The 72089-nt window shown below is 42.3% G+C and overlaps 2 protein-coding genes across 7 annotated transcripts; both read right to left on the bottom strand.

Moving 5' to 3' along the window:
- Positions 1–13719: 13719 nt before the first annotated feature.
- Positions 13720–14262, bottom strand: phlda1 (pleckstrin homology-like domain, family A, member 1). Its single transcript, XM_071544734.1, has one exon. The coding sequence runs from the start codon at positions 14176–14178 to the stop codon at positions 13720–13722; it is 459 nt and encodes a 152-aa protein (XP_071400835.1). The 5' UTR covers positions 14179–14262.
- Positions 14263–16266: 2004 nt separating this feature from the next.
- LOC139665645 (nucleosome assembly protein 1-like 1) lies at positions 16267–50539 on the bottom strand. 6 transcript variants are annotated; one of them, XM_071544728.1, is made up of 15 exons: positions 50433–50539; positions 42461–42499; positions 39962–40050; positions 36858–36960; positions 33228–33369; positions 29362–29454; positions 27373–27501; positions 26343–26414; positions 26103–26242; positions 24984–25129; positions 24806–24825; positions 24066–24188; positions 23527–23559; positions 23276–23326; positions 16267–18335 (listed from the first exon to the last, which is right to left on the bottom strand). In XM_071544728.1, the coding sequence occupies exons 2-15, from the start codon at positions 42475–42477 to the stop codon at positions 18297–18299; spliced, it is 1197 nt and encodes a 398-aa protein (XP_071400829.1). In that variant the 5' UTR covers positions 42478–42499; positions 50433–50539; the 3' UTR covers positions 16267–18296. The 6 variants fall into 6 exon arrangements, with proteins under 6 accessions (XP_071400829.1, XP_071400830.1, XP_071400831.1 ...); XM_071544729.1 differs by having other exon boundaries at positions 27373–27498; XM_071544730.1 differs by having other exon boundaries at positions 29374–29454.
- Positions 50540–72089: the final 21550 nt, after the last annotated feature.

Raw genomic sequence — 72089 nt, 5'->3', positions numbered from 1 at the left:
CCAGTCTTAGGCTTAAATGTGACCTTAAGTCAGACTTGCTATAGACATTTACATATATTTAGCCGTTCCTAAAACTTCTTGATTGTTGGAGATCTCTAATGTGTTGTTTCTGTCTATTCTCTTCTTCAGGTCTTTCCAAACAGAGATTTGCCATCTTTTATGAAACATCTTCAGTATTTAAACTTCCCACTCACAGTTAGGCCGACTCGTTGCCATAACAACAAAGTTCTTATCTCAAGATTAGCCAGGTGGCTAACTTTCCTACCTCAAAATAAGTCAGTCGTAATATTTAAGTAACAGACAGTCTTAATTAGCCTAGTCCAACCTAAGACAGTCTAAGGCTTAGACTAGTCTTAAAATAGCTTCATGCAACTTGCCCCTGGTCTGTTGTGAACTTTGTGTGGCAGCGAAACTCTTTCCACAGAGAAAAACACATACAATTTATCAAAGCTTCTAATACGCAACACAGCAATGTGAAACTTAGGGAATCCTGTTGAGTAATTAGTAATGTGATTATTTTATAAAATGGGTATTAAGTAAAGAGTAATTGATTCTTGCCCAACACTGAAGACGGGCCTTCTTGCCGTTCCTGTAGATCTGGTTTAATTTTTATACTTTAATAATATAATAATTTAAAATTATACTATAATTTTGATCTGAGTCTATTGAGTGAGTCTATTGATGGAGGGAGGAATTCGTCCCTTTGCTCGCCCCTGTCGACAGGGAACTGAAAGCGCAGGTTCAGGCTGCAGGACAGGCAGGGAGGGGTTCAGCGTTTTGCTCAAGGACTCTTCGGCAGGGCGGAGGTCTCCCGTCACAAAGGGGTTTGAACTTCCTGCATCGTCCGGTTGAAGGTTGAACTCCTGAGTCGCTGTGTAGCTGCTCCTCAAGATCAGGAGTCAGTAGAAAAAAGCGTGCACATCTGAAAAACTTACTACAGGTGCTGGATCAAAAACATGTCTTCGATCAAAACGTCGCCTTGACATTAATATTATTGGGAGCTATCAATACATGATTTTACTTCTTTCTCTCAGGAGTCAGAACGAACCCGGAAAACCTGAATGTCAGAGAGTGGCTTAATTGAGTGCGTTTATACATGTAATTACTTCGCGCTCCTCCCAGCGTTTTGGGCAGAAGCGTCCGTTTTTCATTTCCAAATGTCAGCCGCTCTGAGAAATCACAGACTGCTCTTTTGATTCATTTATTTCCTTTGCACCATCTGGCCCTTTCCCGGGGAAAACAACACCCAAAACGAACAAAGCGGTTGTTTTGTTGCCAAACCGGTCCTGGTTAACTATGCAACACATCCCCGTCTATTTGTCCAGATCAATTTGCCTACAAAATGGCCAGCAGTGTCCATTTGCATTGTTTCTAACTGCTGTGCGGCTCCCATCAGAAGATAATCCCGGCGCGACGGCGGCGTTATCTCGGGCGAAAGAAGAAGCGAGCGTTTCACACGAACAGAAGGAGGTCAGTGATTGGCCGAGAGACGGCTGCCCCCGCTGCGGCCGGCCTATCGCTGACCTTGAGGGAGCGAGGAGGAGGTTGAGTTCGCTAAGCTGCCCCGACTGCTGTTATCACTGCCAGACACCATATCACCTGTGTGTGTGAGTGTGTGTGTGTGTGTGTGTGTGCAGGGGAGGGACGGGTGGGGGCTCTGTGTGTGTGTGTGTGTGTGTGTGTGTGAGTGTGTTTCCCTGGTTACGTGCCTGCATGCATTTGTACAGGAGTGCGTTTGTGTGTGTATATTTGCATTCAGCAGTCCACAGCATACAGCACCTGCATATACATATGGATAGGGGATAGGATATTCAATGTGTGTGTGTGTGTGTGTGTGTGTGTGTGTCTGCATTATAAAAACACAGCAAAACTGGATCCTCTGGTTGAAGGAGAGGACAAGCGGATCTCCATAAATATCTATTTGGTCCCTGGTTTGCTGACTTGATGTTTTCCTAACTGCTGACAACAAAGGAAATTTGAGATAACAAAAAAAAAAAAAAAAAAAAAGCCTGTCTGGGTTTTCCTGTACCTTGCTTACAGTCTCACAAACAGCCTGGGGATTGCATGCAAAGCCACACACGCTTTGCAAATGAAATTAGGTGTTTTGTATGCTATTATGTGTCCTGTTCAGTAGAGACTTTTATCCAAATCATCTTGCAGGACCACACATGCAGTGGTGGAAAGTATCTAAGTACATTTACTCAAGTACTGTACTTAAGTACAATTTTGAGGTACTTGTACTTTACTTGAGTATTTCTATTTTATGCTACTTTGTACTTATACTCCACTACATTTTAGAGGGAAATATTGTACTTTTTACTCCATTACATTTATTTCACAGCTATAGTTACTAGTTACTTTTCAGATCAATATTTGATATTTAAAACATTTGATCATCTTTATAAAATAACTATAAAATAGCATTGTTATAGATTAGACTACCCAAAAGTTGCGTTGTAAAAACTGAACCTGGCAATGTTAGTGCCGGGCTCAACCTTTGACCCGTTCAGGGACTTGAACCTCTAACCCTGGCAGTGTTAGTGCCTTGCTTTACCCGCTGAGCTGGTTTCATCTTGACAATCTCAGATTTTTCTAGACTTTAGCCCTACTCACATGGGACTTATATTAATTTGTCCAGTGATTTGTAATACCTGCAGAGATCGTCTGTGATTTTAATCCCGTGCAAATCTTCCATGTGTGTCGTCTGTACAGTAAAAACTCCTGTGCAAATTCCCTACTGTATTTTGGCTCAGCTCTCCTGATAATACTCAGCCCATGTGAATCGAGCTCTCAGTAGTTTCCGCTGTAACTTATTTTTGGCGTGCAATTTCTTTTTCTTCTGGTTTTTTTTTTCGAGATGCAATTTGTTGAGGAAGGGTCTGGATGAAAGGTTTGCTTTGTTAAGTCATGAAGTGATGAATTATAAAGTCTTGACCTTATAGAATTGGATCCGAGGCACAGGTGATTTCAGCAAATTTCATTATCCCCTGCAAATGCATGTGATGAAATGAAGAGGGTTGTGGGTAATTCATTGATTACTTGAGCTCCCCACATAGTCCTGTGTGAATAGGGCCTCACTTGTACTATCTGTGTATTATACCGATCTATCATTATGTACAACACATGACTAGTGAAATAGTTTAGAAGTAGAGTACAGCGTGGAGACCAAGGTGACATTTCTGCTCTTATCACCAACTTCCTGCTCTAATCACTGAGAGGCTGAGCCAACTGACCAGCACCGCCGCCGCTGGGTCTGGCAACAGGTGCTGCAGTGTGTGTGTGTGTGTGTGTGTGTGTGTGTGTGTATGGAGGGAGGTGGTCCAGGACTGAGGCCAACAAGCAGTGAGAGGGTCAAAGGGCAGGGAGAGTTAGGAGAAAAGACCCTGTGCCACAAACACACACACACACACACACACACACACACACACACTAACAGCAGATTGGAGTTTTAGTTCTACAAACGTTTCCCAGAGGCAGAAATAATCTGATTGGTTGAGTTAAACCTCAGTGGGCGGAGCCAAATAACCACAGTTTTTCAGAGCACAAGTTAGCTAACTGGCAAACTTGAATTGCAAAGAAAGAACTTTGGTCAAAATATAAAGAAAAAATATAAATGTTAATGACTTTTTTTTCATTCATTCATGATCATGACATTATGATGTTGAAGGTCAGCAGCTAGCTAATGCTAGTGTGGCTAGTTTGAACTTGGAAGGTCAGCTAGGCTAACTAGCTAACCTAGATAACTTAGTATGGATAGATTGTATTTTTTCAGTTAGCAGCAGAGCATTAGGCTTCATAATATTAGCTTCCTCCTCTCTTACCTCTTGACTTTTTCGCTGGGCTTCAGTCTAATGTTAATTAACCAGAAAAACTGTAAATCTTTGGCTCCGCCCACTGAGGTTTAACTCAACCAATCAGATTATTTCTGCCTCCAGAGCAGCTCTGCATCTGAGAAATGTTTGTAGAACTAAAACTCCAGTCTGCGCCCACACACACACACACACATAGACACATTTAATGACATGGTGAAAGAAGACGTTTTCATCACCTCAAAAAGCCAGCTTGCCTTACTCATCTTTTTCTGAGGAGTGCATACCATTTGGGTCATTTACATAGAAAATATAAAATCCAGAGTTTATGTACAACTGAACAGATGGCCAAGGATTCCTGTTTTTTTATATCACTGTAAAGTCTCCCTACACCACGCTGCACAGCTTGCTAATGGCTAATTACATAAAGTGTAATGGTTTATTAATGCTGAATAATCGAGTCAGAATGAAGATCTGAAGTTCTGGGATTACTAATGCTCTGCTCCCCGTAATCCTCTGCTGCACAACTGGGAAAATTACATTGTCAAGAAAAATCAGTTGGTGCAGCTCTCACCAGTATCCCACCTGTATCATAAATCCACACAAAGGGACGATGAGGCGAAAACAAGCTGAAGGTTTTCCGTCTCTGAGCCTCGACACCACGGCGGTGACTAAAGCGCTGTAAAGCAATCTCGCACCTATCTATCTTCCACCTACACAGCTGGGAGAAAACAAAACAGGGAGCGTGTGAACAATCTGCTCTCCATTCACTGTGCTGATGAGCCGCTTCACCGGCAGACAAAGCCGACAAAGCCCGTGGAGCCGGGCCGACGCCAGATGTCCCAGAATAATGGGCCTTTCTTCGTTTACCTGTTATCTGTTTGCCAGGCATTTTGAGCAGCTAAGGAATCTGAGGGAAATAACTGTTACATCCAAAACTGTTAGCGATCTGTGATGCGGTGATTATGGATATGAAGGTGATGTGTGTTGCAGTCCCCGTTATCCCTGTAAAGAAACTGTCTGAGGGTATTATGGCTTTTGTACAAGAGTTACCAATACATGTGTGCTGTCTGAAAACCTTTCCACAAAGGAGTGTACAAATATCAGAATAAAAACTGGATAAACCAGACAGATCATTAGCAAACTCCCTGGTTACCATGAGAGTTGGCATTCTGTAGCAACCAATCAAGCACACATAATGCATTATGGGAACTGCATCAACATGGTTGGAAGGCGTACTGACCATCAGATTGTTTGGCTGAAATTACCAGAAAGGAATACACCAAATAAGCTGTGATCAATTTACCTAACAAGTTCTCTATGGAGCATGCTAATGCTGTAGCACCGAGTATGTGTACTGGATAATGCTAACACTAACACACTGAGTATGTGTACTGGATAATGCTAACACTAACACACTGAGTATGTGTACTGGATAATGCTAACACTAACACACTGAGTATGTTTACTGGATAATGCTAACACTAACACACTGAGTATGTTTACTGGATAATGCTAACACTAACACACTGAGTATGTTTACTGGACAATGCTAACACTAACACGCTGAGTATGTTTACTGGATAATGCTAACACTAACACGCTGAGTATGTTTACTGGACAATGCTAACACTAACACGCTGAGTATGTTTACTGGATAATGCTAACACTAACACACTGAGTATGTTTACTGGATAATGCTAACACTAACACACTGAGTGCCTGCTAAACAAAATAATTTTTTACTAATTCAAAGGCATGTCTGGATCCATAGCATACTATTCAATTTAATTCAATACTTTATTGCCATGTCAACACAGTTGATAGGAATTTGTATAAAAGTATAAAATATAATAAATAATAAAGTCCTAAAGTGCTTTGTGCTGCTACATTCATTTTAAAGTGCTTGTTGCTTTATGCTGCTCCTACCTACTTTTAAAGTGCATGTTGGCTAATGCTTGCTCTACTCCTACAAGCACTTGTGCGTCAGTAACAAACTAAGACCTTAAGTTCACCTTACTAAGACCTTAAGTTCAACTTCAGTATCTTTATTGTCCCAAAGGGAAATCGGGTATGCAGTCAGGTAAACACAAGGGTAAAAACGACATGGAACAAACACTGAAGATAAAAACAGAACACACACAAAAAACATATAACCATCAATCCCTAAGATAAAGTAAATAAATTAAACATTATGCTGTTTTGCCTAAATCATATAAGACATTGGTCTGGATGCGAGACAGTCTCACTGACTCCCAGCCAAAACAGAAGCAGTCCAGTCTGTCTAATGGCAGTGAAGCGAAGACACAAGTAGTTGGAAGTGAGAACTGTTGCTTCACCTGTATACTGAGGAAACAGGATGGCTCAGCTCCATGATAAAAACTATACACCATAGGGCATTAAATACCAGGCAGAGGAGAAATCTAATCTTTACATCACACAACAGTAAAATGACCAAAGAGCTTATGAGCTAAAAAGCCACTGTGCGCCTTTAAATGCTGTGCAGCTGATGGATCAATAACCCTCCAAGGCTCCGTTGTACTGCAGTGGTCATAATGCCGTAATCTGATACAGTGGACCTTTGGCTGGTTATTGATCACTAGGAACGTCCTGGGAACGGTAAACACATGAATTCAGTATTATAAAATCAACAAGGCATGACAGCATTCATGCTCTGTTTGGGAGTAAGCGTTATATAACACACCAACAGTGCATGGTTAAGGGCTTGACTAGTTTCCCTCAGCACAGTATAACAAAGATGAAGATCCAAAAATGTCTGCCTCACACTCAGGAACAAAGAGGCGGTCTCAGGTCTGGATGACAGGTTAGTTATTAGAAGGAATTTTTTAAGCTTAGATCATTTTGAAATTAAGTTCATTTCCAGATCTATGCATCCGTTTTGGGGGAAAATAACCTTAATTTCAGCTTTCAGCTTCTCTAAAATACAAAGGATCTAGCTTGTAAAAGCATTATCACCTTGTCAACCAAGGACTTGAGTCACCAGCTACCCTTTAAGAAATTTTATTTGGTTTTATTCTGCGTTATGAATCATTTTGTTAGAGCAGGCGACACTTTAAAAAGTGGTGGATATCTGTTTAGAGAGCCGTGATGCTTATGTAACGCAGACTCGCTACAGCTGTCAGAAAATCAAAGATGTAACCGAAGCCTTGTGTCATGTGACGGCCGCTCCAAGCTTATTGGAAATCAATGCAGTAGTGGAACCGCGGGCAAAGTGGTGGGAGGTTACAAAGCTTGAGTCTGACAGCTACTCATGGTCTGACTTTTTGTGTGAGATGCCATGGGGAAGGGGAAGGGGAAGGTAAGTCAGTGAGGAGTTTGTGCCTCCCACAGTGTGTTTGTGTGTGAGTAAGATAGAGAAAGAGAGACAAAGAGAGAGACAGGCTTAGAGAGAGAGAGACTTGTCTGTCAACAGAACTTCATCATGGTTGAACTCCTGGAGCCTGGATCGGCTACAGTTCCCAAATGATGAAAGTTGGCCAGTGCCATCCATCCATCCATCCATCCATCCATCCATCCATCCATCCTTCCATCCTTCCATCCTTCCATCCATCCATCCAGAAAGATGACTATCGAGCCAGCCAAGGTGGGTTGTGACTTCCGCAGGTCCAAAAGCTTTTCTTGGTGCTGCTTCAGTTTCACTCCTCTACTTCCACTTGTGTTCAGGGGTGAAACACCTGAGGTAAAGGCGGTTAATGATGCATAGGGCCCCAAACAAATCTGGATTAGCAGAGCTTTCTCAGCACCTTATCAGGGTTTCCACAGGCCATGATGAAAATCCTGGACGGTTTGTGGATTGCAGAAAGATAAAATATGGCCTCTTTCTGTTCTCGCATCAACACTTTCACATCCTGAGGAAAACCCTGTGGTGGAGATAAGTGTCGATACAGCAGCAGTTTTTGAAAATGAACGACTTCACCAGGATTTCCTCACTTGACAAGATCATGAGTAAAAAACGAGGCCTCTATGGTGTCTAATTTTGACCAGTGTAATCTTTTAGAGCTTGAACATCATTGAACAGTCCTTGAATTTGACGTCCAAGTGAGAGTGGGAACCCTGCCTGATGGTCTCATGCACCCAGTATCACAAGTCCTTCCTGTTGATCAAAGAGAGACGGCTAGGAGTAAGTTGGCGATAAAGCGGCTTGCCAAGATGGAGCTACAGGCGCCGGTTATGTAATGTTTGGAGAGCGGCTGCCAATGGCTACAAGGGACACGCCACCATGTTGGAGGAATGACAACAAAAGGAAAGGCTGTAGTGTTATCATCTCCTCCCAGATCTTTCCCCCCCCCCATTATAGCACAGTTTGAACACCCTGCTATCGCACCGTTCTTTGTTTTGTCAAGGAGAAAGAGGTGATTCAGTCTTTTGGTTTGCCGCTTCTCCTCCAACATGGTGCCATGTCTCTCCTAGGCATTAGTAACTGTTCTCCAAACAGTCTGTCATGCCTTTGTTACTATATACAGTGAATCAATTGCACCAACAAAGTTAGAGGAGGTTATGTTTTCACCCCAGTCTGTCGGTTCGGTAACAAGATATCTCAAAAAGTTACTAACAGATTTATAAAATTTGAAATTTGGTGAACAGATAGATCTCATTGATCAGCTGATTAGATTTTGGTGGTGATCCGGAACATTACAGATTATCGCTTTTTTTAGCCATAATTATTATGCTGCGTTCATGTGCTAGTGGGAATGTCGGGCATCCCGGACTTCCAAGTCGGCTGCTAAACTGCACTGCATTCACATGCTATTTTGTCGGAAAAAATCAAATGTGGAAGAAAACGATAAACCAGTGATTCTCAACCTTTTCCATATCACGGACCTAATTTAGTCCACATTAGAGCCACAGACCCCCATTTGATGAGATTTTGTCTCTCAGACCCAAATCTGATAATATTTTTATTGTTAGATTTGATTTTGTCCAGAACTCCATGACTGTCTGTATTGTAGGTAGATAACAGAGAAAATATGATCAGAACTGTCATTCTTCTATATTCTCTAACTGTGTTAACTTGTTGTAAATTAAATAATGCTGAAGTTTAACAATTCATCAATTTACTGGGGACCCCCCTCAAGGTCCCCTGGACCCCATGTTGAGAACCACTGCGATAAACAAACATAAACTGTTATGGAGGCTGCAGCTTTGCAAGTTGGAGAAGGTTTGCGCTCCTCTGAGTGTCTTCTAGTTTTTTTTTCTATCTAGAAATGTTGACAGTTCTACTAAAATAGACAAAACAGCACCATATATTAATAAAAACATCAGGATAGCACAATAAAACCCTTCAATATCCGTTGCATGTAATGCTGGGGGATCAAGGAATTGAAGCTTACTCCTTTGTCGCTCTGGATTAGAGCGTCTGCTAAATGCCTGAAATGTAAATGCATCTCCATTGTGGTTCGTTAGAAAGGACCTGATTGCACCGGCCTGATTACTTTCAACATTTTCTACAAGTGCAGAAAAGAGGACTAGGGAGTATTTTTAAGGCTCGGGGTAGTAGACCATTGTCATGCCAGGCTGTATCGCTCAGCCCCAGACTTCAACAGTCACAGACAGAGACAGAGCGCTTCCCCTTACACAGCAACGTTCCCTCCCAGCAGCAGGAAAAACCCTTCTGGCATGCAGATGTGTCGAAAAGTGATGACGTCATCCGCGTTTGGCTCCGCGTGGGTTTAATTGAATCGGTCGGGCTTTAGAGGGGAGGATTGCTGCGAGACACGTGTGCATTTGACATTACGCGGAGGCAGCAGCAGCAGCAGCAGCAGCAGCAACTGGCAGTGAAACCCTATTCTCCGCACGGCTTCTACTTTTAGACCAGGAAACGGAGGTGAAAGGTTCAGCGGTTGTAAAGCATGAAAGGGTCGAGGCCGACAGAGCAGCAGCAACTTAAACAGGTCATTTGAACGCCCCTGTTGAACCTCTGTTGCTGGCTACTGTGTGAAAAGCAGGGAAGAAACCACATGACACGCAGATCTTTTTTTCCTTTTTTTTTTTTTTTAAATGGAATGTATATTTTCAGAGGTATGAAAATAGATCTCACACGTTGAAATAAGAAATTGGACAGTGGCTGTAAAGGGCACAGCTATAACTGTGTGTGTGTGTGTGTGTGTAATGATGGCAGCAGGAAGGCATGTCAGAGAAGCATCACACCAGTTGCATTAGATAAAGGGCACAGCTATTACCCTGTGTGGGAGATGACAACAACATGGAGGCATGTGTCGGGCTGGTGGTGATACACCGGGCCGTGGAAGGGGGAAACACTCCCAGCAAAACAGGCAACAACATGAGCCGCAGCGTATAAAAGGCTTCCTGACAGCAAGACGTCCCGCTTACATGACGGAAATAACACACCGAGGCAACTTCTTGGGGGACTGTTGCCCGTCAGAGTTGCCCTAAACATTGCCCTGTGTATCACCGCCTTCACAAATGTCACATCAATCATATTCAGTCTGTACCCATTCAACTCTTCATCATGAGAGACAGTGAGTTTATGCCTTATGTAACTTGCAGATTGGAGTTTTGGTTACACAAACATTTCTCAGAGGCAGAAATAATGTGATTGGTTGAGTTAAACCTCAGTGGGCGGAGCCAAAGGGCAACAGTTTTTCAGAGTGCAAGTTAGCTAACTGACAAAATTGAGTGTCAAAGAAGGCTCTCTGGTCAAATTATAAATAAAAACTATAAATGTCAATATTTCTATTAATTCATGACCATGACATGTATGATGTTGGAAGGTCAGCAGCTAGCTAACTAGCTTACCTAGACAGCTATAGGCTACTATGGCTAGTTTGAACTTGAAGGTCAGCTAGGCTAACTAGCTAACATAGATAACTTAGTATGGATAGATTGTATTTTTTCAGTTAGTAGCGCTAGGCTTCATAATATTAGCTTCCTCCTCTCTTACCTCTTGTCTTTTTCACTGGACTTCAGTCTCATGTTACTTAGCCAGTGAAACTGTTTTTGGCTCCGCCCCTTTAGGTTTAACTCGACCAATGAGATTATTTCTGCCTCCAGAGCAGCTCTGTCTCCAAGAGATATTTGTAGAACTAAAACTCTTAACCTCTTCTCTGTAATCACTGATAAGTAATTGAGAACAATACCTAGTAATTCACAGATTTAAGACTCACAGAAAGCAAGAGAAATAGCCTATATATCATGTTTGCAACCAAATAAAATAGTTACTGTAACTACAGTAAGTGGAAAATGGTTGATATACACAATTAAAAAAACAGATGCATTGCAGCTATTAATAAATCAAGCAATCAAATAAAGTAGGTATAGGTAAAACAGGTACCTCATCATATATGTATATATTCTGAGTTGCAACACTATACACAAGAGAGGAAAAATGTATGAGTCTTTGGTTCAGTCGAAGAACGAAAACATGGACAATGTCATGTTTTACGGAAAATGAATTGATATAACTGTAAGAGCATGACAAACAGTAACCTACATGGCAATCATCTGCAAAAGACAGCAACCATCCTACTAAGATAACTACATAATGAAGGCTTATTTCCAATGGAGTTTGTTGGTGACGTAGGCTTTGCACCTCCAGGCGAAATATTTCCAGTTTCACTCTAGCAACAACCACACTGAACATTCATCAATGACGTAACATCTTGATAGAAAATATATATACACATCTAATAAATAAGGGTTATACCATTGCACGGTAGAATACAGTTGTTTTCTCACATGCTTTGTCCATCAGTCTTTTCTGAAATTAGTCTCTATATTGAAAAGTGGGGGGTGAGGGAGGAAGGGTTGAGGGGTGCTGGTCTCTGGAAACCACTAAATGGAAGAGGTGTTTTCCCGGAGAATGGTGCTGGGTTGTGAAGCGGCGGGGGGGGGGGGGGGGGGGGGAGGAGATGCAGCCCGGTTCAACATTGATCCTCCAGCTGAATGTCCAATTAACCTGCGGATGCAATCAATTAGACCGACTGGAGACTGATGGAGCGAGAGACACAAAGGCACAGGGGAATCTCCAATCACTGGAAACATGGACCTCAACGTGCAGCACGGGATCCCAGGATGTGCTGTATAGCTTTCACCTCACACACTCTGGGTCAACCCCATGCTGCGGGGATAGTAGCAGGCTAAATGCAACCCTTGTTTTCCCTCACCTCAATGGCAAAATCTAAACAAAAGATATAAATTTACATGAGAAAAAGTATGCAAGTATGAGAGAGAGTGAGGAGGATTACTTTTGCTAAAGCCGAAGCCCTGATCTGAAGGGCAAACATTAATCAAATATGAAACATGGCAGTCTAATTTGTCATCAAAACGCATTTAAATTCATGCATTAAAAAGAAGTTTCAAACAACTAAGAGAAGCGGCTCCATGTGCTTCTTAAAATGCAGAGCAAATACAAACACAGTATCTGCATTTGAGGCAGGAATAATTAGGGGGATAATTCATCCATTGTATAATCTTTAGGGGGGGGCGTGTCCTCCTGTCTGCCCCAGAATCTGCACCCATACTGGGATTGATTGAATATGGTAAGGTATGGTGCTGGAGTCCCCATTTGATTATGTCATTTCATCATTATAATGGAGAGGTGTTTTTTAAAAAATCAGGGGATTATTCAAGATCAGTGTTCCCTCTACATTTGGAGACCTGTGTCTAATTGATCACATTGACCAAACAGCTATCAATAATCGCTTCACTTTGTCCCCAGAAAACTAGCCAATATAAGCAGGTTGTGGATGTTTTGGTGTTTTAGTGAATTGACGCCCCTGAGTCTCCAATCACCTGAAACCTCTGAGCCCATGTTGTCTCCTCATGTTACAGCAGGAGTCTCCAGCCATGTGCCATGTAGACAGACGTGTGTGTGTGTGTGTGTGTGTGTGTGTGTGTAGGTTTTCAGTCCAAACCAAACGCTACAGCAGCTCATTTCACTGATCAGTTCCTCCTGATCAGTTGAAGTTGTGTTAATCAGTGAAATCAGCTGCTGTGGCGTTTGGTTTGGACTGAAAAAAATATACATACACACACACACACACACACACACATCTCTCTATGGCAGCATACTGATGAGACCAGAGTAAGGGTGAGAGTGTGAGAGTGCATGATGAAATCCCCCCCCCCCCCCCCCCACTGAGCGATGGGGCTTCAAAGTGGGCGATTCACCTGACTGCGTTCGATATTTGCGCGCGATAAGTTTGTGCGCTTTGATGCGTAATTTGGATCCACTGGAGCATGAATGTGATTAGTCCACAATTGTTTCACTTTAACACCATCGACCTAGATAGGGTAAAACACTGAGATCGCTACCTATGCGTGTTTTTAAATGCAAGAGATTATATAAACATATATGCACCAATTCCTGCATTAATGGACGGTGATTAGCTGCATTATTTAAGGGATTTCGGCTTTCACCGCCGCGCGTAAAGCCGTGTTTTTGGGCAAGGAGAGACGAAGCCCGTGTATCGAATATCAAACCTCGCTAGGGAATGTGGAGCCAAGCACATTTTCCTGCGGAGGATTTTCACCTCCGTGCGGGGGAGCAGCGGGCCTGTAGCAGCTCCCAAACTTTTCCTTAACACCGAGGATCCCCGCAAATACATCCACATTTTGTAAGATTTAGTCCTAAAAGGAGCCGCGTGTGGGAAGAAATGTGCTGATTTGGTGGAGAATTAGGTGGCGGAGAGTGAAACCTATGAGCGGAACAGACGTCCTCATCCACTCTCTCACGGTGTGTGGATTTCCAGGGAATAAAGCAACAGCGAAATCCAGCTCTATAGTCCTCGTTTTACCGGGGAACCCCCCCTGGTGGTCCCCGGTCCGCACCGGAACCTCATAAACCCCCCCTCTCTCTCTCTCTCTCTCTCATATCTCCCTCCTCTGTCTTACCGCAAATGGCGAATGAATGTCCAAGGCTGCCCGCAGGTCACGCAACGTTTGGCGAGCTGCGGAGCATCTTCTGGCCCGGGATCTGCACGACGAGCAGCTGCTGCTTCTGCCGGGTGGACTTGACGGCCAGGATCGCCTGCCGGTTCTTGTACTGGACCATCTGCAGCGTGATCTCCGCGTTCCAGCCCTCGTCCTGCGGGCACCTGAAGTCGATCTCCTTCCCCTCGGTCATGACCACCGTGAAGTACACGTACTTGCCCTTGCGCTCCACGCAGTCCACCGTCTTCATGTTGGCGAAGTGCAGCTCCTTGACCCGGCCGGTGTCGCCGCCGGTGTGCGGCTGGTGGTGCTGCGGGTGGTCGTGCTGCTTGGGCGGCAGCAGCAGCACGCCGTCCTCGGTCAGGACGCAGTGCTTCTTCTTCCACAGCTGCAGCAGCCCGTCGCTCCGCTTCTCCAGCAGACCCTCTTTGAACACCTTCCCCCCGTTTTCCAGCATCTTCCCCGCTGCCTGCCCGGGACCGTGAACGCGTCTTCCACCTTTCTGCCTGCCTGTCGTCCTGTCTGTAGTCCTGTCTGTCTGTCTGTCTGTCTGTCTGTCTATCCTGGAGCAGGTGAAGGCATGGGATGCTGCTGCCGCTGCTACTGCTGCCGCTGGTGACTGCGGTGTGGTTGTAGTGTGTGTGGAGGCTGGTCTGTCTGCCTGGATGGCTGCTGGTCACAGTGTGTGTGTGTGTGTGTGTATGATGGGTGGGGGTGGAGGGGCGAGGGGGGGGTGGGGGGTGGGGGTGTCTGGAGAGGTGCACCGCCCCCCTCAGTGACATCCAGCCTCCTGAGACCCAGCAAATAAGAATAATAAGGTTTATGCAATTCAATTTTGAAAACCAGCATTACATTACTGAATATTTGGATTTGATAAAAAAAATTTTTATTAGATAATGAAAGCCAGCCCTTTGTGATACTACTACTACTACTACTACTATTACTACTGCTACTACTAATAATAATCTTCATCTTTTCAAAACTCAATTACAGAGGTTTACACAGGGAAGCAGGAGGCATTTGAGCTGTCTAATGCTGCCATAATCACCATGATATATTCAACATGAGCAGTTCTCATATGGTCATTAATGAAGCTAATTATAATGCATAAATTGGCAATTAATTTTCTACATATGAACATTCTTGTCTTCTAGCCTCGCTTCACATATCACACTCTAAAAAAGGATGTCATTTTTAGCACAATGTATATATATATGACAATATATATAAACACAGCACATGTTAACATGTCCTGTGTTGAAAAGTAACACGTGTCGTCCCAAAGAAGACGCACAACTGTGATAAAAAAAGACTTTTTGAGACTGCACATGGTTGGCATTAATATGAACTCTGTATCTTAAAGCGTTAAGGAGTTATTTTAGTTTCAAGAAAATCAGGTTTTCCCTTATTAATATGTAAATTTATGCAGCAAGGTGCTCCCAAATCTAATCAGATCGTCCACACGCTCCACAGGGGGAAGCTGTGGTGTCAGGAGGAAGTTTCTGCCCTGTATTGTAAGAAATATAAAAGAAAGGTAAGAGTGATAAAAACGGAGGTCAAAACAATTAAAGGTTATTACATAAAGGAGAGTCTATAAAAATGAGTTTTACAGTGTGATTTAAGAGGATACAGATTTGGTCAGGCTGCAGGGCGTCTCACAGTGATGATGTAACACTGTAGTCCTGATCTCCCCTACAGCACACAGTCACTTTCAAATAAAAATGTTTTGCAACAAGCTTTTTTCCCCACCACTCAATACGTTTAGAAAATGTGAACAAATTGGGTAAAACTTTGGATTGTCCAGAGCTGAACTGGTGTTTCTCCAGTTTAATTTACATATTAACTTATTTTAATGTATGTATGTGGCCTGTACATGTCTGGAGTGACAAGCAGTCCACATGTAAACTGTAGGTAGAGCATAGTCTATGAATATTTTAGTTATGCATGACTGGACGGGCTGCAGGGTGAACAGAAATACTGTATTTTACACCGAAGCTTTGAGTGTCATAACCTGATGCAGCCTGTTTTCCCTGCAGAGCAACTTTCCATTTTGCCACTTTTGTTTTAAATCTATCTGGTTTTATCTGCTGTCTCTCTTGATATTTTCTGGTCTATGATGTGGTGATTTCAGTGATTTTATTATAACGCCTGTCTGCAAATCAAATTCCCCTTACAGGTCAATAAAGGTGTCAAATGAAATCTGATTGCAGTGTGGCGCCACCTGCTGACACTTCTGCCCCACTGCTGGCATGGCTCAGTGATTTATTGAATATCCAGTCCATTATTTACCCTGAAATGCACCATCTGACCCAATGATACAAGGACTGACAGTATGCAGCAGCTAATTTTGGAAACATTTAGGGGAGGAACAGATATGTTTACATCTGTAATATCTATGAACATTAAAAACAGCCCTGTATTAAGGTGTAATGGGCTATAAAAGTTATTAAAATCAGTCAAACTCTTCAAGAACATGTGAAAACACAAACTTCACATGGTCAATGATAAAAAAAAGCTGCTCAAAATAAGCCACAATGACAAAAGACACGTTTAACCAATTTATTCATGAATAAACATACACGTACAGTTATTGAGTACATTAGTATTTTGTAGCATAGCATTTTGCCTTGACAACAGCTGCTCAAAAAGGACCCTACAGAAACCCTGTCACGTCCTTTCCAATAAACAGATTTGAATACTCCCGCCTCCCAGCTAATTGAGTAAATACCCTGGCTCTCCACTAGGGGCAGCAGTGAGGGGGGCTGCCACTGGACACGATGCTGCCCAACACCACCGACAACTAAAAGGCATAAGAACAGAGTGGGAGGGAGGTAAGCTACTTTTTTTTTTTCCTTCTCAGTCCTCTGGCTTTTAAGTATTGCTCTGACGTGCTTCACTGTGGCCTTCTGGGTAAAGAGGAGGGAGGGGGTTTATGTGGGGGTGGGGGTGAGGTGGGGGTCAGGTGGGGGTCGTTGGCCACAGACTACAGCCTTACCGCTCTTCCCCTCTTTCCTTCACAGTGATAAAATGAACCATGACCTCAGGGGTCGGACTGAGACGCATGTGAGTCGCCCAACTTCGGTCGTGAATCGGCGACACGAGTCATGAATTTATTTTAATCATAAATTGGCGAAAAAGACTTTTTGGTGGGGCTGGACCCAAACCTCCTGTCAGCTGACTTCAAAACTTGGTTTGGACTTTTTTATTTTCTCCTTTTCATCCCCGGTGCTACATCTACCGAGCCTGTTCCTACAGCAGGGCTTCTACGAACAGGCCGAGTGCGACTCCCACGGTAAAAAGAAAGAAAAAAAAAAGAAAGAAAAAGGAATGCACTTAACAAATCAGTTAGCAGGAGTTGAACTCTCCACACAGCGGGGGCCGTCAGACAAAGTGCCGCTTCACAAGGAATACTCAGACAGCTAACCGTTGACAGAGAGGACGCCACTGGTTCACCACACAGTAGTACAAAGTGCTATAGAAAAGACGACAGTCACGCCACTGCGAGCCTACGAGGAGCCTGAAGCACGAGGTGATGAGGGCTTGGTGGCCCCCTGCTGGCCGTCCTGCAGAACCTCCCTCCCCCCCCCCCCTTCATCTGAAAAGGAAATCTCTGGAATGTTAAAGAGAGTCTCGACCACCGGGCCACGACAAGCCTCAAATGATGTCAGAGGAGCGTCAGGTGGGGGGAGGAAATAGAAGCAGACTTCATTCCTGTTCAATTTAGCAGCGCCAACACATGGTTCTGTTAGAATTTTTTTTTTTTTTCTTTCTTTTTTTTTTTAGACCGGCCTGTCCAGTCGAAGGACAGGCAGGCCCCCCCCTTTCAAGAGAGGCAACGTTCTCTCCCGCTGCCTGCCAGTCTGCTTACTGGAATGTATCAAGAGTGGAAAGTAGTTCGGGACGATCGGCGTAGGAAGCGGCCTAAACCGACTCCCGCTGGACTGGACGCCCGGCCCCAGCAGGCTACAGTTCACACATCTGTCCTCCTTCACTAGAGCTGGAGACACCACACTGCTTTGACAAGTGCTAATAAAAAATATTCACCTCGGGACAACCAGAACTGACCAACGTGGAGCTTTGGTAGCAGGAGGAGGGGGAGGAGGAGGAGGAGGAGAAGGGGGCGGGGCGAGGGAAGGGGGAGGGGCTAATAAATTGACGTCGCCACGATGCAGTCTAAACCACAGCTGTTGTCTAAGAGCAAATACAACAAAAGACTTCACAAGAACCCAAACTAGTTTAGCAGTGAAGAAACAAGTTCATGCTTTTTGAGGGAGATTTTTTTTCTGCATTCTATCTATTGTACAGAGAAGGAGGAAGAGAGGGGAAAAAACAGGTCTAGTAAAATACTATGTATATTGAGCCACAGCTCCCAGTATATTACCATGAGTTTTTGTAACAAAAATCTTGAAACCCTTTTTTTTTCTTCAAATTATTTCTACCAAGAAAAATACAAAACATTATAAGGCGGTAAGTAACTATTGTTTTTTTTTTGTGTGTTTTTTTTTCCTTTTTTTTTTTTTTTAATTTGAGAAGCTGTTACAGTGCAGTTGATCCTCAAGGCAGCCAGGGCAGACTTCACTGCTGCTTGCACTCAGCTGGGGGGTTTGCATCCTTCTGCAAGAAATCACAGGGACAGGGGGGAGGAGGAAGGGGGGGGGGGTTGTTTACATGTTGTTATGAGGACACACCACTCCAAAAAACACACACAAACACACACCTGTCATACTCAAATCTGGTCTATACAAAGCCAAGCCGCTTCAACAGACCTAAAACATTCAACAAGCCAGAAATAAACGTCCCATCTGAAGTTTCTCAGTTCCATAACTGGTTTGAATCTCACATGTGACTGAACAAGACGCCACCAACACAGCTATGGATGTGGTGATGATGACGATGATGATGATGCATTCACATCAGACAAAGATGGCTATGATTCTGCATTGCTGCCTCTTTACGAAGGCCGTGATTTTCTTTTGATTTAACCTGTATTTTACCAGGTTGTCTCATTGAGATGCAATCCCTTTTTCAAGAGAGACCCGATTAAAAAGTGCTTGGGATCATCGTCTAAAGTGACCATGGAGGAATGCTAGCACCGCAGCCATGGGACACACATGGGTATTTATTCATTTATTTATTTTAAATCTATCTTTTTTTTACTGCCATTTTTGCCTTTATTAGATAGTTCAAAATCGAGAGAGGGGAAAGATTGGGAGAGAGAGAGAGGGGGGGTGGCATGCGACAAAGGGTCCTGGGCCGGATTTGAACCCAGGATGTCGCGGTCACATGGCACGCTCTTAGACCACTGATCCACCAGGACACAGAGGGTGTAGGTGTTTTAAAACCGGTTCATGCTCTATGCGGAAAAAGTGCAGCCGAAACCACTTGACACTTTGGAGTAGCGTGAGGTCGTGCACCACCTCAAATCGTCCAGGATTGGCTGAACAAAGAGGAACCGGAACTACCGGCCGATTCTGGTCGAGTTATTTGTTCATTTTGGGGGGATATGGAGAGAGAAATTTTTGTTTTCAGGCATGCGGTTGTCATGAGAAACACGAGAAGTATGAACACCAAGGCCTTTACGCCATGTGACCCTCGCCCCCTTCCCATGTGCCTGTAGGTGTAGGTCACAAATTCTGGGTGGAGTTATTAATTCACAAAGTTATTATCGGACGATACCGCTGAGGAAGAAATGGAACAGTACCTATACTAAGCAACATTCCTATATGCTCACTTAATATGTAACCTGTGACTCAAAAATACTGAATCTGCTTCACCATAATAAGATTAAACTCTGAGTTTAAGGGCTAAATATGGGTCAAAGGTCACATTAAGTGAGCATAGAGGAACGTTGCTTAGTATAGGTACTTTTCCATTTCTTCCTCAACAATACCAAGAGTCAATGACAATCAAGCAGATGTTGGGAAGTACGTGTACGAATGAGTCGCACTACACGCATTCAGCTTCCACATTAAGGGGGCGAGGGTCACCGTCCGGTCTAGGGCTGCAACTAACGATTATTTTCATTGTCGATTATTTTCTCGATTGATCGATTAGTTGTTTGGTCTATAAAATGTCAGAAAATGGTGAAAAATGTGGATCAGTGTTTCCCAAAGCCCAAGATGACGTCCTCAAATGTCTTGTTTTGTCCACAACCCAAAGATATTCAGTTTACTGTCATAGAGGAGTAAAGAAACAAGAAAATATCCACATTTAAGAAGCTGGAATCAGAGAAATTTGACTTATTTTTCTTAAAAAATTACTCAAACCGATTATCAAAATAGTTGGCGATTTTAATTTAATAGTTGACAACTAATCAATTAAATCGATTCATCGTTGCAGCTCTAGTCTGCTCTACGCTCCACTGTAACGTCGGTATACGCTGTTCAGTAATCAACAGACTGTAGAATTAGGCGATAAGCACCCACTCATTTTCCAAAGTATGTAGAAGTGGCATCATATTGAAACCGTCCTTCATATTCGTTGTCACACCAGTCGTGTGATATTCTAGAGCAGTGGCAGACGATCACACACACACACACACACACAGGGGCTTGTGTGGATTACAGACCGGAGCTCATGTGGTGCTTTGTTTTTCCCCTGTAAAAGTCTCCTTTTAGCCACACAAAACGTGCCGAAATGTGTTTGAGCAGCAAGTACACTGTGGCCTCTACTCTCTCTGCTGGATGTAACGTTTTGGTTTAGATTCACCAGGAAAACAGCCGATTTTATTTGTTATTTATAGATGCGAGGGAAGGGGATATACTACTAGGGCTGGATGATAATTTAATATTATCGTTTATCGTCTTTCAGTGGGATTATATTGTGATGATATGGTGATTTTGGGATATCGAGACGCACAATTCTGCTGTATAAACTGATGAGAACAAGCTATTTTTTCATATAAGTATGGTAGGAATATGTGAAAATTTCAGTTTAGTTTGACATCACACCATACATTACCATTCGGTTCAATATGATGAACATTAATTTGATTATTTAACGCGATTTTGCTTATGTGAGCTATATCGTCATATATATCAATCGAAAAAAATTCTTATGATCATCGTGATATTGATTTCAACCATATCGTCCAGCCCTATATACTACACATTTAGATCACAACCTGATCATTATCCAAAATAGATGTTTGGGTCCGATAGTCAAGGAAGGAAATTACAGGCATCTGGTTTATTTTTGTGATGTTGCAGTATAATTGATTTATAATTGATTATGTTAAGTTCTCATTAGACTATTTTCTCACCCAGAAGTCTGAGAAGATTTTAAGTTTGTTCATTTTTCTATGACAATAAATGTAAACACTTTAAAAATAACCTTAGGCTATTGTGCTGAAATCGGTTCGCTGCCAAAATAAAAAGGAAACACTTGTGTAAATAAGGGGACAGAAAGTGCACTTAAAGCTAATTAAGCTCCCATCATGCTTCGGGCGTGGCGTCCCTCCAACAGAAATCAGACACTTGTAGGAGCGACACCACCAAGGCACACTGCAGCTGTTCTGGCTCGGCTCTCGGTGGCCCGGCGCCACATTAAAACACTTTATATGTTGGGAGTTTCCTTTATTTTGGTAGTTTCCCGCCTTAATTCACACGGCGCCAGCAGTCCTCCAAGGCTCTTATCCCGGCACTAACAGCATATCGATGTGGAGAAAAAAGGCAGCAGAGACTTTTGCCAAGTAGAATTAATGTTTACAGGAAGGAGGGAAAAATCATGGACGGATGGATCAATGATGTTTAAATGGAAAAAACTGATATTTAGAATCCACAGCATTTATGGTAAACAAATCCTTTTCCTGACAAAGAAACTAGACTTTTTTTTATGGACGGAACAAGTTCAAGATGGCGGAGAAAAAGAAAAAGGAAGGGTTGGACTAGCTTCAACATACAGAAATGATACAGGTGCAAATGCAGAGCTCACTACGGGTTAAATTTCAAAAAACCAACAACAACCCACTAGGTTAGTCAGTCGGGAAGGGGAGGGGTGCAGCACAGAGAGGGGGGAGGAGGGGGGGGGTGCAGAGAGATGGATGGAGATGGAGATGGAAAAACAGGAGGAGGAGAGGAAGAAGAAGAGGGGCAAAACCAAAAAAGTGGAGGTGGGGTTGAGGGAGAGGGAATGATGGCAGTAAGCTGACAATTCACAAGCCGTACCTACCAGGATAGGGTTATTTTTCTACTGACACCACTTAAACCTAGTGAAGAAAAATTTAAAGAGTAGCTGACAAAGGATGCCAAAGTGATCGGAGATGAAGAAACATTAATGAATAGGAAATTAAAAAAGCAAAAAATTAGCAGAATACAGAATGTCAAAGACGTTTTCGTACAGCAAAAAAGGGAGAAGCGGCGGTCATGCTTGTTTTTTTTTTTTTTCAGGTTTTTCTTTTAAGAAGTTAATTATGCAGAGGTGGGGAACCCCAAACTTTGACAAGGTTTTCAGAGAATTAGTGCGTAGTGGCCAATTTACAAGCAGCAACAAGAAAAGAGCTTCCAAGGCATTCCAGTGAAAATGGTGAGAATAATTTCCCTGAACCCACTGCTCCAAAATCAATTGAGTAACACTTAACAAGGGCCATATTCTAGTGTAATATCCTGTGTATTGACCCATGGAAAAGTATTAGAAGTGCACAATAATGCTGTGTATGTACGACAAAAATCTAAGAGTGCAACAACACAAAGTACAGATTACATTTGTACACTTACATTGTGTTAAAACATTATGTATTGCAGCAATTTTCATTAAATACTACTGGGTGTATTATTGTGTACTTGCAATACTTTCCCATAGGTTCCTACATTAATTAATGTATTTGAATAAAGCCTTAGTACAGTGTTAAAATAGTCTAAATGATGTTCTCATTCTACAACTATCCCTTCACTGATGCCCTCATCCTTCAGTTTTAAGTATATTTCAGCTGTGTGTTACTAAAGATTAAAGGTTCAGGTTAACTAACAGCACGCAACAGTAAGTCGCAACTGAGGAAACCGTGAAAATAAAGATTATCTGCTAGTGGAATTTGTGTGTCCAAGTCTGGAAGCCGAATCGAGATTGCGACGACAAAATAAAAAAAGCTGAAGCAAACCAAAAGCTGGTGTAAAATGAGATGCATTTGACAGTATGTATTCTGTATGTTGAAATCTGACAACTCATTTTAAAAGGACAGCAGTTCTCAACCTGCGGCTCAGGACCCCCAGGAGGTCACCAGATGAAAAATATACATGCATTTCTAGTTTTCCATGTTCGCAATCTTGGTGGTAAATGTTTACTTGTGAATTTACAGATGAATTAAGGCCATTCAATTAAAGTTAAACCATGCAAAGATTTTCTCACAATAATTAAAGTAAATAGCCAAAAAGGGCAGCTGAAATTCATTCATCATTTGGTGTAAAAGATCATTGAAGTGATCGGGGGCCACCAGGACACATCGCTTTACTTTGGTTTTTTTGGGGATCATGAGCCGACAAGGTTGAGAACTGCTGAATTAGCTTCTTTTTTTTTTTTTGGATACCAGAGAGACCAAGAGAGCAGGGGGAAGATCTCACCTTGGGATCATAGTCGGGGTCGTTCTCCTCATCAGCCTCCTCCTCTCCTTCCTGAACAACGAACAGCAGAGAACAACTTCAGACAACCGGGTTTCCTCCTCACACCCTAAAGGATGACGTCTTACACATCGCCCCCGAAAACAGCTGCCTCTTGAAAACTGCAGCAGTCAGTAATGACATTTGGATTCTCCCAACACACAGACACACCTCCCCTTTTGTTTTTAATAAACTCCGGCCCCAGTCGGTCTTACCTCATCGTCGGCCTCCTCTCCCTCCTCATCGTACTGCAAAGCACACAAACACCAGGATTAGCCAGGGAGACATTTTAAAGAGGAACGAGTTTAGATCAACCGAGATTAGTCAGATATACAATTTTTTTTAAAAGTGCCAAACAAATACAGTGATAGCCATTACAGAAGTCTCTCTTAATGTACTTTTTCCTGCATCAGTACTGCAGACAAGTCTCTTAAATCATCTACCAAATCGCAACATAATTTCATCTCTCAACCAACTAGTTACCGGACCGTTCCTTGTAATTTCCGACAGCTGAAAAGAGAGCAGAATTGATTTTTTTCCCCCCCGACATCGTTCCCTTTGGGGAAGCTGCCAAAGCCCAGCAGCCGCTCAGCAGGAATAACACAGTAAGTGGGACTTCATGTGTACAGTCCAACAAACAGCATCATCTAATTTACGGCAAGGTCAGCCGAGCTCGAGGATGAAGGCTGAGAGAAGACGAGGGGAGAGAGAGAGAGAGAGAGAAAGAGAGAGAGAGAGAGACGGCGAGACTCACATCGTCGTCGTCGTCCTCGATGGCCTCGCCCGTGAAGTAAAGCACGGCCCGGGGAACGATGCGCTCGCGGATGAAGTGTCCGATCTCGAAGTCTGCGGCCAGGACCGCCTCCGAGTCCTCGTCCTGAAGACAGACAGTCCCGATCACAGTTTACCCACTTGGGAGACGCAAACGTGCAAAAGATGCCTAGTGCAGCTTTAAGGGTTTATAATGCAGACATACATCAACCGTAGGGCTGGGCGAAAATTCAATATTATCGTTTTATCTTCTTTCAGTGGAATCATATCGTGATGATATGAAGATATTTTAATATCGTGACACACATTTCTGCTGTCTAAACTGATGACAACCACATTTTACATAAAAACTCTTATAAAATGAGGAATGGTAGGAATATTATTTGAAAATTTCAGTTTTGTTTGACATCACACCTAACATTACCATTCGGTTCAATGAGATGAACATTAATTTGATTATTTAACGTGATTTTGCATACATGAAACATATCGTGATATATATCGATATAGAGAAAAATCCTTATGATTATCATGATATTGATTTCAACCATATCGCCCAGCCCTAATCAACCGTGTGCTAATTAATAAGAAAAGAGAGGTAATTAAAAAGGTCTTTATGGTCCAAATAAAGATCAACAATGACACAAATGTCTTCCAAACCTCAAAGAGGAAGAAATGGTTCACAAACAAAAGTATAAACAACAAGGAGGTAAAATAACTTACCAGCTCTCCACTTTCTGGAACTGTAAACGACAAAAAAAAAAAAGTACAAAAAGTTAAACCATACACCTCTACTGTGGTGAAAAAGTTCCGACTGACACTAGACCTTAAACTGGGAATGCTTTCATTTTTACAGTGCAATAACCAATGTATAGGTTTATTAATATTTCCTCCTCCTCACCCTCTGGTGGGCTGAAGAAGTTGAAGAAGGAGTCGTTGGGGACTGTTTTGGTGACCGTCCTGACTGTGCCGCGGCCCTTGTGCTTCTGTTTCTTCTTGATTGTTTTCAACGTGACGTTCTTGCCCTTCGTCCAGTCAATCGTGCAGCTGGGGAGGAAGAGGAGGAGGAACAGAAGGTTGAGGTGTCAATACTTGCTCGGATCCATTTTAGGAGTCTAGCTGATGTGCTGCTCTATAGCAACTTGGAAATGCTTTCTGACAGAAGAGTGATATTGTAGATATAGAAGAAACATAAGAAGGTGTGGGGGTGGTGCTGCTAGCGGTCAGGATATGTATTTTTTGCATGCCAGGTCATGACTCAAGCAAGACCGACATAAGAATAGACAGTAGAATAAACTTCATTTCAAGGATTGGTAGTGAAATACTACAAAATAAGAGTCCTGCTCTGGAAAAACTGTTTAACCACATTATTTTGCTGGACAATGATTGATATACTTGATAATACTTCATAAATACTTCAGTAATACCTGAATATTACTGTTGATTTAATGAACAAAATTTTACTGCACTATTGGCATCTTACAGTATGTGTATCTCCATTACCTTTTACATCACTGTCTGTGTTTTATTGTATGTAAAGTACTTTGTAAACATTGTTTTTAGAAAAATGCTCTAAAAATAAAGTTATTAATATTATTGGTAATACTTTAAGGGTCATTAAGTTAAGGGTTAGTTAATGCTAACCCTTAATTAACAGTTAACTAATTGTCTGGTAATATTTACTAATGGTGTTCATGTTAACTAAGGTATTAATTTATACATCATTTAATAGTCATCTATATAAACTATTAAATAATGTATAAATTAATACCTTAGTTAAAATGAACACCATTAGTAAATTACACATTAGTTAACTGTTAAGGGTTAGTTAATGCTTATTAAGCATTAACTAACCCTTAACTTAGTGACCCTTATTGTTAAGTGTTACCATTATTATTTTGAACATTTTCAAATGCACTCGGCCCCGTTACTTGTTTTGTGATGAACTGTGTGTGTGTGTGTGTGTGTGTGTGTGTGTGTGTGTGTGTGTGTGTAACTCAGATGCCACCCTGGCCCTCACCCTGTGCAGCCCATGATCTCTGGTCCGTCGAAGGAGAAGGGGTCGCTCTCGTCCGGCTCTGACCTCATCTTGTAGGTTTTCGTCAGCACTGTGTTTGTGAAGAAGTCGTTGGGCTCAAAGTGGAATTCTAATGAGAAGCTCTGGAGACAAAATGAGACGCAATTATAGCATTATACACGATTCACCGCTCAAGTTCAGCGGCCGCTCTTAACTCAACACACGACCGACAGACAGACTCACCATTGGCTGTCCTGGATCTGAGAATTTCACTTTGATATCTTGTAAATGTTTAAGGATGGGTTCATCGTGTTCCTGAGGGGGAAAGAGACATAACATCAGAAGATTATCCTGAATACCAAGAGACAATATTTATTCTTCTGTTTTTGTTAGGGTCACTTTTAGCAAAGTGTCTACAACATATTCAGTTATAATTGCATTTGGTCCATCTCTACTTTCTGTCATCTTTGTTTGTGCGTCCTTTGTTTTCTGTAAAGCTCTTTGGCATCGACACCCAAGAGTCTGCAGGTTTTCATTCCAATCAAACACTGCAGCAGCTGTTCAACAAAAAAGATAAAAGGAATGCTTTTGAATCCATGGCTTCAAAAACAGGAGAGGTGCCATTTGGAAAAAAGGGATGTTGTCAGTTGCAAACAAAATTAGAAACAAAAGGATCCCAGGTGACTCTCTCCTCTTGTACAAATTGTACGAATTAAAAAGCCTTTATTAATAGGGCTACATCAGAAAGTTTAAAAAATGCACCATGTTCATCAGGGTGCAAAGAACTGTCAAAACACAGGGTTATTTAATGCCCCTGTGCATCACTAATTAGTGACCACTGCAGCACAAATCATTGTATAACCCGCAAAAAAATAACAAAGCAAATCAGCTGATTTAATTGCAGACGCACTGCAAGACTGAAGAAGGCACCAGCCTAAACGTTTGTGCATGATGTTCCTTCTGAATTTATACAAATACAAAAATTAGCATAATGAGAACATAAAAGGTTTGGAAAACCCGCCAAACAAAGCAAGGGTGAGCGGTGACTTCTACAGATGTAATCACAGAGCACACCTTAAGCCAGAGGTGGACCTATTCAGTGATATCAGCTGCTGTAGTGTTTGGTTGGATCTCCATGACACACGATTGAAAACCTTTACTCTATACAGAACTTGGCCAGCAGGTGGCAGCAAAGCCTGATTTCTCTTTGCTGGGAGCAGCAGCTGTCTGACCCATTTTCCTCCCTCTCCGCCGGCGGTCTGGGCGGACCTACCTGCAGCATGTCGCTGAGCAGGTCGACGTTCTTGAAAACCGTTAACCAGAACTCGGGGATTCCTTTGGGGTCTTCCTTCTCCTCGTCCTTCTTCTCCTCCTCCACCTTGGCCTTCTCCTTCATCTCCTCCTGATAGAAAGGAAGGGAAGCAGAGAGGAAAGGGGGAGATAGAGGGAGGGAAAGACACAGATCTCCTCTTCAAAATAGGGCACTGCAAAAAAACGAGCGTCCATTTTTCCCCCCCGTTCACATTCGACACCGTATGAAAGAAGAGAACCTTCACCACCCACACTTTACAGATTAAAGGCTAAACAACAGGAGGAACAAACACCAGAGTGGGAGAATAAGCTCCATTCAACGCCACAACAAAATTAAAATCTCCATTACAATCATCTTTTAAAAGGTGGTTGCTGTAGCAAACAAATCAAAACAGAAAAATGGCAAACAACTAAGTCCATCACAAGACCAGCCTGAAGTCTCTGGTAGTTTTCCGGTCACTGATTGATTTCGGAGGCGTCACGGGAATATTTTGCTCCATCGATTGGTTAATTGTAATGCTGGAGATCTAGGAATTGAAGCTTATTCTTCTGTTGCACTTATTGCAAGTCGGTCTAGATGAGTGTCAACTAAATTATGAAAATGCAAGGGATACTCGTGTAACTAATTAAGTATCAAGTCTCTGGAAGTGTAACTCATTTCCTGAAGAAGTACTTCACATCACCCTCTCCCCACTGACTCATCAACCCTCTCCTCTGTCTTCCTCTGCTTGCAACAATATGGTCTTATCTTAAGAGTGAAAATATATTGAAAAATAGAGCTGCGTGATACGGCCAAAAATATTATCACAATACAATTTTTCATATTGGTCAAGAATGACAGTTATCGGAATATACATCAAATCAGTATTTCTTTATTTTTTCTCCCGAGTGAAAGCTGGAGAAATCTGAAGGTTAATGTAGTTCACGTATTCTCGCCACAATCCTAGGCCTTGTTTCAAAATATTAATTTAACTGGCAAAATGTCTTTACAATGCAACATGTTAAGGAATTTTTGATTACTTTGTGGACACTGTGGTTTGATGCTGAGAAGTAATCTTAGTTGCAGAGTAGTTCACAGGTTCTTGGGAGTCGACTACCAGCAATCGTTTGGTACTGCACTTAATTCTTCTGTTCACATGTTACTTGGCCTGCCATCAGAACCTGGACAAGAAACTAACGAGTTTTCCTGAAACTCCATTTATAAAGATTGAGAAGAAATAGCAATGTTTTCACATTTTCAGTGACTCATCTTTCGAAGAATATATTTTTGACCTTCTGTTCAGACAAAAATCTGAGCATTCAACTCGAGTCAGAATGAGAGGAGAGATGCAGACAGCAAAAAGCTGTTTTTTACCAACAATTGGTGTTGACTTGACCATGAAGACAATTAGCTTGAACAAAAGCCAACATAACAAACCTGAAAATTAATCTGGGAGTATATTGTGTACGAGGCTAGATATGTTCTGTCATAAGGCTTGTTTGAGATCAATACAGGCAGGTAGGCGCTCCGCCCGCCTGAAATAATCAAATTAAACAGGATAGGACTTTGTATTTTGGATGGGAAGTGATTTGCAGATCAATCAAATGATGCAGGCGGCTCCACTTGCCTGTATTATTTTTGGCCCTCTCACAAAACGTCACTCTACTCCACTTTTTAGCGGATCTACACTGAACTTCATCCAGTCTAGTGCTTCGCTGGAATCCAGACGACCGAAAACAGGCATAGTGATGGAAAAAAAAATATTAATCCCCGGCTCTTTACTACCGGTTGAGTTCAGTGTTTCCAATCTAGGAATTGGAGCTTATTCTCCTGTTGCACTCATGCGATGATCTGGATAAGAGTCTTGAGCTACATGCATTAAGTTTAAATGATATTCAGTAGATAGCTCGGTATTCAGTCGGTGGTTGCAGTCAAAGAGAGGAGGCATGCAGGCAGAGAAGTCACCTGTACCTGCTTACTTACTGTCAGCTCTTCCTCCTCATCTGCCTTCCATTCACATTCCTCGTCTGTGGGCTCGTAGGCTGCTTTCACTATGTCGCTTCTCTGTGAGGAACAGAACAGAGTCACGTTAAAGTTCGTGACACCAACGTAATGCACACTGTCCCTTTAATCATGCATTTTATTTGTGCCATCTAATACTTATGAAAAATACAAATAAAATAAGAGGCAAAATAAATAAAACGCAATGCAACAGTGGTAAACCTGTGGGGCAGGTTAACACCTTTGATTATCTAAAACAGAGTAAAATGTAAACATGACCCAGGTAACGCGTTCAGAGATTAGCCCGATTTCATTTGCTTTTTAAATGTGCGCATGTGTGAAAAAGGTCTTAGAAAACGCTGACCTCCTGGTTCCAGTAGCAAACAGCAGTGTGTTTGTTTACACAAATGACAACATGGACATGTGTCAGTATGTGTCATTACATGCACCTCAGCATCTTTTGCTCTCAGCAAACGCAGAGAGAATAACAGTTTGTGTCAGGGCTTTCCGTGAGCACGTCAACGCGAAAAAATAAATATGCAATATACCCCGATATCAAAAAATCACAACATGTAACACTTTAACTGAACTAACCATCTGGTTTTTCATAATAATTCAAATCCAAGTCAGTGTGGGGAAACTGAGCTCAAGTGTGAGGTGTGTGACCAGGAGCACACAAGCAAAAAACAATTAGAAGTGGATGAGAGTTGTGTGTCCAAAAATCCTGACTGATCGCATTTACTGAAAATAGAACTTTTACCGTAATGCCGAGAGCTAGGGGGGGGGGGGGGAGGAGGGGGAAGAAGCAAAATCAGGGGGAAGAAAATACCACAAGAAACAAAAACGGACGTTGTGGAAACCAAAATAAATACAATAAGAGCCACTCTGCCAAGAAGACGCATTATTTCCCAAAGACTGCCATTTGGCAGCGGATTCTGCTTGTTGCTGTGCATACCACAGCCAAACCTGGCTCTTCCTCACCATATCCCCCTTTTCCTTCCCACTGCAAAAAATTAAAGTCTCCTAAATCAAGAGAAAGAGCCTAATTTTCAGACAAACAGGCATTTGGGAAATGTCATCATGGCGTTTCGCGTTGGTTTCATAGTGGATTTCAAGGTGGGGTCCTTGAGGTTTGTGGAAATCCTAAGCAAAAGTTTTTCACTTTTTCACAAGAATTTTCACTTTCACCCTCATTTCATTCCCACCAAGATAGCACTATGTGAGAATGTCAGTCTGCCTATTTTGATCATAGGTTTCATTCTTTCCACTGGCATCTCCTCTAAACTATACAATTATGTAATCTTCACAAAATCTGACAACAGATGGGGGTTCCCATGGATAAAATCTTAAAAACTGCCATCTGCAGAGCCCAACACACATCTATGAAAACTATGGGGAATTCTTGTGCTACAGCACCATGGAAAACATTCAGTTCAAGTGAAAATAAATAAACCTAAATTTGCGTTACAGGGATTTTCAGTGGCAGTAGTGTTAAATATACTGTATATAAGCAGTGGGCCACAAGAGGCCGTGCTTTACAGCAGAGAACCGTAACGATCCCATTTTATAATCTGGGCTCCAAAATGGATCACTGGAACGGCCTAAGCTTCCTTTTTTTTTTTTTTAATTCAGAGACGCTCCTGCTAAATCTTGAGTGAGCTTCAAAGAGCAGATAGGAGGAGGAGGAGGAGGGGGGGGGGGGGGTGGAGAGGGAGGCTGCTTCCACTGGAGGAGCAGCACTACAGATTTCTGCATAAACATGGCAGCCTGATCAAGGCTACAGATGCTGAGAGAATCCATCATCCGCAATGTTATGGATTCAACAATGCAAATGCTGACAGTCTCAGGTTTCTTGTCCAGTTGCACAGAATACAATGAGGGGAAGTTCTCTAATGAATGCAGTCATCTTTTATACGTAGGCGTCCATTCAAAAGTTGCCCCTCAGTTGCTCTAGATGCAATGAATTTGTTAATTCCAAATGAGACGCTTGGCCTTAAATTATTTGATCGTTTGAAAAGGTTCAGGATCATTTGCCATGTTAGGGTTGCAAAATTCCGGGAATTTTCAAAGTTGGAAACTTTCCATGGGAATTAACGGGAATTAACAGGAATTTATGGGAATAAACGGGAATAAACCAGGAATTTACGAAATTGAAGGTATGCTCTTAATAGGGAAATTAAATATAGTTGGGGAAAATATATTTTAGCATAATCCTGACTAAAACAACCAGATATCATGCAAGTACAGTTGAATATCTATGCTATTCCTCAATCACATGCACACATAGCACACTGCTTACTGCAGGGCTATTGAGACCACGCCCCCTACATGCACTGTGCATTCCTGTGCATTTTTATTAATTTTTGAATGGGTTGGGTCGGGGGGATGAGTAATATTTAACTCAACATTCATGTTTTTGTTCTTCAATGAAAGAATTGATTGTTCAATAAAATATTTAACACTTGATAAAGTTCTACTTACAAATAAATCTGTTTTAATTGTATTATTTTGGATGGATGTCTGCTTATAACAAAACAAATATTTATGCTTGGATATGATACCTTTCCGTTAAATTACCCTCAATTCCCAGTTAATTCCCATAAATTCCCATTAATTCCCATTAATTCCCATAAATTCCCCTAATTCCCATGGAAAGTTTCCAATTTGGAATATTTCCAAAATTCCCCAGCTTAACTTCCCATGGAAATTTACCGGAAACTTTCCGGAAATTTTCCACCCCTTTGCAACCCTAGCCATGATGATTCCGAACTTTTGCAGGCCTGGAAAATGGTTTTGATATTTTAAGACTTTTTCCTTGACTAATCCATGACATTTAGCTCAATTTCTATGACAATGTTAACATTGGCACGTTGTTGATGAAGGTCATTGGAGCGTTTCAGATTTTAGCTAGCTACGGCTAATATTTAGCTAGAAATTTACTTATTAGCCAATTTCCACCAATAGTGAAGTGAATAGTGGAGCCTAGAGGTTAGAGAAGCTGGCTTGTGACTGGAAGGTTGCCAGTTTGAGCGTAACCCTCCAGACCAGCCAGGAGAATCTGGGCTGGGGCTTGTGAATGAGGAACCCCCTGCCCCCCCTCCCTCCCTCCCTCCCTCCAGCTGGGGGTTAGGTGCCTTGCTTGAGGGCAATTAACTGCTCCAGTGGAGCTGCTCAGTGACCAGCAGTGGTGTGTGTGAATGAAACTGTGTGAATGAAAGGCAGGCTGGTGCAGGAAAAGAGTGATTCAGGTTCAAATCAGCTTTCAGGGATAAATAAAAGGTTTAAAAACACTATTTGAGGAGATTCAGAAGTATTTTCCATGACAATTCCAAAATGTTTGCCGTGTGTATCATTTCCTCTAATTTGTCCTCATCTGGAAAACTGAATTTCGTAACTTTTCAAGGTTTTCCATGACAACAGAAATCATCAACAGTGCACCCTAATCAATGGCTAATGCTGGTACTGAAAAATGATACCCATCTGTAACGTAACGATCTTTTGTATCAATATCGATTTCAAGATATCAAAAGTATTGAAAAACTTCAAAATGTTGGATTCTTTCAACGGGAATTCAATGGAGATTTGTCCTCTAGTTTATGGTCATTTTGAGGAAATCCACCGAGTATAGTCTCATTTTATTTAGATATATTTAGATATAAATGTGCAAAAGTTACAGAAAATAATTCACCCATATCAAATATAGAACAAAGAGGTATCGAATTCATAATTTTAGAACTGGAATCAAATCAGACCCATCAGAACTGGATCAGTATCGAAAACAATGCCGAGTCCTCAAGATTGTCAAGAAGAGGAAATAATAAGTATGGAGAACGTACTTTGTCGAAGAGGGGCTGGTAGAGGGCGGCGTACTTTCTCTCCAGCTCGTGGACTTCCTCGTAGAACTTGGCCTCGATGTGAGCGCATTTGACCTGGAGGTTCTTGAGGGCGTTGACGCGTCTCTTTACGACCTTTGGTAAACTGTGGGACGACAGGCATGGAACACATGAAATAACAAATCCTGTAAAAGGCTGATAGGTCATCTGAATAGCTTGTCCATGAGGTGTGAAGGCCTGAAGAATTTACTGTATAATCATGTCTTGTAATTTAAATTGCAAAAACCTAGCCGTTTTCCTAGCCTAAATTACAAAGTGTATCCCATTCCCACTAACTGAGACTCAGTTGATCGGCCCAATTACCACGTCCCTTTGGTATAAAGCATCACAGAGCGGCCGGGTTGGTAAACATGAGCGTGCTGTGTGCAGTTTACTAATGTCACATTACATAATATCTGGATATTGAACACCTCTTGCTGCCATTTTAATTGTAGAATATTGGCATGCTGGAAAAACAATTCATTTCACTCAGACAATCCACTGTAATAATGAAAATAGTCAAGATCTTAAGACGCCAGAAGTGCAGTAAAATGATCGTATAAATTGTCGAGTAATAATTAGTTGCAAATAAAAATGATGATCCAATATCTATCATCTAGTATAATTAATTGGACCATAATTATAGCCCTAATTGTGCAGACCGACTGTGCGACTTGGGATTCAAAGATGGACATTTTGCTTCCCTGAGCTTCTAAAGTTCAACGCCGGGGGAAAATGTCACCGTACAGGACTCTGCCTCAGAAGTTAATCTGCTGAGAGCTTTTCAGCTGAGCAGCACACCGCAGAGCAGCACTTTCCCCAGAGGTTCTCCAATAACTCACGGTGGCCATCCAACTGCCCACTTTAAACTGAGGGAAACTATGCCAAGAACAGGTTTTATTGAGATTTGCTTCATTTAACAGCAGACTGAAGAAATTATGTCTTGTTTGCACACACATTTATGGGCATCATGGCCCAGCTGCTGGTGTGAAAAATGCAATAGATCAGGTTTCCTAAACTTTTGAAAATTCAAAATGCCTTGATTTTCCAGCTCTTCATTTCTTGACTGGAAAAGATTTTATTTGGTGATCAATATGCCAATAGTGGGTGGGTAAGATGACTGGCATCTAGCTCACTATACTCCAAAACTGAAAGTTATTCTTGACAACAACAAATTAAGACCTGGGAGTTATCAAATTTACTTTGCATACTTTGCGAGACCCGTGTTGAATTCCTGGACAGCGACAAGGGAACGGCGCCACCTTGTGACATGAGCTGTGCTCCAAGAGAACAAAGCCAGATCTTCTAAAACATTTGATTTAAGTTGCTTGGTATTTATGCATTATGTTTTGTACCATTTACCTCTATGCTGAGCATCAATGTCATTTAGTTTCTGTGCTCAGTTCCCCTCCAGTCTGTTACGTTTACCTGTTTTTCTATTGGGGTGAAATGTTTTTATAAGCATCTCCAGTTCCTGTGTCTCACCTACAGTTTGTATTTTTGCTGTTTTTAAGTCTTTAAATCACTTGCATGTACAAATAAACAAAATCTAGAGTAAAACTAAAAAAAATCTTGGATCCATTTTGGTTATCAGACAGGAAACATAGCTTCTTTATCTACTGGCCGTGGCAGTTGGTGGTTCCCAAGTTAATCCACTTTCACCATTTTCCTGCCCAAATTTTAAGAATATTCCATGGCTGCTTCATTGTCAACATGACTTTTAGAACAGACAAATTCTCTAGTCACAGACAAAATTCAGCGGCATGTAGCTGATGTCAGCTTCCTCAGACATTTAGTAAATGCAGTCACCAGGCATTGGGAGCTGCAGTGAAGCTACACAGAATTAAGTTTCTCTGCAGTATGGTAAATTAAAACGCCTGCGCTATTCTGGCAAGGGAATACGTCTTTGGTTTCCAGTGCTTGGATGTTGCGACTGGTGAGCCTGAGAGTTTGTCGAGGACTGCCAAATGCTTGACAAGTTGATCAAAGAGCCACTTGCTGATGGTTTTGCTGAGGAGAACAGCAGTGGGTAGCAAAGCCTGCTAGCCAAGACGCACCGCTACATTCACAGTCTTGGAAATCACTGACCCTACCTCTCAATTCTTAAGTCACCTGTTAACATTTTAGGCCTATAGCTGATATATTTAGCTGATCCTCTTACCCAGAGCCAGTGACAATTACTGCAACAGTAGGATAAATATAAATTCTTATATCAGCAGATCTTCCTGTTATTACAAATGTACTTAGCCTTCATTGGCACTTCTACTCGAAAGTAGTTTGAATACAAGAAAACATTTACAGGAATATTATACTGGAAAATATTATACTTGTACCACACATGTAAGTTCCCATCCAAACCTCATACGTTTGATGGTGACCCACATCTGAACGCTTGTGTTTTTGCTAGCCAGTCATGATGTTTGCCATTTTGCCTTTTAATATCTGGCCGTCTTCGCTGCCAAACTGCAAAATGCTAAGTCAATAACTAATGTTGACAGGCATAAATTGGTGGCATTGGTAGTTGGTTAACTGTATCCCCTATGCACTCAGATGACCTGTGTGCGTCTAGGTACAAACACATGGTTAAAGAGGGGTTAACAGCCTGCACAGTGAAGGAGGCCCCGAGTGCTGAAACACCCAAAGCCAGACTCCGGCGGCGAGGCTCCACCTGCAGCGGACACATCGCCACCATCTGATTAATGGGCTTTTACAGCATGCTGACTTCGCAGGTTGTTGCATATGCCAGTATGCAGAATTAAGTTTGAATATTAACATGCATGCGAACCCGCTGCTGCAAGGGAACAGAACGGGTGGCGGTCGATTACTGTGCACAGCTGTTGTACCAGCCAGGTGAGAGTCGGCACAACCTGAAGTGTCCGACAAGCTGCTTGCACCTATGAACACTGTAGGATCAAAACAGGATCACTGCAGACAGCTGAGGAGATTTAAAAAGGGATTTAAAGTCGCTTTCCTAGTTTATTTTCACTGCTCTGAAACAAGCATGCGTATACTTCAAAAAAAGCATAAGTCTTGAAATTAAGCTAAGCCTCTGGGGTTTGTAGGTTAGGGTTATGTGTTTATGGGGCAACAAGGTAGAGTGGTGAGTAGAGAGCAAGGTCTGAAATTTGGCAACATCTAAACTTCTGCAAACCTTTTTCCTTCCGTTTCTCTGCTGTCTAGAGAGTAAACTAGCCTAACGTTGGTTGAAACTTGAAGTTATTCTTATGTAGTGATGCATAGCAGAAAAAGAGCCATTGTTTGAGTGGCTGAGCAAGTTTTAACATCTTCACTTGTGTCTTGAATGTTTCACAGTATCCGATTCTAAACTCGAAATGGCACTGAAAACGGGGAGGGTGACATTTCGATTGAAAATGTATATTCATTATTTTGGCTGGTAAACAGACAACTCCCATGACAAGCATCTGCCCTGCTTTAGTGTCCTTGAGCAAGACACTGAATCTCTACAAGCTCCAGGGGGGGATGCTGCTCTGTAGCCGACTCTGGAAGGGGGCAAGCATAAAAAAACAAAAAAGACGAATTCCTCCTTTTGGAATGAATAAAGCCGTCACCAAAAATGAGATGAAGATGTCTCACCTCTCCATGTAGCCTGACGGCGAACCAACCAGACCATCAAGCCTCTCCTGCAGCGCAGCCAGGATCTGTGGATTCTGCATCATCTGCACCGTCAGCTGACGAGCTGAGGACACACACACACACACACACACGTCAAGAGTACAGTATGAAGACGGGCCTATAAATCAGACTCTGCTGGGAAGGAAACAGTAGATATGAATCATATTGTAGCTTAAACACGTCTAAAACATTTCAGAGGCATAGAAAAACAAAAAGATTCTTCTGATAAGAATTGAGTGGGAGGTTGGCTGAATTAAATGAAAGCTTTGCTCCAACATGCAACTTGACTTGTAGGCCAGGAATCATGCACAGAGCAAGAACAACTTGTTTAGTAAAGCTGTCAAACATTTTTCACCCTTTGTTAAAAACTGTAGCCTCTTGTGATTTGGATTTTGCGTCAATAATGCGATTGCAATATGTTGTCAAATTGTGCAACACTACTCCACAGCCTGGCAGTGTTTTACAGATTAGTGACTCACATACATTATGAATTAGTTTATACTCCGTGAAATATTTGTGGCACCTTAAGTCATTACGAATCTCACCAGCGGGAGTATTTACATACACAGAATATTGCAGATACTTGCCCAAACCCAGGTTCAAGTCATTTTGGCAATAATACATCTTAGTATCCCAACCACAAATATCCATGTACACATAAACACACCGGGGCTCATACAGGAACGTCCCAGCCATCATTCCAGTTTCTAATATTTGGCATACGAGCTTATCCTGGGTATTGTAAACAAGATAAGGTGTTTACGTGCAGCAACTCCTAAACAGAGAACTTCAAACAGACTCAAGTGGTTTTGTTTTTGTATTTGTTCCACATGCTGTAAACCCACTTAACTGTAACAGATATACTCTCCACCTCGTGTCTCCAATTCCTGCACTTGGTGTTGTTCATTTGATGTGTCTTAATGTGCTTATTTAATGTGTCTGATGTTTCCTGCATGTTTTGTGTTGGGTTTCTATGCATTGCTGCACCCAGGTTTCCCACCGGGGTCAAAATAAGTACTGAACTTGATCAATATCTCGAATCAAGTCAGATTATTGTGCATTTATACCAAGGAAATGCTGCGAAGAAACAGAATGTGTGGCAGTCAGCAGAAAAGCGCGCATTCCTGTCGAGGCACCAGACAGGTGACAGCCGGCACAATCCTAAGTGTCCGACACGTTGCTTGCACCTATCAAAGCTCTGTCAGATCGCTGCAGACGGGTGAGAAGATTAAAGGGATTGGAAGTCGCTTTTCACTGTTGACACTTCCTGGGCATTTTGCTTGTAACCTGCCTCCAGCCAGCAGAGCTCAACTGTCCAAGAGAGTCGGAGTCAAATAAATGCACCTGGGCTTGTCTCGCATCACCCAACATAAGCTATTTGATGGATGCTTTTATCCAAAGCAGCACTTCAAAAGTACCAGGAGTGTTCACAGTAAAATTTGCATTTGGTGGTTTAATCAATAAGGGTCACCCGCCACGCCGGCTGCTCTCTTTTTTTTATTTTTTTTTTTTATAGAGATGATAACAAATGAATGCCTTGGTTATACACACTCTTTTGGTATTTGCCTGTTCCTGTTCTTGTATTTTGTCCTCGCCGACTTACCTACCAATGGCTCTACCAAAGGCTACTAAAAAGAAAAAATGAAGACAAAGATGCAAAAAGATGCAGTGTATGAGTGAGCGAGCAAATTTTAAAATTAAAACTCTAAATCGTCTCTTGGTTGAATGCTTCACGCAGTACCCGACTTTATCCAAAAAAAGGGAATTTAAAACAGATATTCTATGAAAAATGTACATTCATATTTTGGCTGGTAAAAATTACTCTTGGCAGGTACATTTTTCGTTTACTGACATGTGGCAGGTGGGCCAAAAAGTTAATTTCAGATGTTGAGTGTATGTTTAGTCCTACTCATTGAGCATGGTAACACTGGCAGGGTTAGAGGTTCAATTCCCTAACCTTGCCAGTGTCAGTGCCATGCTCTGCCCATTTTGAAGAAGCTACCCTCTTTCTATCTTTAAGGCAACCGTTTAGCATGGTGTTATGTATCCCCCGTTTCCACAGGAGGAGGAGGAGGAACAAGCGCCTGCAACAATGAATAAGGTAGTGGGAGGAGAGGAGAGTTTGCTGTATAATTTACAGCATGGAGCCAGGAGGCATAGTTTCACCTTAAGTTTCAAAAACCAATTCGCTTCCCGAAATCTTTTCAGCTGCGATTTGTGGGTCCCTCCGAGTCTGCCTGTGACTGATGTCTCAGAGCAGCCGTGGTGAGTGAATGTGCGATGTGTGATGTGAATGTTTCTGAGCGGCCCCAACAAGAGTTTGTACTGCATGTGAACAGTGGCAAGCTTTAACTCCGCATTACTCACGCATTTATAATCTTCACTAGGCTTTCAGACCTCATGCAAGGCTTTCCTGAGTGTGTGGTGGCAGTGACAGATCTGTCGTAGGCAGCGGGAATGAGTGTTCTTTAAGTCTGGTTTTTAAAAGACTATTCAGACTTGCTATAAATAGACAAGGCCAAACAGCCATCTAATTCTATCCACAATGGGCTGGAAGCAGGCTAATATATGAGAAACGATCTGAATCATTTATCGAACATCAAAGGATGCATAAACAGCATCTAGATCCCAAAATAAAATCGAACGGATTAGTGCCTTCCAGCTCTCAACTACAATTCAAAACCTTGCCAGGCAGAAGAAAAAAAACAAAATCCCAAGTTAACCTAATGTCAACCTAAATACCAAGCAGAGGCTCACAGAGCCCAGACTTCTACTCTGCTCCCGCAATGACATTTTTATTCCAACACTTGAATGATTTGACATTTGTTCTCCAACAATAGTTTTGGTGAAACCCATCTTTGTTAGATGAAAGCGCATTTTCTATAGATTTATTTTCTGTCTAATCATGTCGATGCATACCATTTCATAAATAGAATCAGACCACACTAAGTTGATTTCTTCTGCACAAACTCCCATCAACATAAGTAACACTTTTGAAGCTTTTTGGTAAATTTCAATACTTTGCAATCAGTTAAACTATACCAAAACTCTTGATCTGTGCCTACCTTTGCTGTTGACATCTTCTCCCGTCTCCTCCTCCTCCACCTCTTCCACGTCCTCCATATCTGCCGGGTCCAGCTCAGCTTGGTCTTTGCTGCTCAGGGAGACACACAGGGGGAGGGAAGGCAGAGGGGGGTCAGCCAAATCACAGATAGTTCATAAACTGTTGATAAGTGCAGGGAATTAACACCAGCCACCAAAACATGTCTAGCATGTTTAGGGAGAGTTACTCATTCACATTCCCCAGCCGGATTTTCAGGGTTCGAACTCGCAACCTTACAGCAATGGCTGACAGACACAATAAGGTCTCTCTCCCGTTCAGGACCACGGGATGCCGGGGAGCTCTCCCAGACTGAAGCAGTAATCAGCTTTAGAGTTTTTTTACCCACAATGCTGTTCCACGCGCTGAAACATGACACCCTGCTTTTAAAATGCACTGCAGGACAGCACAATCCTGAAAGGCTTCACCTGCACGGCCTCTCATCCTCCTGTCAGTCTGCACCACAGAGGGAAAAATCAATGGATAACAGTGGAAGAGGGTGTGTGTGTCAGTGTGAGAGACTGTGTGTGTGTGTATGTGTGTGTGTGTGTGTGTGTGTGTGTGTATGCGTGAGAACGAGACGTGTCAGAGGACCTCTATCCCCATGGTGTGCGACAGCCACTGGAGCGTCACTCCTGTTGGACCGATGTCAAGGTCCATCCGTCAAAATGTTGCGAGGTGTCTGGATATGCGTGTGTGTTAGAGTGTGTGTGTGTGTATGTGTGTGTGTGCGTGAGAGACTGGGCCGACGCAACCTGAGCCCAGGCGTGGCATCCAAAACAGCCCAGGCTCGGTAAACAACCGATTCCATAACAGCTCGATGAGGGAGAGCCAGCTATGACGAAACCGACAGCTGGATGCCTCCGTCCTGATCCGTTTACTCATTAACCCGCTGTCACTCATGTACAGACAGACGGCCGTGAGCAGGAGGTTGTCGGTTTGAATCCCCAGTCTGACAGAGAGCAGAAGAGACTTACTCCAAACTAATACTCTCAAAGTGTTGAAGGGCACTTGATCGCAGCTGCTCCAGTGGACAACAGCAACATTTCTAATCAGAGTTCACAAATCCTCCAATGCCCACTAGTGTTGTCACCATACAAAAAAAATGTACTTTGGTGCTGCACCTACCCGAGGTACGTCCATCCTAGGGCTACAACTAACGATTATTTTCATTGTCGATTAATCTGTTGATTATTTTCTCGATTAATCGATTCATTCTTTGGTCTATAAAATGTCAGAAAATAGTGAAAAATGTGGATCAGTGTTTCCCAAAGCCCAAGATGACGTCCTCAAATGTCTTGTTTTGTCCTCAACCCAAAGATATTCAGTTTACTGTCATAGAGGAGTAAAGAAACCAGAAAATATTCACATTTAAGAAGCTGGAATCAAAGAATTTTGACTTGTTTTTCTTAAAAAATTACTCAAACCGATTAATCGATTATCAAAATAGTTGGCGATTAATTTAATAGTTGACAGCTAATCGATTAATCGTTGCAGCTCTAGTCCATCCTAAAAAAACAATATACAATTAGGGCCAGGTAAAAATATATTTTCCGATTAGTTGGCATTTTAATTTGGCTAATCAGATATCGATTCTTAAAATCCAGAGATCGGACTTTGTTCAGTGGTTGTGTGTAGATGTATGCAAAACGGTATTTGTAGCAGGCAAACCGTCATTGTCAATGTTAAACATTAACCTTTTTAGTAATGCATATTATAAAGGGTTCCCTGTGCAGTTCACAGCGTTCATTCTCAGAGAATACGCAACCAGTATTGGTATTGTAATTGAATAGATATCGAATTGAAAGGGGAGATACCCAGCCCTAAATACAATGGTGAAAAAACAAACATCATTTGCGATAAGCTGGAACTAGCTCTGCACTGACTGTACAGCTGTGTCCCACAATGGCACAATGTTGTTCATTTTTGGGACCAAGTGACTGACTGACTTGCTGCTGGCTGCAACTAAAATCGTTAAATAATACGTAAAAAATGTTTAAAGATGGATTTGTAAGAAGGAGCATATAAACTTGCTCATGTTGCGAGACACTGGTGTGACGACGCCTTGATGTCAACAATTTTATCCCATTAAAAAATTCCATGTCGGTATTTGATTTGTGAGTAAAATTGAAAATGCCCATCTGCTGTGCTTAGAGAGAACATCCCATAACCAGTGCTGCAGGTTAAATCACCACCAGCAGCAGTCAGTGTGTCTATCAACAGCCATGAGTCCCTTCACAGTGTCCTTGAGTAAAGACATGAGGCCCATATACACCCAGTCATTGTAAGTCGCTCTGGATAGGGGCGGCAGCTGAATGTAATGTGGGCAGAGAGAGGGATCCAGCTGGGCAAGTAAGGTAATGATGCAGAGACAGGAATGTTTACCTCAAAATGGGCACATGAGGGCAAGAAGTGGCTTTTCTCACTAGTGTGTAGCTAGCCGATTTGTAGAAGATGTACTTACTTGTCAATGTCTGCCATCTTAGCCGAGTCTAGAGTGATGCTAGAGAGAGAGGAGAGAGAAAACAATTAGTTTAGAGATGCTGGCAGGATGCAAACTAATTAGTTTTGACTAACATCTGATTGTCACCAGACCTGGGTAAAATAGCATTTGCAAATAACCCCTGGAGCTCGTTTCACCTGTTTGGAGCACCAAAAGGAGTGAGATTTGTATATTCGCACTACAAAATGAGTGACGGAAAGTACAATACAGCTGAAGAAAAGTATTTGAAAGGCAATTTAGTGTAGTCTTCTGTGACCTACATCTTATCTGACAAGCCCGGATGCAGAAACTGGTAGTGCGAGCGGGTTAAAACGCGGCAATTTGCTGATAACATTTGACCCAGTCCCTGCGATTGTCACAGGGAAAGTCACACTGGCGTTTCATTCAGATCAACAGGACCGATTCAACATTGAACGAGGGTGACAGTTCAACATAATGATTTACTTTAACTTTGGGGGCGGTGTTAGCCTGGAGGTTAGAGAAGCAGGCTTGTGAGTGGATAGGAGCCGAGTCAAATCATGGCAGAGCTGTGAAAATCCATCAATGACTGCTGATGAGTTGCCCCTGAGCAAGGCACTCAACTCCCAGCTGCCCCAGTGTTGCTGCTCAGTGGCAAACAGTTAAAGACTGTGGTTCCCAGGTGGAAATGAGAGAAACTGTATGAATGTGAAGCAGAGCATCTCCAAAAAAAAAATAAAAAAAAAAAAACACATGCTCAGTCGATTATCCTTGAATAAATGTTTTCAGGAGGAAAAACACAAACATCCCAATAGATACTTGACATGATTTTTATTATGCAACTGTGACTCTGCATAACAGGCGAAAAATCTCTTCATCCCAATCACTCAGTTAGAAACAAAATGGCCATTAACAGTAATCCTACTCCTCCTCCCAAATACAGCTGTGTGTGCACTGCCCCGATCCAAGAGGAAATGCATAAAAAATGCATAAAAAGGAATCCTATACAGCAGTCAACACAAAAGTTCACCGACAGCCTGCATCTAAGCTGTGGATCAAAGTACAACAGAAACCTTTCATCTTAAAACCCCGCCTGCCCAATTGCATTACACGAAAAAATCATAACGCAATTTTCGTTTCCACAATACTAATGGTGGAATATTGGCATATCAGCAATACTGGAACACTTACGCTGTTTGCTGTAGCTCAAAAAAGACAAGATGCCGCTATAAGATGCCAAAAATGGAGTTCAATTTTTGTTCCTTAAATCAGACAATACTAATCGTGATTAATCATGGTGATCACAATATCTTGCAAATAGGCCTACTCTTGTTTTTTTTACTCTATTCCTGAACAGCCCTCCATTCCCATCTGCTCACCAGCAGGGAAGGAGACCAACCAGATAAGAAAGTGGCTGATTACAAAACAGACATTTTTACCATTTTACCAGCAGAAGATGATTTTCAGACTGGAAAAAGAACTTCAGGACCATGGGTAGTTACTTGCCACCATCTTTGGTCTTTGCCTGTTGTCAAACTTTGTCCCTGCTGGCCACCGTACACGCTTGCCGACCATGAGCCAATCAAGTCAAAGCAAACGATGGCTCTGTATCAAACAGGCTCCTGATTGGCCGCCTGTCACATTGGCTCCACACTAAGCAGTAGCGTCTGAACTTTGTGGATGGTTAACGAGCCTGACACGAGTTGAAACTTAATGTTATTCCCGTGTAGCGGAGTCACTTCACGATGAATTATAAAGTTGATCCATTGTAGAAGTGAGCGAGCAAGTTTTAAATTCAAACTACATCTGCTCGCCTTGACTTGATGTTTCACACAGTATCCGATTCTACGCACAAAACAGCCTTGAAAACAGGCATCTCTATGAAAAATGTATGTTGATTTTGTTGGCTGGTAAGAATTATTCTTGGCAGGTAAATTCTTTTTGTTTACCAGTGTTTGGCAGATGAGCCAAAAAAGCAAATTTTGGCCATCGTTACCAACCACAGCCATTTGGTTTCCCATCCTGCTCGTTAGGCACACAGCAGAAAGACGAGGGCCATTGCTACAAACAAGTTTTTCCAGAAGAGTGCACAGGGAGAAGAAGGGACTGATGGTTGGAGATGTGTCACTGACCAGCATGTCAGCTCTCATCAATGTTAAGACCCTTTGACAACAGCTGGGGTCATATTTATCCATTTTTTTTTACAACTCTAACAGCTACAATCAAATCCATGCCTGAATCTAGATGTTAAAATAAGCTGTTTACACCAAACTAGCTATTATGCAAGACTTGAATGATCATGACTTCAGTTTTATTGGTTAATCACATGCTTTGAAATGACTGACTTCATGAGTTTAGCGTACAAAGTGTATTTTTTACAAAACAAAAGCCCCTTTAGATGAAGGATCAACCTTCACTGTGACTCACACCACCTTCCCACCGACTCCACAAGACAACCCCAACCCCCCCGCCCCCACACACACACACTCCTCACACACCCTTCCCTTGAGAGAGATGGATTACCGCGCCGTTATTTTCAGGGGGACAGACAGGGGAGACTCACAGACAATCGGTACCCATAAGACAGCGAGGCAACAGATCACGACCTGGAAGTGACACCGGTGTCAAAACTCACAATCGCTAAGGTGGCTGTAACTCAAACCCCAAAGCCTTGTGGTGGCGGATTATGGACTGGGGAGAATTCTGCTTGTCAAATGTAACCGAGAGCTGCGTGTGTGTGTGTGTGTGTGTGTGTGTGTGTGTGTGCAGCTTGATTCAAGCGGTCGGGATTTTCGATACTGGCGACGGATGAGAGCAGACGCAAAGTTACCGAGGATATTATGTGCACGGAGATTGTGAGGTTGTTGTTTTCCTCCTCGCCTCAAACCTCAGAGGGCTTTGGTATTTACCTGCCAGGTCACTGACTGGGCTGCAAGATTATGGTTAAAATACTTTTCGTTTACATTCATTTAGCGGCAGTGGCCACCAATAGCTGGAAAGGTCCCCCACACCTTTAAAAAATATATTGAAAATGGCTCTATTGTGCATTATCCTCCAAAAAAAGATGCCAGGTCACAGAATAGGTTTGTTAATCAAATCCTTCATGCCAACAATTAGGATTGGGCTGTAAATAAGTTTAAAAATCATAATTTCTGTCCCTGTGTGAGTGTTTTGCATTAGGCTACATTTACAAAAAAAAAAAAAAAAAAAAAAAACAAGATTAAGGAAGTTTCTATCAGGAAAAAGATACACACAAGGGAGTTTCCAGTGGCAATGGATCTAGTCCATAGCAGATCCTGAATGCAGCCTACATTAACATGTGATTAATAATCATGATCATAGTACCTCGCAAAATACTAGGAATCATCATTTTATCCCTAATTGTGCAAAGCTGCCTCACATTGCTGAGTGTTTCGGTGCAGTTGTTCCCGCCCCAAACCAACCCAGTAAACACATCTGTTAGCTGGCTAGCACAGACTTGATCTCATACAGCAGACATTTTTCTGTTTATCATTTCACACACACCTCTTCCATATCACTCACACATGGCCATTTCCTAGAGCGGCATTGTCACAGCAGTGAGGAGACCGTCTACAGGAGGTCAGCAGATTGACAAGAGGCCAAGAATTTGCCCTTTAGTGCCCAAATAATAAGCCAGGCATGGGAAAAAAAACATCCTTGCTGGAAAAGAGAAATGAGCCATGCACTTCAGATAGATTCATATGAATAAGGGTATAAAATGTTGCTCTGTAAAAACTAAGTACTGGATAGATTCAATGTACCAATAAATAGGAACAAAGAAGAGATCTTAACTTGATTATGTGACTTTTTGAAAGGTACAAGTGGATTCGCCTCGAAGAACACTCTGATATTTCATACTCTCTCAAATCTCAATTCTCTCAAATTTCATACTTTTTCTAGATCTTAATTTATTGAAATAGTTCATGTTTTTTAATTTAGTGTGGAATGTGTATCTCATGTTGAACAGCAATATTCCTTGTTTTATTTATTGGCATTTATTTGATAATTTCTTTGTTTTCTTACTAATGTTGTATATATTGTTTATTTAGGTGGGATACACCATGAGCCCCTTGGTTTGTTTGTTTTTTTTATCTCACCTGCACAACTGGCTTTCATTCGCTGCATTTGTTCTTCTTTTGTTTCAATATGCAAATAAATCAATAAAATACAAATCCAGGCTGGGGATGGGCAGAGAGCCTGTGGGTTTCCTTTCCAACCAACCATATCACCAGGTGATTTCACCGATTAGTTCCTCCTCTCTGGTTGAAGGTGTGCAAATCTTTTTTTTTTTTTTTTTACTTCAGGCTGTAATGAAAACCTGCAGCCTCGGCCCTCCCTGTTCCAGGCCTACATGGGAACCTGCAAGTTGCACTGTGCTAACCCACATGATTCAAGAGCAGCTTTTACTTTTCTTACTCTTCCTGTCCACTTTCCAGCATGATGACCATCTTTGACCATCCTACTCTTCCAGTCAGCTCTCTCGTGGCTGCAGGCTGAGATGAACATCAACTGCCTCTGCAGCTCCCTGATAGAAAACTACCCCATCAAACCTGATCCTAATACTGTCCGTATAACCAGTGGCCTCACGATTCAGACTGAAATGTTAATCCTGTTTATTCTGCCACATAATGTGATCACAATTATTAGTCTTGTTTTTATGTGATGCGGCCTGAGCAGCAGCACCTGATGGCCAAGACAAATTTTCCCACAAATTTAATCTCATCTTAAAGAGTTGGGGGAACAAAAACATTTGATTGCATGTTTGACAACTTTAATCGACATATAGTGACCGTTCTAAATTAAATGGATCCAAATACCGACAATATTCTATGATTCATGTTTTAGGAACTAAAATCTCAATATGAAAAATTGTGCAGCACTTCAACTAATTTGAATACATTTTCCAAAGCTTTCTCTTGCTGAAAAGTGAATTCACCTGCTGCAAATCTGAACCTCATTCTGCTGGAACCGACTAGGCAGTGGTCTTAATCCTCGAGCACCAAAGCCCTGCTGGTTTTCTGTCCTCCCAGGTAGTTATTTGCATTCACCTGGCATCCCAGGCTTAAACCAGGCCCCGACTGGATGGGTAGAGTGAAAACCAGCACGGTTCTGCTTAGGGCTGGGTTTAAAAAAATTTATTTTCTGATTTAAATCGATCATTTGAATGATCCGATATCGATTCATAAAATCCTGAGATCGATCTTTTAATATATGCCACACTGCACTAAAGAAAGCTCTTATCTGGTCACTCTCACTGACTGTAGAGTCTGTAGAGTTGCACAACTTACACTATATTGTGTTGACTGCTGTAGTGTGTTGGTCATGTTAAATAAAAAGTACATTAATGTAACTGCTGTGGGGTCAATTCTAAATGTAAACATTAATATTTTTAATAATGCACCAGGTTAGAGGGTTCCTTGTACAATTTACAGCATTAGTTCTCTGAGAATCTCTTTCATATCCAAGCAAAATTGGTATTGTAACTGAAATATCCCTAACCGAATCGATATTGAATCGAATCAAATCGGAAATCGAATCCTTGTGAATCAGAATCAAATCGGGAAATTAGTGGCAATACCCAGCCCTAGTTCTGGTACTGTGGACCAGGACTGAGAAGCACTGAACTAGGGGAGATAATCAGACATCAGCCACTGAGATTAGACTGACTAAGACAGAGGTGGTTAACCTGAATGGGATGGGACCACTGGAGGAGGCCTTTAATAAGGGTTGTCAAAAAAATGTAATTCATCTCAAGGAAGGAAATTCTTTTAGCAAAGCCGTCGTATCGTCACCATCACTCTACATACACACTGGGCTATATATAGCTAATAAAGCAGGATCATTCAACGGCGGAGCTAAATATGTGACAATCCACTCAGCTCAGAACAAAGTCACAACGTAACGAATGAAGTTAAAATTAAAACACGACAGAGCGGGGCGTTTCTTCCTCCCTAAGAGGATAATGGACGAGACGAGCGGTGTCATGATATTGTGACTTTTAAGTTTTGATTCTGGTTTTAGCTTCTATCATGTCACATACATTTCTCACCTCAATGATGGACTGTCACTTATATAACCCACCATGTGACTGTACTGTTAAAGGCCTTCATTTTGCAGTAAGAAAATGACCCAAATTAAGACAAACAAGCATAAAAATATATATATATATAAATCCAAAAGCACATAGCCTTGTGCATTACTTCACACTCTGGAAAACACATATGCACAATATTACACTACAATATCTGAAGCAAGAAGACTTCACCCCCACCCGCCAACTTGCATTCTCCATGTTGCCAAATTATTGATGGCACAGTACTGTAAAAAGCTCTCAGCAGCAGCGAAAAGCTTTAAAATAGACTGCTGTCACATAAAATTTGGTGACAGAGCGTTTAAAGTCGGGGTCAATAGATGCTTTTCCCATGGACAAAAATAGATGCAGGTAGGATATAAACACGAACCTGCAATTTTAAACACTTGTGGAAAACCAAGCTACTGCATTTCCCCCATGGCATGTTGTTGATGCCTGTGAAAGAGTTAAGAGCGGAGCCATGCCAAGTGTCACTGCAGAAGTTCGTGAAATACCTTGAAACTCACAGGTCGAATATCTCCGTACACTGGCTCTTTTCATGGCTGTTTCAACACTGGAAACCTATCTCCTGCAACCACAGCTAGGATGTGTTCAAGGTGGATGGGGCACACTGATATCTACCAAAAAAAACCCATCCACATTGGGTCTGATGAAGTTATGACTCATGACTATATTTGACATATCTGATGTAATATTTGACAATCATAACAGTCTCAACATGCTTTACTCAGACATGCAACTCCCTTTACATTATGGTCCACCTGGTACATAAATATAAAAAGCCTTTGCCATTTAATCATCTCACCACTGTCACTAAAAGTCTCACCAAAGATCAAATATCCACCTGACAATAAGTCTTTATCTCATCTTTATATCAACATTATTAACCGGATAGCACACATGTCCCACAAACTGACCAGAGAATGTTCCTCTCTGGGACGCGCTTTTCCCTGATCCTGCCCAGCGACCACGTGTTGCATGCACAAGTATGGCAAACCATCAATGACTGACAAAAGAACCTGGCGGATCTGCTGACTTTGAACGCACCATTTTAAGTTAGCTAGCCGTCCAACCTGTTGAAACCGCTTATCCCTGACGTTAGGTGTGCGCGACAACGACCAAAGGCCATGCACTTCCTCCACAAACAAGACGACTCCTGGCTAGTGACAAGCTAACTTAGCCGGCCTGCCCAGTTTTGTCATTGCAATGCTACTTACGCTAGCTTCTTTGCTAGCTTGATACGCACTTGGGGCTGAGCAAGTGAAGCTGCACAGCCAATGGGAGGAACAGCCTCGACACGGGTGCTGTAGAAAATATGGGCCAGTTAGGAAGTGGTGCCAAGGCTTTGACACGGTGTTATCAGATTTTGCCAACTATGTAAACCGGCTACCACTATCCCGGCTAATTACCAGCTAGCTAAACCGCCGTGTGCTGTATCCCTAAGTCCAGAGTCCCATCCACACTTCCCCACCCCGAGACTCATCCCCAAAAAATAAGGTCAAGTCCAAAAATACAAGATACAAGACACGTGTCAACAATCGCCGAAAAACGCCGAAAATAACGAGGATTATCTTTCGCCTCGCTGTTCACGTCAACGCAATGTTTACCAAAGCGGGGGAACGGGGAGATGCATAACCGTTGTTTTTTTTAAATCGCGTGTAACGTTAACACACATCATGGTGGAGCCAGTCTCAATGGCTGCTGCTGCCGTCTGACTTGCCTAGCATTAGCTGGCAGAGCTGTCTTCTCCCGATTTAAAACACCGGAATCCGTTATCTACTTTAACGTTACCTGTCCCCCGGTCTGAAACGACGTGGAAGTTGGGTCGTTAACGCCAAAGCGATTTCCAAGTGCGTCTCTTACCTTCGCTCTCTTGCCGGAGGCTGGACTAGGTTAGGCGGTGCTGCGCAGTGAAGCGGTCCCGGGGAGAAAGACTCCGCTCCGATGGCGGTAAAAGGGAGAGAGATCCCGCCGCCTGCGCTCATATACATCCGACGTCATCACGTAAACCGGTAGTCACCGAGGCAACGCTGCTCATGGGAGGGGCAGCGGGAGAGGGTCCCTGGGGGAAAGCAAGGGGAAGAGGGATCATCGACCTCCATGTCATCATCATCATCTTCTTCTTCTTCTTCTTCCTCTTCTTCTTCTTCTTCTTCTTCTTCTTCTTCTTCTTCTTCTTCTTCTTCTTCTTCTTCTTCCTCCTCCTCGTCCTTGTGATCATCATCATTGTCCTCAACATCTTCCTCCTCCTCATCATCTTCCTAATCACCTTCCTCCCCCTCCTCCACCTCCACCCCCTCATCATTATAATTTTCCTCATCATCCTCCACCTGCTCCTTCTCCTCCTCCTCCTCCTCCTCCTCATCATCATCATCATCCTCATTAGCAACAGCAGTAGCACCATCATCCTCATCCCATTACATCATCGTCACATCATCATCAACATCATCATCATCAGCATCAGCTGCAGCACCATCATCATCTTCATCACCATCACATCCCCATCCTCATCATCATCATCTTCTTCTTCTTCCTGCTCCTTATCATCCTCATCAACAGCAGCATCATCATCATCGTCCTCATCATCGCATCCCATTACATCATCATTATCCTCATCACCATCTTCATCACCATCACATCCTTCTCATCATCATCATCAGCAGCAGCAGCAGTTCCACCACCATCATCATCATCATCATCCTCACCTTCATCATCAACAGCAGCAGAATCCTCATCATCCTCATCATCATCAGCCGGGGGAAGGGGGTCATCCTCACCCTCACCATCATCACCATCGTCCTCATCATCACTGCCATCACCTTCATCACTTTCAGCACCATCAGCAGCAGTACCATCATCATCATCATCATCATCATCATCATAGTGTGAAACTTTATTGATCCCTGTAGGGAAATTCTCTTTTCTCTTGCCCCTGTTTGTGACTTATGATTATTACCTGTGATATATACAGCTATATACAGTATATCGATATCGAACATTATGATTATTGTGATATTGATCGCCCAGCTCTACATCATCCTCACTCTCGTCCTTGGGTCTCTACACAGCAAGGTTATTATAGTTTCGCATTTTTCATTTGTTTTTATTATTATTTCGTTTTGACTTTTTGTTTTCAATTTCAGTTTAGTTTTAATTAGTTTTTAAAGCGGGTTTGCTAGTTTAATTTAGTTTTTATTTTTTGAAAATGCTTAGTTTTAGTTTAGTTTTTATTAGTTTCAGTGTTAGTTTTAGTCTTTTTTTGTAATATGGGGTATTTGTCAGGGGCGAGATTCAAAAATTCAAAATACTAGGCTTATGTATGAAATAAACTGACAAAGACGAAAACTAAAGACATTTTCTCTATAATTTTAGTTTATTTTAGTTAGTTTTGTAAACACACAATACAGATTCAGTTAGTTATTGTTTTTTTTGTAAAGCCTCGTTTTTATTTTTTATTTCAGTTAACTAAAATGTTTTTTCACACCTAGTTTTCGTTATTTCATTAACGATAATAACCCTGCTACACAGCGACTGGTAAACCTGGAAGCAGGCAGAAGGTCCTTCCTCCGTCCTGGCAGAGTGAGGAACGCCACGCCTCTCCCTCTGAAGACAGACTCTGGCATTAGTGATCTGGCAGGAGCCTTAATGCTGAGCCACCTGTTGACACACGTGGCGATGCATATCAGCCTAACTGGTGATTTTTGCTTTGATTTTGATTAATCGGCTCGTTTAGGTTTCACACTGCCCAGCTTTAGGGCTTGTAAACAAAAGTCACATGGAGTCAGAAGCGGCTTGTTTATTGGACCGGGATTTGGTGACCTGTCATCCTGCCAGGTCAGAGGTTTTGGCAGCAAAACCTGTAACTTCAGCTAAGCATGATGGACTTGTCTCTCTCTTCTTCTGTGGTGTTCATGCCAGTTATGAACACATGAAGAAATAGCTGAATATGAGCATCAGTCCAGACCGGTTTGTCCTCGGTTCATTTTGTTCTGCCAGGCTTCCCAAGCATGAGGAACCGCTGGCTATCAGATGTCAACATCCGTCTCCTTATTACCCATAAACCCTTGCCTTTTGGGGTGATTTCCTACAGTTTGTTCAGATTGCATTCTCCCTCCTAACAAACTGCATCGTAGCTCTCTTGGAAGAAGACGGAGATGCATGTTCAAGTGTCTTGGTGCCGTTATTTGGTGCCATCTGAGTTTGAATGGCGTCGCTCTCACCTGGACAAACCAACTGAATTAAAGGTGTGGTAAAATAATTTGAATAAACCGACTTGGTCTTGAATCGGTCTCGGATGAATTAACGTTACATAATATTATTGTTTTTATGATTATAATCTAATTAATTTTGTCCTCAAAACATGCTAATTTTGTTGAGATGTCTTTAGAAACCTCCCTTCTATTTTAGGCAATAAACAAAAATATGCTATTTTAGTCAATAAATACAATGGTAGGATAACACATTGCTATGGCATTGTTCTTGAATTTGACTTTTTAGTAGTTTTACGGTCTCGGACTCGACCCCCCTCAGTCTTGGTCTCAACTCGGTCTTGGTCTTGAATCGGACTCGATTCACCAATGACTCGATCTGGACTTGGTCTGGACTACAGCCCCAATGTCAGGACTAAAAATGGACAGCGGGCCTGTTACTCCCACCTGTCAAGAACAGTAATCTGTTTTCCCGCCCAGCTGAGACGAGAGAATACATTTCTCAATCGGTTTCTCCTCCTGAGCTGCATCACGGACGATTTACCCGGTCATGAGATGCTCGGCAGCGGGGCCATCGCCAGAAAAAAAAACACACCACCGCCAATAGACTCATAACAACATATCTTTTGCCCTTGACCCCAAACTGTGCTGGAGGCAAAACTGTGAGCATTACAGTGTGATTCATCCTTCAGTGAGCAGCAGCCTGAGCGTTAGTAACACTGGACGAGCTGCTCCGCTTTCACTCTCTCTCTCTCTCTCTCTCTCTCTCTCTCTCTCTCTATCTCTCCCTCTCTATCTCTCCCTCTCTGAGTGATATCTGGCAGATGCCCAAAGGTCACAACTGTGATCCAACGCTTTCCCACCAGAGGAAGCCTTCCCACGTGCGGCTTTCATGTCCCAAACTCCTAAGTGAATATTTCCCTGACTCACGCCTGGCCAGTAATGAACAGCAGGCTGAATAACTGTTGGGATTTGTGGATGATTTGCCAGCGCTGCTCTGCTTCACATTCATAGATTTACATTCACAAACCAAACCCCTTAATTTCATCCCTGAAATGTCATTAATTTCTCATTATATAAACATTAATTATCCATTAAAAATAACATGGCTTTAAAAAAAAAAAGTAAGTTTAGTATCATGGGTTGTTAACGGATTTATTCATGGGTTGGTTTGTGGAGATACTAGTAATTAAGGGAAAGTTCCTGTCTCCCTGAATTTTACATTAAATTAGAAAGTAAGCAGTCAAACATTAAGGGGTGTTTAAGGGGGTTTCGATGGGGTCTTCTCCATTAATAACTCCCTTAACTCATTTTAAGGGGATTGTGCATCAATTAAGGGGTGAATTCATGTAAAGGTGAGGTTATTTTAAGGGATTACTACCATCTATTACAAAAATTACATTTTGAATTTTCATGTTTTGAAAAGACATATGCTATTTTTATATCAAGTTGTGATAACAAAAAGAAACAAAAAAGATTCAGATTCATTTCAGTCAAACTGATTGGCTTGAAGTGACACCATTTTGACAATGAAGCAGCTACCTGAATACGGTATTATATGATATTATTTCATGAAATGGAAGTATATTTTGAATTGAAAGGATACGTGTTAGTAGAAAAAGAGAAGTCGAATTAGAATACAAATACCTGATATGGATCCTTGGCCCTATACACAGGTTTTTAGGATAGTTAGTTAAGTCTTGCCTTTGTTTATTCTGCTTTTTTTTTATATTTAGCATTCGTGAGATATGCAAAACCAACAGATCAATAAACATATAGAAAAAATACAAAACATAAAGCACAATGATCTTCATTCACAACAGTGACAGGACTAATATACAACTAATGAATCAAAATGTAAAAAAAAAAAATACATAGATACATGTAGATGATTCCACCCTGAGAAGTTTTAGTATTTTGTAGGCAAGGGCTTTTTCCATAAGGAGTTTTGCTTTCATGTCAGCAGTAATTCTGCAGCAGTAGGTGTCTCCTCTCTCTGATGATGGATGTCTCATTTTGGACTGAATCTCTGTTTTGGAGACACTCGGATGCGGCCCCACCAGCTGTTTCATACTGTACTTACCTCCTACTACGTGGTAATTGGCCGCTAGTTGTCAGCTGCCGTCTAACGAAGAGCATCATGGTGGCATTTGAAGCGGGGCCTGGCTATATATAACCACCTCTGACCCCCCCCCCCCCACCCCCGCCCCCCGCCCCCAGACCAGCAGGGCAGCCTCTCTCCTCTTGACATTTATTTTTAATGTTTCCCGTGACTCATCAGAAGTGTTGTATGTGACAAAACACAGCAGACAAAACCCAAACAATGGATTTAGAGGCGTTAATGCAGATGGACGTCTGTGTTTTCATTACAATGTGAGGAAAAATTTTACACTAAGTCCAAGTTAGGTGAGAAAACAAACTCCTTCTTATCACGCAGAGGAGTTTCATTATAAAATCTGATGTCCACCACTTGAAAAGCATGACACCTACTTGATAATAAAACAGACTATGGAATATTATCATTAAAGTTACTGGCTGACCTAAGACCTGTGCCAACAAAACAGTACTATTTTAGAAGGCATCTTCTTTTCTATGTTTGAAATACTGATGGATAAATATCAGAGAGCAGTTCATACTGTCGGCGTGTCTTTCTCCAATATGTCTCTAATAATCTTTGGAGGAAATTAGTGGATCTTATCATCTCTAGGAGTCAAATCTATGTCTTTTCAGACCACGCCCCCCCTCCCCTCCCCTCCCATAATGTCCCATCATGCATTTCCACTTTGGGATTCCAGGTCCGTGCTTTCCACTGTTTGTTATTCCTATCTCTACATCCTCAACCCTGTAGGCCCGGAGGTTATTTTGCATAGAAAACTCTTCACCTGGAAAAAAACAAAAGCGGTTGCTGTTTTCCATTTAAAGGAAAATTACACAGTTTTTCACTTTTTGTCTCATTCCCATTATTGTCTCATTAACTTCAATCATTTTTCAATTACATGGTTGTCCCATGGCATAGTTTAATTGAATTTAGTGACTGTTTTTGTTACTGACATCCAGTTATAACTAAAAAAAATCCTTTGTGTCAAGTTGAAATAACCAATTCAGAGGCAATGACTGTCATTACTGAGCTCCACATCACCTAGTAATCAAATTTATTGCCAGAAAGTGAAGGGTTTTACTTTAAAACGCTACATATCCATTTTGGAAGAAAAAAAATGTGCCTCATCAATATTTCAAAAGATAGAGCATTCAATCTTCAAAAAACAGGACTATTTAATAAGCAAAAGTATTTTTACAGAAACCTGTAATGTAAGCAATCATTTCTGAGAGCTGAGGTCAGTGGACATCTCATTTTGGATTTAAACGCTTCAAATAACAAGGAAGCTCCTTCTCTTAACAAAATCAACACCACTGACTTTGCATTTATGGATCACATAACACTGCGGAGCGGTCAGCAGGATATCTGATGGAGCCTCAGACCGAACGGGATCCCATGAGCAGCGGAAGGGAGTGTAACTTAAATAAATGACGACACCGCCCCGAGCAGCGGGGGCAAGGCGGGTCGAGGGAAGCAGGGGAACGATAAGAGGTGAGGCAGGGAGTCGGGGCTGGGAGCTGCAGGTCAGCTGAGTCTGGGTGAGAGTCTGGGTGAGAGTCTGGGTGAGTCTGTGTGTGAGTCTGGGTGAGTCTGGGTGAGTCTGTGTGAGTCTGTGTGAGTCTGTGTGAGTCTGTGTGAGTCTGTGTGAGAGTCTGGGTGAGTCTGTGTGTGAGTCTGTGTGAGTCTGTGTGTGAGTCTGTGTGAGTCTGGGTGAGTCTGTGTGAGTCTGGGTGAGTCTGTGTGAGTCTGTGTGTGAGTCTGGGTGAGTCTGTGTGAGTCTGGGTGAGTCTGTGTGAGTCTGTGAGTCTGTGTGAGAGTCTGTGTGAGTCTGTGTGAGTCTGTGTGAGAGTCTGTGTGAGTCTGTGTGAGTCTGTGTGAGAGTCTGTGTGAGTCTGTGTGAGTCTGTGTGTGAGTCTGTGTGAGTCTGGGTGAGTCTGTGTGAGTCTGTGTGAGTCTGTGTGAGAGTCTGTGTGAGTCTGTGTGAGTCTGTGTGAGAGTCTGTGTGAGTCTGTGTGAGTCTGTGTGTGAGTCTGTGTGAGTCTGGGTGAGTCTGTGTGAGTCTGTGTGTGAGTCTGTGTGAGTCTGTGTGAGAGTCTGGGTGAGTCTGTGTGTGAGTCTGTGTGAGTCTGTGTGAGTCTGGGTGAGTCTGTGTGAGTCTGGGTGAGTCTGGGTGAGTCTGTGTGAGTCTGGGTGAGTCTGGGTGAGTCTGGGTGAGTCTGGGTGAGTCTGTGTGAGTCTGGGTGAGTCTGTGTGAGTCTGTGTGTGAGTCTGTGTGTGAGTCTGTGTGTGAGTCTGGGTGTGAGTCTGTGTGTGAGTCTGTGTGTGAGTCTGTGTGAGTCTGTGTGAGTCTGCGTGAGTCTGTGTGTGAGTCTGTGTGAGTCTGTGTGAGTCTGGGTGAGTCTGTGTGAGTCTGGGTGAGTCTGGGTGGATGCTGCCTAGCTGAACACGCCACCCTCAAAATGTCAAGGAGGGTTTGTGTTTGGAGCGGTAACGCTGCTGCTGGAGGTTAGAGAGGCGCTCCTCCTCCGTTTGAATCCCCCGACCGGCTGGGACAGAGTGGGCAGGGAAACACGTGAATGAGATGAGCGACTCTCTCCTCCCTCAACAGCTACCGCCGATGTGCCCTGGAGCAAGGCACTAAACCCCCAAAATATCAGCCAGGCATGTCGTCCACCATCATATTCCTCCTCTATGATGAAGGTTCCTCCCTCACCACAGCTGGTGGGTCTCCCACCACACCTCCCACAAAGAGCTGCTGACACTAAAAGAATTCTGGGGTTTCAGTGGAGAGTTTTAGTGTCCCATGATGGTCTGAATGCTGTTTCAGAGGCTTTTTTTTATCTTGCCAACTAACTAGCAACCATTAGTAACTGCTTAACAACCACCTAGTATAACCCTAGAAACCACTAGTGATCACCTAGCAACCACGTAGTAACACCGTAGCAACCAATTCTAATTGCCTAGCAACCATCTAGCAACACCATAGCAACCACCAACAACACCCTAGCAACCACCTGGAAACACCCCAGCAACCACCTAGCACATCCTAGGAACCACCAGTGGTGACCTAGCAGCAGTGGAGAGTTTTAGTGTCCCATGATGGTCTGAATGCTGTTTCAGAGGTTTTCAGTGGGTTTTTTTTTACTAACTAGCAGCCACTAGTAACTGCTTAGCAACCACATAGTAACACCCTAGCAATCACATAGTTACACCCTAGCAACTACTACTACAACTATTGCTACCACTGCTGCTACTACTGCTGCATCTCATCCAGTAGCTTACAGCTAGCACACAAATTTTCTACAGGAAATGTACATTTCTGGTTTATGTTTTTACCTCTGCCAAGGAGGTTCTGTTTCCATGACCAGTGAATAGCTGCAACGAGAGAGTTTTAGTGTGCCAGGATGGTCTAAATGCTGTTTCAGAGGCTTTTCCACCCTGACAAGAATAAAACTGTGGGGGAACACTGAATACCTTTGGCATGAAAACAGTTAAACTGAAAGATATTGAATATCGGCACAAAATATTGGCATCAGCAACTTTAGTGTAAAAGTATCAGCATGAAGCAGGATGATGTAAATAAAGACTCAATTGATTTTCCTTGGACAAATAAAGGTTTTAAAAAAATATGTTCTCTCTGCAGCGTGGCAGTGAGAGGATATTTCTGGATGTTGCTGCCAAACTTATGTGCAACACAATAAATGTCATGAAGAGCTCCAAAACCAACAACAATATCTGCAAAACAAAAGCGAGCTAATGATAAGGCCATATGATAAGAGAAATGGGATTTAGATTAAGCAACTTTCCAGAGTGGGAGCGTTTTAGCTTCAAAGTGCCTGTGTGGGCATGCATGTCCGACAAGCCCCGCCACAAGCTGCCGGGAGGAGAAACAATGAGCGAGCCGACAAAAGAGGAAGTCGGGTGTATTAAGAAACCAATTGTTTTGGAGTAATTGGGGAATAAATTTGAATTCGCTAAGTGGATCGAGTTTGGAAACGCACCCTTGCTCATATTAATTAGGCGGGCCTCTAAATGTTATCCTAAATGTCACAGCGCTCCCCGGGCCTGGCGTCTCGGGCCGGGCGCCTCATGCTAGGATCCGCTGTCACATTGTGCACGGCCGGTTCACGCGAGCTATCGAGTTTTAAGTGTATAAATAGTTCCGCTTTGTTTGCACGCGGTGACAGTGACCTGGATGCGCGCGGAGGAGGAAACACACACCAGGACAGTTGCCGCGAACGCATTCAAGTTGAAAATTAAAGTTTCACCGCCTCTCTTGTGCATTATTAACAAAAGGAAGGACACTCGCCGCGGAGAGAGGGGAGACGCCTGTGATGTGTCTGTATCAAATAAAGAACAAGTTGACACCGCTCGGAAAATATTGATATGTTACTCCTCCCCGGTAAGCAGGATATAATTACTTCCAAGGGGAGTGAGGAGTTTAGCGAGGAGCGTTGCTGAAATTCTGAGGCTGTTTTGTTCAGTATTCAGTAAAAAAAAAAAGAGGCGACCCGTGACGTGAACTTTGACTCCCCGGTGAACTCTCGACCCTGTGGATGAATCGGCAGCTCTTTGGGTCCAGTGGAAAGCGCTGACCCGGAAGATGAGGTGGCACTCTGTGATTGGCCGCCGCCTCCTTACCGAACGGAGGGAATCTGACGAGGCTGAAAAGCTGGAAAACGCTCTTTATGTTTGCAAAAAATATTCCCTCCTCTCAAGCCTCTCTCTCCCCTCCCTCCAGCGGTGTGCGGTATCAATCACACTTAATGAGTTGATGGCGTTTGTTCTCCGACTGAAGTTCATTAATTTCATATGAGAGAATCCATTATGTTACAGGTGCATTGTGTTGTAGTGATTAAAGTGTTGGATTTGTTCGGCCTCTGCACCGATTACGCGCTCGTGAACTGAACTGAGAGCTGTTTTACCGGCTCTTATGGCGTGAAACGTTTCATCAGCGAATCACAGCTACAGTAAGAAGTTTTGTTGTAACACTAAACTCAGTAATCCTGCCTGATCAGTTTCATCTCAACCTGTTCATCCTTGTACAGATAGAACTCTGCTTGCTGCAACATAAATACTTTATGGACTGAAAGCCTGAACCCCATGCTACGGAAAACACTTTTTGTAGTTTGTACCCCACTTTAAAAGCAGAGGTGGAAAGTAACTAAGTACATTTACTCAAGTACTGTACTTAAGTACAATTATGAGATACTTGTACTTTACTTGAGTATTTCCATTTGATGCTACTTTATACTTCCACTCCACTACATTTCAGAGGGAAATATTGTCCTTTCTACTCCACAGCTTCAGTTACTTTTCAGATGGAGATTTGACACAATGGATAATATAACAAGCTTTTAAAATACAACACATTGTTTCATCATTTCAATAAATGTTCAAATGATCCAATATTTCAGCAAAAATCAAAGATTCTAGAAAAAGTCCAAAAACTGAAAACAGATTTGTGTATCAGAACTTTGTTTTTTCTTCTTTCCTCTCCCATTAATCATCTCACGACCCCTCAGATTTATCTGGTGACCCTTTGGAGGGGCCCGACCCCTAGGTTGGGAACCACTGGACTAAACTAGCTAACTGTATATAAAGTAGTTCAAACTAGCTCCACCTCCAGCAGCTACAACAGTAACATGCTGCTTACACACTGATGCTTCAGTATTAATAATCTAATGATGTCATATATAATAAAATATCAGTCAGAGGGACCAAACCACTATTTTCACTTTAATACTTTAACTACCGGTACATTTTGCTGCTAATACTTATGTACTTTTACTTAAGTAGGATTTTACTTGTAATGGAGTATTTTTACATTGCTGTGTGTGGAGTGTGGGAGACCCGGTTATTCACTAAGAGATTCATGCATATAAAGTTGTAGTGCAAACAAGCCTCCGAAAAGACCCTTACAAAGTCACAAAAGTCACATGTCAAAACCCACATGTGAATTCAAAGCACATGTGCTACTTGGACACATGTTGGTTTTCATATGTAAACAATTTTTTTCACGTATTCTGACATCACATGTGGCAGTTTTTACTTTTACTTCAGATGTGAAAATTTCAATTCATAGGTGAAAAGTTTTTTCTCCACGATTTCTTTCCCTGTGATGACGTATGTCAATAATTGTTTCACATGTAAAGAGACAATTCACAGGCGAAAATGTCATTTTTACATGGGAAACGCAAAATTTCACATTTGAAAACCAACATGTGTCCAAAAAGCACATGTGATTCAAATTCACATGTGGGTTTTCACATGTGAATTTGAATTCGAGTGGAGCACTGTGCAAGCAAACAGCTTCATCCCTTCATCACCACTGCAAGAGCGAACTGCGAGCTTCAGCTTCAAGACTCTTTCAGTTATAACTTTTCTTTTAAAAGGAACACACCACTTTAAGGCCTAATGACTTTTATTGACGTAAAGAGACTTTTTATTACATAACTATTGTTTTACAGATTCTTATTGTAGAATAAGTGACAACTAACTTGTAAGAAAATGTTAAAAGGTTTATAAACATGCATTGAAATCACTGGAAGCTGTCCGCCTCCTTAACACTCTAAACTTAGCGCAGGTCCCTCGGTAGGTTTAAATAACTGCAATAAGACAGATGTTTGTGTTTATTATTATGCACTTACTTAAGCACTTGAAGCACTTTATCTAGTGGATCGTTGCTGCTAATTCCCCTATAAGTGCTAGTGTTTTACCCATGGTGTTCTCATGTGTTGGAGTTTATTTTATTCTACCCATTTGTTTTATGCTTTTATGTTGCATTTTATGGCTTGGATGTTATCTATCTGTTTTATACTTTCTTTTTTGAATGTATTATGTGTTTTTTAAGTGAGTGGTTCTATGTGTTTGTCTGTGTTTAAGTGAGCTCACTGAGACAAATTCCAATCAACTCTGTTGATATGGCAATAAAGTATTGAGTCTTGAATCTTGAATCTTAAAAACAGTGGTTTGTGTGTCAAAAATGAGCACAAAATCCAGAAGATTTAGGTGCCCCAGTTGGACCAATATGTTTTTCTGCAAGTCAAATGTTTCCTCTTTCTGACAGAATATCAAAAAGATGGAAAAAGGACACATAGACAACACTTTGCCCAGCAGGCAGGAGGAATGACTCGAGTGCAAACTGCGAGCTTCAGCTTTAAGACTAATCCACCGAGCCTGGCCCCTGTCCACTGTAACTGGAGCTCTCTGATCTGACTGGAGTTGGCAGGAAGGGAAACTCTCTCTTGCTTACCTGACTTGCTGGTGATCATATCTGCATCTCTGCATGTTGTAGCAGTGATAACAGCCATGGTGAACGGACAGACTCTGTTGCACAAAGCCTTCACGCCTCCTTTTGAAGGATCTGAGTCACAGTATTCCCATGATGTCACATGCATATCCTACCAATATGGTGCTTTACCATACACACAGCTCATTGGCTGTGGCTGTCATTTGATTATAATCACCTTTTAATTCATTACATGCTATTTTCCCACCAAGATGGCTGTGTGGTGATGGAACAGAATACTATGAAGTGAAGTGCTGCTGAATTGGATGCAGTTGGCTGGCTTTCTGATTGGGGCATTGCAAACATTTAGTGAATCTGAGCCTAAATCCCTATTAGCTCCATTGGTGCTGTTTGGCAGCAGACCCTGACCTCTGACCTCTGACCTCTCTGTGGAGGGGGCAAGCAGGAAGTGAATTCTTCCGTCTGAGCATCAATATAATATCACAAAACAACATCCAAGGGCTGTTTTGAGGCTGTTTTTTCTGTCTTTATTGTGATAGTTTTACAGTAGAGATAGACAGGAAAGATTAGGAGAGAGGGGGGGATGACATGTGACAAAAGGTCCTGGCCCAGATTCAAACCCAAAGTCCACTGAGCCACCAGGACGTCCCATCCAAAGCCTATTCAATGGGGGGGGGGGGATGGCAGCATGGTGGTATACTGGTATATTGCTTTAGAATCAAATCTGTGATTCCTTGGCTGGTATCGGCATCAACGTCAGAATTTCGATATCGTGACGACGCTATGATGAAGAATCAAACAGCGGTGCCTCCATTAGGGGGGGGGGAAACGTTGCGTAATTGTCGTTTCCTGTCAAGGGCAACCCGGCCGAGCGGCGGAGGAAAACACGGAGCGGCCATCAGGCGGCAGATCGCTCGCCACGCGGCTGCTGATGGGCCGTTTAACCACAACATCAAATGCAAATGCGACCTTAGCTGTCACTCCCCGGCTCCCAGGCACGACATTCAGACTCGGGGCGTGAGGCTGTGAATATTCCACCTCTGCAATTTTCCATTTATGGGAAAGTGCCACCCCTACCCACCCCCCACCCACCCCACACACACACACACACACACATACACACACACACACGCACACACACACACACACACACACCCTGAGCAGAGATAACACTTGGCTCCAGATTCGACTCGCGAGTGATTGCTGTGGGAAGCAAAGAATGATGTTATTGCACAAGTTTAATCACCAGCATTAATAACCGCTGGTGTCACGCTCATTAAAATTGAAGACACACACACACACACACACACACACACACCCTTCCCCCTTCAGACAGTCGCTATCTAGCATCTCTCGTGTATAAAACAAACAAAGTTGTAATATTTAGTAGTGATGAACCTGATTCCTCCTAAATTATAGTAACATAATATAATAACTTTCAAAGGACTTCAGGTAATTTAAGTCCTTGTCTCTTTTGCAGATCCTCTGTATTTTACAACTTGAAATTATGTTTTTTCTCTGAGCATTTCGGAATAGAAAGCTTCACATATTTCAGAATGATTTCAACCATTTGAACTGACTAATATTGGGGAAAAACCAACATAAAATGAGATTTATTTGGTCTTAAAAGGGGAAATAACAGTATTTTATTTTGGTGGTAAATCTTGCTTGCGACACACATAAGCTGTTTTCTGTCCCGCCATGAGTTGTACAAGGTCTGGGGTTAATTCAGTTTTCATTCACTCAGTGGTAAAACTCAAACTGCAATTTACATAATAATGACAGAGCCTTCATTCTTAATAATGGCTTTACAGATTGTTTTTTTTTACTGCAAAATAACTTTATTTTTGAGGAAACTGATTGATTGAACTGAACGTGACTAAACAACTGTCAATGCCTTTTGCCTATTTTTAAGGTCAAAGGTCGTGACTGGGGTTCAGATGACATAAACAACGTTAGATGATACAGGGAGCTAAAACTTGATTGTCATTATTCTGGGTTTCGTTACTCGCCGCTGTTTGTCTCTGCAGGGAGGAAGTGATAACAACACTGTGATCCGCTGCAGAGACTCGCAGCCTCCTGACTAGACATCTTCTCAGCCGCTGTAAGGAGAGACGGCAGAGCGAGGGCCAGGGGATTTAAATATTAATGACAGCTACCGGCTTCCTTTAACCCTTCCTGGTAAAGACGGACGCTCCTCCACTTTCTCCCTCCTCTCTCTCTCTCTCTCTCTCTCTCTCTCTCTCTCTCTCTCGTCACAGACACATGGCTTACAGCGAAGGGTGACGACAAACCTCTTTGTTGGTTGAGCGAACGCAGCAGGAGGTGAGGAGGAGAGGAGAAGAGAGAAGAGGAGAGAAGAGTGATGCCTTGTCCCGGAGAGTCAGTTTCATCAGCCGCTGGGCCGATGTTGGCCCCGGCATCAGCCTGACAGTGAAGACAGGCTTTAGAAAAGGAGGCAACAACAAACCTCTGGGAATACTAAAAAAAAAAAAAAACAGAGGCAAAGTTGTCTTGGTGGTGAAGAATAATGAGAAAAAGAGAGAGAATAACCTGTAAGAAAAAGAGAAATAACCTGGAGGAAAATCAGAAAGAATAACCTGAAAGAAAAAGAGAAAGAATAACCTGAAAGAAAAAGAGAAAGAATAACCTGAAAGAAAAAGAGAAATGACCTGGAGGAAAAAGAGGAAAAACAACCTATAAGAAAAAGACAAATAACCTGTAAGAATAAGAGAAAGAATAACCTGGAGGAAAATCAGAAAGAATAACCTGAAAGAAAAAGAGAAATAATAACCTGAAAGAAAAAGAGAAAGAATAACCTGAAAGAAAAAGAGAAATAATAACCTGAAAGAAAAAGAGAAAGAATAACCTGAAAGAAAAAGAGAAATAACCTAGAGGAAAAAGAGGAAAAACAACCTATAAGAAAAAGACAAATAACCTGTAAGAATAAGAGAAAGAATAACCTGAAAGAAAAAGAGGAAGAATAACCTGTAAGAAAAAGAGAAATAACCTGGAAGAATAAGTGAAAGAATAACCTGGTGGAACGAGAGAAAGAATAACATGCAAATGCTGCAAACTGGCCTGATTGGACGGATGTTAGTAATTATTTAATGAGGGCAGCCAATCAGAAACCAGTAGTCCAGTTGTGATGCGTTTCCTGCAGAAACTGCGTGTTAAAAAGAATGGATTTTTAAAAGCACAACAGATCAAAATGTAACTACTTAAACAAAATCATATTTTAACAAAGTCTTCATTAAACATCTTTGATCATATATACATATCAATAGAGGAATATTTCAGTTCCTGTCATAGGGGAACTTTAAAGACTTTTTTTTATGGCATTTCTGCTTTATTGGATAGTTTACAGTGAAGAGAGACAGGAGGATGGAGGGAGGATGGAGGGAGGAGGGGGTTAAAGGTCATGTGAAAACCAGTTTATTCTCCCGTCCCTTCAGACAGCGTGTGCCCAGTCGTTCCTCTTTAAACGCTGCGTGTCTCGACTCGGACAAACAAACAAAGTCCGAGTCGGGGGGCTTCACCTCTTCACTCGCCCTCACTCCGCCCTTTCTGCCCTTTCTGCAAACGGGCTTCGCTGACAAGTCTGTGACGGCCGTAATCCAGCGGCCTCCTGACAGGCCCCCGGGGAACACAATGGCGTTTCTGCTCGATCTGCCAGACGGGGTTTTTTTTTTTTTTTTTTTTGTCACAGTTGAGACTCGTGGCGGTTAAAGCGGGGCTTCGTTGTTTGATTTTCTGTCTGATGTGCCACACGGATTCAGATTGGGTCTGCGAAAGAGAGAGAGAGAGAAAAGTGGAGTGGAACATGAGGTTCAGTTATGATGGAGCATCAGAACTGAACATTATCACAAATATCACAGCTGAATGCTTCACACACACACACACACACACACACATACGCGGCGGTGGCTGGCTGCCGGAGACAGACTGCTGATTGGGCAGGATGGGTCGTGACATCTGGGTATCCTGTTAACACACACGCACACACACACACACACACACACACACACTGCACTAAATGGCAGGAAGAATAGATCAAGCTTGGCAGGAGAGGGAGAGAGGGAGACAGAGATAGATAGAGAGAGAGATAAAGAGAGAGAGAGAGAGAGACAGGGATAGAGAGTGAGAGAGATAGAGATAGAGAGAGAGAGAGAGAGAGAGGCTTACACAAGAGGCTTGATAAATACTTAACTAGGCTGTAGCACATGGCATAAACCCCTGTTGCGTAACAACCCGTGAATAAGGCTTGGGAGGCCGACAGGGGGGGTGCAGATGAGGGGAGGATGGGGGGGGTTAATGGGCATCTGGGGGTGACACGCTTTGAGTGTGTGTGTGTGTGTGTGTGTGTGTGTGTGTGTGAAGCTTTCAGCGGTGATGTTTTGGATAATTTTCTGATGTTGCTCAGTCCTGAGCGATGTGATGTGTCTCTCCTCCTCTCTCTCCAGGAGACACCAGACGCCGCCGCTGTCCGGCCCAAAACCTGGTATCTCCCAAACATGTCTGCCAGCGGTATTTTCAAACGGTTTCATCAGGGCAAGAGGTCGGAGGATTTAGAGGACAGAGGAGCATGTGATTCCTTCAATTATAAAGTGAAAATAGGAGAATCGGCAAAGTTGGAGTGACAAGGGTTTTATGGGAGTCATTCCTATGTTCCCAGAGTCCTATGTTCCCCAGATTTATATGGCACATAATAGGAACATGACAAAGGGTCCTATGTTCCTAGGGTCCTATGTTCCCAAGGTCCTATGTTACCAGGGTCCTATGTTCCCCAGCTCTATATAGCACATAATGGGAACCTGAAAAAGATGTTCCCCCAAGAGTTTGAGTCAAGTTTGAGCAAAATTTTATCCACAGAACCACCCAGAATCTTTAATATTCTCTGCCGGGTCAGATTTGACCCAGAACACCACAGATGTAAAAAAAAATTTAGAGACCTTCAAAATCAAATAAATATTGATTCCACTTTGGTTCCAGTTAAAAAACCTGGATAATATTTATGAAATATTTTAACTTGAAATGGGTAAAATTTGACCCAAACACAGTAGGAGGGTTAGTGTGTGTTAACAGAATATTGAACTGGAGAACATAGGACCCTGGGAACATAGATACGCTCCCGTTTTATGAAGACAGCAGCCATACGAAGAGTTTCGTTACCAAATGAGGTCACCAGCATTAGAGAGAAGTGACTTCTACTCATCTAAACACACACTGAGATAAGCACTGAGCTTGGCAGAACAGGGAAAACAACGAAAAATGAAAACATATTACGGTACTTTTTATCTGACTGCTATCAGTCTCTATTGGCGACCAGTTAAGAATCTCAACAGCTTCGATAGACATTATCTCCCCCTTGATCTACGGTGGCCTGTAACTGACACAAATAATAAAGTCACACTTTCACAACAGAGATAAGTTAGCTAATTAGAGCAGAGATCCACCAGAAACGTCTAGTGAAGAAGTAATATATCACCATGCTAAACACTGGAATAACAATACTGCTTGGTTGTTGAGATCGAGGCTTTTTAGGAGGGAAAGCGGGTCTTGAAATGCCAGAAAGGGAGTTTTGAAATCCAGAAATCTGAGCCACTGGTGAAGTAATCATTGAGTCATTGGTATTGATCACCAAACCCTATCAAGAGATATATATAATGCTCATTTTGTGCTACGGGGCAGTAAAAAATCGTACTTATTGCCTCTTTAAAGGATATTAAGTCCTTGGCTGACGAAACGATAACACTGTTCCAGGCTGCGTCCTGTAATTTATATTTTAGAGATATTGAATGATGAACTTCAGATATCTTTTTTCACTTAAAATGAATATACTGTATACTGTATATAGAGAGCGTTTTGGAAGAGGACACTTAGGAGACATATGAGTCCTGCTAGCTCCAAAGTAGACATTTTTAGCCTACATAGCAAAGCTTTGAGGGGATAAACACACACACACACACAAACTGACACAGGATCTTCATGAGAGGGAAAAACAGACTTATCATGACACATCTGGAGAATTAACATGCTGGGGAGAGAGAGAGAGAGAGAGGGAGAGAGAGAGAGAGAAAGAGAGAGAGAGAGAGAGAAACGGCTCGATCCTTCGTCTCATCACTACAAAATGAAGGCACACTCATTAAATATAATACATGAAAAGACCCCCTCTCTCTCTCTCTCTCTCTCTCTCTCTCTCTTTCTGCTGGCAGGTTTGACAGCTCTTAAAAATAATAATAATTATAAATAAATGCAGAGTGTCGCGAGACTCGCCGGGCGGTGGAGGAGCAGCTCGCGCCCCGCTCGCCCGTTACCCAGCATCCCCCCTGCTCGGCTTCAGCTTGGCTCGCCGCTGGAGTTAATCCGTGACACGAGTCGTGACGACGAGGACGCCTTTAATAAAAGATTAACACGCTATTTTAAAATATGACTGATTGAAATGTGAAGCGGTGATTGAAATCTGTGTGTTTGTGTATTCACGAATGCACGTAATGTACTCAAGTCATTTCCCCATGGGGATTGTTAAGGTTTCATCTGATCTAATGTATGTGCCTATGTATGTTTGTTTGTTTGTATGTTTGTATGTATGTATGTATGTTTGTATGTTTGTATGTATGTAAGTTTGTATGTTTGTATGTATGTATGTAGCTGCTGGACACCGAACCCCTCATTTTAAGCCCATACATACAGTATATACATAGACACATACTGTACATACATATATACATAGACACATACTGTACATACATATATACATAGACAGTTGTGAAGTGATGAAAACACACTGACAAAATACAAGGAAAAACACAGAAAGAATCTTTAAAAAAATCACTAATTTGTGCAGGTGAGATAAAAAAACACAAGGGGCTCATAAGTCAAATTTATTTTATACAGCCGTTAGTCACAGTTACAGTCTCGAAGGGCGTCATAATGCTCACATTATAATACAATAAATAGAAACAACACACATCCCAACCTTAGAGCCTCAATGAGAAGAAGGAAAAACTCAGGCTTTCAGGCTGCGTTCACACTGCAGGACTTCATGCTCAGGTGTGAATTGCTGCTCATATCTGACTTTGGATGACAGTTCATATCTATTGTAGGATGTAACTCCTGTCTTTTTTTTGTGTGATCAAATTTTTATTAGCCATTTTGCTTTTTTTTTTTACACACAAACACAAGAAAGCAAAAACACAAAAACCACATACACCTACATACTCATAAACATACACTCAAGTCCCCACTCCCCCCTGCCCACAGGACCCATCAACCCACACCTCCAAAATCACAACAAAGTCAGCCCAACCAAATTCAAATATTAACAAACATAGGTCATACCTTGACCTATACAATCTACAGAATGAACGTACATCAAATCAACTGTCATGGGACTCAAAATACAAGTTATAAATTAAATTACACAATATTACCTAACTCATTGGAATGTAACTCATATCTGATGCCAATATGAACTGACAACAATGTTGAAAAGACATGCAGACTAACAATAGCAATAGACATCAATTCTGTTTTTGTTTCTACGCTTCTCCTGCTTGTTTCAACACATTTCAGTTACAGTCTTGTGTCTTCATGTTTTGACTGAACTGAAGCGTCTCAGAAAATACCAATCTAGTCGACTATTTGTCTTTCTGTCCGTTGTGTGTCCCACTGTTGTCCTTCATGCTAACAATGATCAGCCAAGCTGCTGCGGCACCAAAATTTGCCTATAACGATCGTCTCAGGTGAATGATGTAAGATTCACTTGTTGTCATGGCAACACTGTCAAATTCTGATCCGAGCGTTCAAATCCAAGTCGCATGTAGGTCACATGCCTCGGGATCTTGATTTGGTACCACATGTCCACAGATCAGAGATGGGAAAAAAAAATGCGGCTCCATGCAGCTTTTTTGCGGTTCACACTGATCAGAAAACATCAGATCTGAGTCACATGTGAAGAGAAAAGAAATATCAGGATCGGAAGACTTGGAGCCGCAGTGTGAACGGAGCCAAAATGGCAGCCGAGACGCAACATGATGGGAAACAGGAGAGGAACCAGATCCCTGAAACGACAAGGGAAATGAAAAGGAGTTTAATTAAGCCTGACGCAGAAACTGAATCAGTATTCTGGACGCATAATAGAACTGTTCAGTATCAAATATTCAGAGTGGATAAAACGGCTCTGTTTATGTGTGTGTGTGTGTGTGTGTGTGTGTGTGTGTGTGGTCATAGCAGCTCAGCGCATCAACCATTAATCTCAGAGTCAATTATCGTTCCCCCCCGAGAGACTCCGGTCCGGTCGCACATGAGAGCAAATAAAGAACAAGAGTACAATAAAGGACAAGAGTAATCTGTTCATCACGCCAAGTGGGGAGGCTCGCCGCTCGGACAGAAGAGCTTTGAAGAGCCGAGACCGAACCAAAAACATCGTGAAGGGCCCGCCTCCGACATTCTCCAAAAGCGAAAAGAGTTTGAGTGAAGCCTCCTTCAGACTGGAAGTCGTTTTGCCTCTCCATGCATTATTCAGGCCCCCCGGCCGCCGCCGCCGCCACCGCCGCCGCCGTGCCCTATTTAACCGAACCACTCGTGAATCCATTAGCCGTGAGCCGCCGCCGGAGTGCCGAGGCTCATCCATAAGCAGCTTCACGGGCGCATGAATCCATTCATAACCTCTAAGACAATAACAACAGCAGCTGCGCTTTGTTAACCAGACACCGATATCTGGATCCACGTCACGGAAGCCGGTTTACCGCCTCGGTGAAATATGACCAAACGTTTCAAAAGGGAAGAAGGAAAATGGCCGATAACGTATCAAGCTTTTGACCCTTTGTCTGCTCTGAAAGTGATATTTAAGCGACATCTTTCTCCCTATAAGTGCTAGTGGCTGTGCTGTTTCTGCACTGCACTTCCCAGATATCACCTGTCAATCACCTGTCAATCAAACAGTGTGGGCGGAGCTTGGATTTTCTGTCGATGCAGTTTGAGTTTCTCTTTTATTTGTCTGTTCAGCCATGGTGGCTATCACTGCTCATACCCAGTTCTTCTTCTTCTTCTTCTTCTTCTTCTTCTTCTTCTTCTATTTATTCCAAACAAACTACCAGACACCGGCTGTTTATGAACAGACAGTGAAAAAGCTTTCATGAACTGGATAGATATATAGATTTAATCAATATTGTGTTATAGCAATCAGATAGACAGTAGCAAAACAGACATTTATTTATATGAAAATATCACAGATTATTACTTTAACGATTGATGATTGCTTATATGATATGTGTTGTAGTGGTTTGGTATGTGCGTTTAATGTGTGTTTTATGTCATGTGTGTTTTTTTGTGTTTTTAATCATGTGTTTCTCCTGTAAAGCCTTGTCTGCAGACTAAATTTCCCTCACAGGACAATTCCATTTTAAACAGCGCCGAATTTAACTGAGCACGCAACATTGTGCTGCGTAGAACACCCAGAGGCCTTTTCCGTTGCTGCTGAGTGCGTGTTGCTGTGTGAACAGTGAAAAAAAAAAAAAAAAAAAAAAAAAAAAGAGAGAGTCGCTCCTCTCTCTTTGTGCGCAGCAGAGAGCAGCTGGGCCTCTGAGGAGACGGCCGTCCCGTCCCCGCTCCTAATCCTCAGGTTAAATGAAAAGCGCCACATCGGCTGGTTTTGGGCCGAGCGAGGTCATTGTCAGCGGCGGTTTGCGGGCACGCGGCCGGCCGGTCTCACGCTACAGCCTCAGTCTCTCTCTGCTGAACACTGCAAACCTCCCACTGAGCACCGCACGCCATTTCCACGTCACGTGTCTGCTCCAGCTCTCGTATAGTGGTGCTGGATCTTTCTGCCTATGTAGTCTTAGACCAAGCAGTAAAGACATTATCACATATTTAAACAACACATAAATAGCTGTAAATATGTACCAGAGAAGTCCATATGAATACGATATAAGATAATGCTTTATTTTTGTCATATACCC

This window comes from Centroberyx affinis, unplaced genomic scaffold (assembly GCF_046629955.1).
Source record: "Centroberyx affinis isolate AG114_WGS23_722 - 3 ecotype Tasmania unplaced genomic scaffold, CSIRO-AGI_Caff_v1 ptg004646l_1, whole genome shotgun sequence".
NCBI classification, from domain to species: domain Eukaryota; kingdom Metazoa; phylum Chordata; class Actinopteri; order Beryciformes; family Berycidae; genus Centroberyx; species Centroberyx affinis.
Note: the sequence above shows the minus strand (reverse complement) of the source record. Positions and strands in the feature narration are given on the sequence as shown.

Bases quoted from the DNA above. Each gene is read 5' to 3' on its own strand.
- phlda1 (XM_071544734.1), bottom strand. From the start codon at position 14,178: ATGCTGGAAAACGGGGGGAAGGTGTTCAAAGAGGGTCTGCTGGAGAAG.
- LOC139665645 (XM_071544728.1), bottom strand. The intron at 26,415-27,372 runs GTAGGTCCGCCC...TTTCCCCCTCAG, and splicing joins TGCTCAGCGACATGCTGCAG to GAACACGATGAACCCATCCT. The intron at 26,243-26,342 runs GTGAGTCTGTCT...TTTTGTCTCCAG, and splicing joins CAGATCCAGGACAGCCAATG to AGCTTCTCATTAGAATTCCA.